This window comes from Salmo salar, chromosome 06 (assembly GCF_965601325.2).
Source record: "Salmo salar chromosome 06, fSalSal1, whole genome shotgun sequence".
NCBI lineage: Eukaryota > Metazoa > Chordata > Actinopteri > Salmoniformes > Salmonidae > Salmo > Salmo salar.
In genome coordinates this window covers 3,836,275-3,908,363 of record NC_138296.1, presented here as the reverse complement: position 1 = coordinate 3,908,363, position 72,089 = coordinate 3,836,275, and the positions used below count along the sequence as shown (strand labels likewise).

The following is a 72,089-nucleotide window of genomic DNA, read 5'->3' as shown; positions in this document are numbered from 1 at the left end:
CATACCTGTTGTATTAACAGCGCACGTGACATACCTGTTGTATTCAGCGCACAGTGACATACCTGTTGTATTCAGCGCACGTGACATACCTGCTGTATTCAGCGCACGTGACATACCTGTTGTATAAAGCGCACGTGACATACCTGCTGTATTCAGCGCACGTGACATACCTGTTGTATTCAGCGCACGTGACATACCTGCTGTATTCAGCGCACGTGACATACCTGCTGTATTCAGCGCACGTGACATACCTGTTGTATAAAGCGCACGTGACATACCTGTTGTATTCAGCGCACGTGACATACCTGTTGTATTCAGCGCACGTGACATACCTGTTGTATTCAGCGCACGTGACATACCTGTTGTATAAGCGCACGTGACATACCTGTTGTATTCAGCGCACGTGACATACCTGTTGTATAAAGCGCACGTGACATACCTGTTGTATTCAGCGCACGTGACATACCTGTTGTATAAAGCGCACGTGACATACCTGTTGTATTCAGCGCACGTGACATACCTGTTGTATTCAGCGCACGTGACATACCTGTTGTATTCAGCGCACGTGACATACCTGTTGTATAAAGCGCACGTGACATACCTGTTGTATTCAGCGCACGTGACATACTGTTGTATCAGCGCAGTGACATACCTGTTGTATTCAGCGCACGTGACATACCTGTTGTATTCAGCGCACGTGACATACCTGTTGTATTCAGCGCACGTGACATACCTGTTGTATTCAGCGCACGTGACATACCTGTTGTATTCAGCGCACGTGACATACCTGTTGTATAAAGCGCACGTGACATACCTGTTGTATTCAGCGCACGTGACATACCTGTTGTATTCAGCGCACGTGACATACCTGTTGTATTCAGCGCACGTGACATACCTGTTGTATAAAGCGCACGTGACATACCTGTTGTATTCAGCGCACGTGACATACCTGTTGTATTCAGAGCACGTGACATACCTGTTGTATTCAGCGCACGTGACATACCTGTTGTATAAAGTGCACGTGACATACCTGTTGTATTCAGCGCACGTGACATACCTGTTGTATAAAGCGCACGTGACATACCTGTTGTATTCAGCGCACGTGACATACCTGTTGTATTCAGCGCACGTGACATACCTGTTGTATTCAGCGCACGTGACATACCTGTTGTATTCAGCGCACGTGACATACCTGTTGTATTCAGCGCACGTGACATACCTGTTGTATAAAAATGTCAGACTTGATTTGATGAAAAATGGATCAACCCCTACAAAAAATGTCCCTTAATTACAATCCACATAGAAATGCACATTTGCTGTTATTTTCCTGCTGTGAGAAACTGGGTTAAAGTAAGATATGGCATCTGTAAGTACATTTATCTTTAGATATCTAGGTGAGGCAACCACATATCACAGTCAAATATACAGGATACTAACATTCCATTCCTGATAATCAATGGATATATAGATATCTGTAACAAGGGTCGTATAAAGGGGACCAAGGTGCAGCGTGTAGAGTGCTCATACTTTACTTTAATGAAAACGCTTAACCTGTTGGGGATAGGGGGCAGTATTTGCACGGCCGGATAAAAAACGTACCCGATTTAATCTGGTTACTACTCCTGCCCAGTAACTAGAATATGCATATAATTGTTTGATTTGGATAGAAAACACCCTAAAGTTTCTAAAACTGTTTGAATGGTGTCTGAGTATAACAGAACTCATTTGGCAGGCCAAAACCTGAGAAGATTCCAAACAGGAAGCGCTCTCTCTGACTATTTCTTGGCCTTCTTGATCATCTCTAACCAAAACAGGGGATCTCTGGCATAACGTGACATTTTCTAACGCTCCCATAGGCTCTCAGAAGGCGCCAGAACGATGAATGGTGGCTTTGCAGGCCATGGCTGAAAAACATTAGTGCATTTGGTAAGTGGTCGATCTGAGGACAATGAGACTGGAGGCGCGTGCACGAGCCGACACCATGTTTACTTTCTCTCTCTTTGAACGAAAACAACGACTCCCGGTCGGAATATTATCGCTTTTTTACGAGAAAAATCGCATAAAAATTGATTTTAAACAGCGTTTGACATGCTTCGAAGTACGGTAATGGAATATTTTGAAATTTTTTGTCACGAAACGCGTTCGGGCGCGTCACGCTTCTTTACCCTTCGGATAGTGTCTTGAACGCACAAACAAAACGCCGCTATTTGGATATAACTATGGATTATTTGGAACCAAACCAACATTTGTTATTGAAGTAGAAGTCCTGGGAGTGCATTCTGATGAAGAACAGCAAAGGTAATCAAACTTTTCTAATAGTAAATCGGAGTTTGGTGAGTACCACACTTGGTGGGTGTCAAAATAGCTAGCCTGTGATGGCCGGGCTATCTACTCAGAATATTGCAAAATGTGCTTTCACCGAAAAGCTATTTTAAAATCGGACATAGCGAGTGCATAAAGGAGTTCTGTATCTATAATTCTTAAAATAATTGTTATTCTTTTTGTGAACGTTTATCGTGAGTAATTTAGTAAATTCACCGGAAGTGTTCGGTGGGAATGCTAGTCACATGCTAGTCACATGCTAATGTAAAAAGCTGGTTTTTGATATAAATATGAACTTGATTGAACAAAACATGCATGTATTGTATAACATAATGTCCTAGGATTGTCATCTGATGAAGATCATCAAAGGTTAGTGCTGCATTTAGCTGTGGTTTGGGTTTATGTGACATTATATGCTAGCTTGAAAAATGGGTGTCTGATTATTTCTGGCTGGGTACTCTGTTGACATAATCTAATGTTTTGCTTTCGTTGTAAAGCCTTTTTGAAATCGGACAGTGTGGTTAGATTAACGAGAGTCTTGTCTTTAAAATGGTGTAAAATAGTCATATGTTTGAGAAATTGAAGTAATAGCATTTCTAAGGTATTTGAATATCGCGCCACGGGATTACACTGGCTGTTGAGTAGGTGGGACTGGCCCAGAGAGGTTAAACAAAAACAACAAAACGACAGCCAACAGTTCCGTCAGGTATACTAACAAAACGGAAAACAACTACCCACACCAACACAGGAAAAACAGGCTGCCTAAGTATGGCTTCCAATCAGAGACAACCATAGACACCTGCCTCTGATTGGAAACCATACCCGGCCAAAACATAGAAAACAAGAACATAGAATGCCCACCAACCTATCACACCCTGGCCTAGCTAAACAGAGAAAACACAGCTCTCCTAGGTCAGAGCGTGACAGTACCCCCCCCCCCCCCAAAGGTGCGGACTCCCAGCCACAAACCTGAAACAATTGGGGAGGGTCCGGGTGGGCATCTATAATTGGCGGCTGCTCTGGTTCTGGGCGTAGCCCACCCCCCCGCCCACTGTTCCCCCCGCTTCTGTGTGTCCGGAGGAACCAGACCGTGGATCATTGCCGGAGGATCTGGAACACCATCGCCGCTGAAGATTCCGAGCTGCAGGCCGCCACTGAAGACTCCGGGCTGCAGGCCGCCGCTGAAGACTCCGGGCTGCAGGCCGCCGCTGAAGACTCTGTGCTGCACGCCGCTGCTGAAGACTCTGTGCTGCAGGCCGCCGCTGAAGACTCCGGGCTGGAGAGCGTCGCTGGAGCTGAGGAGCGTCGCTGGAGGCTCCAGACTGGAGAGCGTCGTTGTAGGTTCCGGACTAGAGACCGTTGTTGCAGGCTCCATGCCTTGGATCATCAATACAGGTTCCGTGCCCTGGATTATCACTGGAGGCTTTGTGCCATGGATCATCTCTACAGGTGCCGGGCCATGGATTATCCCTACAGGCTTCGTGCCATTGATTATCCCTACGGGCTCCGGACCATGGATAATCCCTACAGGCTTCTTGCCATGGATTATCTCTACAGGCTCCGGGCCATGGATCATCACTAGAGGCTTCGTGCCATGGATCATCTCTACAGGCTTCGGACCACAGATTATCACTGGAGGCTTTATTCGTGGAGCTGGAACAGGTCTCACCGGACTGGGGAGACGCACTGAGGACCGAGTGCTCAAAGCAGGCACCGGTCATACTGGGCTATGGAGGCGAACTGGAGGGAGAGTGCGAGGAGCAGGCACAGGACGTACTGGTTATGGAGGCGCATTGGAGGGAGAGCATGAGGAGCAGGCACAGGACGTACTGGGCTATGGAGGCACACTGGAGAGAGAGTGCGAGAGGCAGGCACATGCTCACCACAATAAGCACGGGGAGTTGGCTCAGGTCTCACCCCTGGCCCAGCCAAACTACCCGTGTGCCCCCCCCCAAAAAAATGTTTTGGGGCTGCCTCTCGTTCTTCCCCGGTAGGCTCCGATATCTCTCTATTACCTGGCCCCAAGTCCAGTTTCTCCTTTCCGTCCACTCCTTATGTGACCAGGTGTCCATTTCTGCCTGGGCACGCCGCTTTATCCAATCATGGTGGGTAGTTCTGTAATGAGGGTCGTATAAAGGGGACCAAGGCGCAGCGTGTAGAGTGCTCATACTTGACTTTAATGAAAACGCTTAAACAAAAACAACAGCCAACAGTTCCGTCAGGTATACTAACAAAAAGGAAAACAACCACCCACACCAACCAAGGAAAAACAGGCTGCCTAAGTATGGCTTCCAATCAGAGACAACCATAGACACCTACCTCTGATTGGAAACCATACCCGGCCAAAACATAGAAAACAAAAACATAGAATGCCCACCCACCTATCACACCCTGGCCTAGCTAAACAGAGAAAACACAGCTCTCCTAGGTCAGAGCATGACAATATCTAGGTGAGACAACCACATATCACAGTTAAATATACAGGAATGTCTACACATCTACAATCTAGAACAGTTATATAGAATGTACACATAAGCAATCGATCTTAGTGCCGCTTTTGATACCATCGATCACCACATTCTTTTGGAGAGATTGGAAACCCAAATTGGTCTACATGGACAAGTTCTGGCCTGGTTTAGATCTTATCTGTCGGAAAGATATCAGTTTGTCTCTGTGAATGGTTTGTCCTCTGACAAATCAATTGTAAATTTCGGTGTTCCTCAAGGTTCCGTTTTAGGACCACTATTGTTTTCACTATATATTTTACCTCTTGGGGATGTCATTCGAAAACATAATGTTAAATTTCACTGCTATGCAGACGACACACAGCTGTACATTTCAATGAAACATGGTGAAGCCCCAAAATTGCCCTCGCTAGAAGCCTGTGTTTCAGACATAAAGAAGTGGATGGCTGCAAACTTTCTACTTTTAAACTCGGACAAAACAGAGATGCTTGTTCTAGGTCCCAAGAAACAAAGAGATCTTCTGTTGAATCTGACAATTAATCTGGATGGTTGTACAGTCGTCTCAAATAAAACTGTGAAGGACCTCGGCGTTACTCTGGACCCTGATCTCTCTTTTGAAGAACATATCAAGACTGTTTCAAGGACAGCTTTTTTCCATCTACGTAACATTGCAAAAATCAGAAATTTTCTGTCCAAAAATGACGCAGAAAAATTAATCCATGCTTTTGTTACTTCTAGGCTGGACTACTGCAATGCTCTACTTTCCGGCTACCCGGATAAAGCACTAAATAAACTTCAGTTAGTGCTAAATACGGCTGCTAGAATCCTGACTAGAACCAAAAAATTTGATCATATTACTCCAGTGTTAGCCTCCCTACACTGGCTTCCTGTTAAGGCAAGGGCTGATTTCAAGGTTTTACTGCTAACCTACAAAGCATTACATGGGCTTGCTCCTACCTATCTTTCCGATTTGGTCCTGCCGTACATACCTACACGTACGCTACGGTCACAAGACGCAGGCCTCCTAATTGTCCCTAGAATTTCTAAGCAAACGGCTGGAGGTAGGGCTTTCTCCTATAGAGCTCCATTTTTATGGAATGGTCTGCCTACCAATGTGAGAGACGCAGACTCAGTCTCAACCTTTAAGTCTTTACTGAAGACTTATCTCTTCAGTAGGTCCTATGATTAAGTATAGTCTGGCCCAGGAGTGTGAAGGTGAACGGAAAGGCTGGAGCAACGAACCGCCCTTGCTGTCTCTGCCTTGCCGGTTCCCCTCTTTCCACTGGGATTCTCTGCCTCTAACCCTTTTACAGAGGCTGAGTCACTGGCCTACTGGTGTTCTTCCATGCCGTCCATGGGGGGGGTGCGTCACTTGAGTGGGTTGAGTCACTGACGTGGTCTTCCTGTCTGGGTTGGCGCCCCCCCCCCTTGGGTTGTGCCATGGCGGAGATCGTTGTGGGCTATACTCGGCCTTGTCTTAGGACGGTAAGTTGGTGGTTGGAGACATCCCTCTAGTGGTGTGGGGGCTGTGCTTTGGCAAAGTGGGTGGGGTTATATCCTGCCTGTTTGGCCCTGTCCGGGGGTATCATCGGATGGGGCCACAGTGTCTTCTGATCCCTCCTGTCTCAGCCTCCAGTATTTATGCTGCAGTAGTTTATGTGTCGGGGGGCTAGGGTCAGTCTGTTACATCTGGAGTATTTCTCTTGTCTTATCCGGTGTCCTGTGTGTATTTAAATATGCTCTCTCTAATTCTCTCTTTCTCTCTTTCTGTCTTTCTCTCGGAGGACCTGAGCCCTAGGACCATGCCTCAGGACTACCTGGTATGATGACTCCTTGCTGTCCCCAGTCCACCTGGCCGTGCTGCTGCTCCAGTTTCAACTGTTCTGCCTGCGGCTATGGAACCCTGACCTGTTCACCGGACGTGCTTGTTGCACCCTCGACAACTACTATGATTATTATTATTTGACCATGCTGGTCATTTATGAACATTTTAACATTTTAACATTTTGACCATGTTCTGTTATAATATCCACCCTGCACAGCCAGAAGAGGACTGGCCACCCCTCATAGCCTGGTTCCTCTCTAGGTTTCTTCCTAGGTTTTTGGCCTTTCTAGGGAGTTTTTCCTAGGGAGTTTTTCCTAGCCACCGTGCTTCTTTCACATGCTTTGCTTGCTGTTTGGGGTTTTAGGCTGGGTTTCTGTACAGCACTTTGAGAATATCAGCTGATGTACGAAGGGCTATATAAAAATAAATTTGATTTGATTTCTGATTAAAAAACGTTTTGGAATATGCCTTCTTAAACAATATTGTCAGCTCACCTCTTAGTTTTGGTGTCATGTCCCTCAGAGAGACTCATTTTAGAGGCAGGGCCCCCCTCCTCTCTCTCCCTAGAGAGACAAATTTTCGAGCACTGACCCCTAAACAGAGATCCAGCATGTTGGTTGTCGTTAACACAGTGACAAGAAATTATTGAAAGTCAGTTGTTCTCATTTATTAATGATCTCTTAGAAATGAAAAAACATTTACTAACAGACACATCCAAACCGTCAGGTGATTTAATGTAATGACTTTTTCTAGCCCAATGACTACTCAAAACCCTCCCACAGGGCCTGAAAACTAGCCCCAAAAAATAGTCCCTGGTAGCGCCTGAGGCCTACATGTTATTTCAGATAGCCTACAGTAGCCTGGGCAAGATGTAGGCAAGATGTAAGATGAACGATTTAGCAGCTAGCCTAGTTCAAATTGACAAATATATTTATTCAACATGAATAGCGAGGCGATTTGGTGGTAGGAAGTGCTTCTGTTGCCCAGTAGCCTGCTGGAATAGGCTACTGAGGATGGGGTCGTAATTTCAATCACTGAATAATAACATGGTTATGAACTGAATAGGTCTATGCTTGTCAACAACAGCCAGGTAATCTTTTACTTGTAGTCTAATCTAACTGACTGATATCTTCAATCTAATGCATTCTAACAGCTAATCAGCAATTGCTATATCAAGTGTGACAATGGTCACAGCTCTAACTTCCAACTGAATTAACACGGCCATTAATAATTGCATAATAACAAAAGACTACAACAACAATAAACTACATTGCCATAGAAATGAATAGGCTATTTAATGGCCAACAGACGTGTCATTTTCCCCCAAAAATGTTTAACAGGCCTACAAACCCAAAAGGATTTAATTTCAGAATGTTCATTTGTTTGCCTCAAATATTAAACTGTCTTAAAATATTTGATGATTAGTTGAATCAGGTGTGTAAGTGCTGGTCAGAACAAAAGGATGAGAAACCCTGAGATAAACATAAAACCATATAATGTAAAAGCTCCTCCACCATCTTTACCAGACGTTTTACTGATAACATGTAGACCTACTGATTAGTTTCCACTTTGAAAACTGCTGTCTGTCAGCAACTCAGCTCAAGTAGCAGTTCTTCTAACAGTTCTTCTAATATATCATTCCTGTTATTCATTCACGTTCTCTGTCCTTTAGAATTGATTACTGTTCAGTAATACTTAGAAATACTCACTTTATTTTTCAGGTCTCTCCATATAGTGTTTTCTGCTCTGGATCCTGTACAAAATAAACATGTTACTTCCTGCTTCATTCAGCACACTCCCCACCCTGAAAATAGTGTTTAATTTGTAACTTCCACTAGATGGCAGTAAACACCTGCTGTAACGAGACTCTACAACAGTAAGTGTTTGGTTTCTTTGTCCTGGTGAGTCCTGGGAAGTGTATCAGAAGAAGAGAGCTGACCTAGGATCAGGTCCATGTAATCTGATTCATTATGATCTAGGATCAGGTCCCCCTCTCCATGTAATCTGATTCATTATGATCTAGGATCAGGTCCTCCTCTCCATGTAATCTGATTCATTATGATCTAGGATCAGGTCCTCCTCTCCATGTAATCTGATTCATTATGATCTAGGATCAGGTCCCCCTCTCCATGTAATCTGATTCATTATGATCTAGGATCAGGTCCTCCTCTCCATGTAATCTGATTCATTATGATCTAGGATCAGGTCCTCCTCTCCATGTAATCTGATTCATTATGATCTAGGATCAGGTCCCTCCTCTCCATGTAATCTGATTCATTATGATCTAGGATCAGGTCCCCCTCTCCATGTAATCTGATTCATTATGATCTAGGATCAGGTCCCTCCTCTCCATGTAATCTGATTCATTATGATCTAGGAGAATTACATATTGGAGAATAACAACAATGTCAATCTGAAGCTCTAAAGAAAAAAGAGGAATAGTGTAAATCAGGACCATCATTCTTCTTCCTGTCCACCTATTGTCCCTGTATGAATCAGGAACACCATTCTTCCTCCTGCCCCACCTATTGTCCCTGTATGAATCAGGACCACCATTCTTCCTCCTGTCCACCTATTGTCCCTGTATGAATCAGGACCACCATTCTTCCTCCTGCCCACCTATTGTCCCTGTATGAATCAGGACCACCATTCTTCCTCCTGCCCACCTATTGTCCCTGTATGACTCAGGACCACCATTCTTCCTCCTGTCCACCTATTGTCCCTGTATGAATCAGGACCACCATTCTTCCTCCTGTCCACCTATTGTCCCTGTATGAATCAGGACCACCATTCTTCCTCCTGCCCACCTATTGTCCCTGTATGAATCAGGACCACCATTCTTCCTCCTGTCCACCTATTGTCCCTGTATGAATCAGGAACACCATTCTTCCTCCTGTCCACCTATTGTCCCTGTATGAATCAGGAACACCATTCTTCCTCCTGTCCACCTATTGTCCCTGTATGAATCAGGAACACCATTCTTCCTCCTGTCCACCTATTGTCCCTGTATGAATCAGGAACACCATTCTTCTTCCTGTCTACCTATTGTCCCTGTATGAATCAGGAACACCATTCTTCTTCCTGTCCACCTATTGTCCCTGTATGAATCAGGAACACCATTCTTCCTCCTGTCCACCTATTGTCCCTGTATGAATCAGGAACACCATTCTTCCTCCTGTCCACATATTGTCCCTGTATGAATCAGGAACACCATTCTTCCTCCTGCCCCACCTATTGTCCCTGTATGAATATTAGTTGGCATCTAATTGAAGAACATACTGCTTTATAGATCCCAGCCTGACAAACAATTGTTTGGGCCTTTGAGCACTTGCACTGGGCCTCCGTTGAGTCTCCATGTGTCAAGCAGTACAGAGAAACACCCTCTAGATGACAGCAGAGGATCTACCCTGTCTAACCACCAGTTTAATGACCTTTTTCCATCAATATGTCCATACTACTTCACAACCCATTTCAGGTCTTGACCAGCAATGTCCCATTGGGCTCAACCAAGCCGAGAGTGAGGTTCTATAAAGAGGACTGACTTTCATACCAACTCCTAAACAGGTGGACTGACTTTCATACCAACTCCTAAACAGGTGGACTGACTTTCATACCAACTCCTAAACAGGTGGACTGACTTTCATACCAACTCCTAAACAGGTGGACTGACTTTCATACCAACTCCTAAACAGGGTGACTGATTTTCATACCAACTCCTAAACATGTGGACTGACTTTCATACCAACTCCTAAACAGGTGGACTGACTTTCATACCAACTCCTAAACAGGTGGACTGACTTTCATACCAACTCCTAAACAGATGGACTGACTTTCATACCAACTCCTAAACAGGTGGACTGGCTTTCATACCAACTCCTAAACAGGTGGACTGACTTTCATACCAACTCCTAAACAGGTGGACTGGGAGGAGCTCCGCAGGGATCTACACGTCTATCATAGAAGATTGAAGTTATCAGATCATTTTGAATATGAAACAGATTTTCCTCAGATACTATTTCCAAACCCCTCACATTGGGAACCTCAGTTGGAGTCAGAAACTATACAGACTCTTATACGTAGGGATGTGGCTTCCTTTTCACTATTCAGAACCAGACCTGTTAATCAGCTTAACCTTATAAATGTTCTAGAAATATAGTGATTAAACCAGCAGATAAGGGGGCTCAGATTGTTGTAATGGATAAAGTGAATATCTTCTTGAAGCCAATAGACAATAGGATCATATTAAACACTATGTTCCATTGTCCCACTCAACACAACCGGAAAACACAAAGATAAATTCAGGAGATAAACCTTATGAGGATAAGTACATTAAAGATAAACAGATGGTCTGTCTTTTTGGTCCAGATTCTCCAAGGCCTAGGCAGTTTTACTTACTGCCTAAAATACATATCTCCTGAGACGTTGGCGGTTCCCTGCAGCTGACCAATAGGAAGTGATTGTGTCTTAGAGAAGTTGGCGGTTCCCTGCAGCTGACCAATAGGAAGTGATTGTGTCTCAAAATCTTACTGTATTGCTGAATATATAGACTTTAATATCAACCCTCTATCCCAGAAACACCCAGCTATGTTCAGGATACTGATGAATTAAGGGTTTATTACTATTGTAGTACTGACTTTAATATCAACCCTCTATCCCAGAAACACCCAGCTATGTTCAGGATACTGTTGAATGAAGGGTTTATTACTATTGTAGTACCCTATTTATTAACTTAGCTACTGACTTGTTCTATTGTTGTTGCATTGTCAAGAGGTTAACCTGCAAGGAAGCATTTCATTACATTATACCTGTACTGTACTAGATATTATTAGTTATCAACAGCTCAGTACGTTATTACTGTACTGGATATTATTAGTTATCAACAGCTCAGTACATTATACCTGTACTGTACTAGATATTATTAGTTATCAACAGCTCAGTACATTATCCTGTACTAGATATTATTAGTTATCAACAGCTCAGTACATTATACCTTTACTGTACTAGATATTATTAGTTATTATACCTGTACTGTACTAGATATTATTAGTTATCAACAGCTCAGTATATTATACCTGTACTGTACTTTATATTATTAGTTATCAACAGCTCAGTACATTATACCTGTACTGTACTGGATAGTATTAGTTATCAACAGCTCAGTATATTATACCTGTACTGTACTTTATATTATTAGTTATCAACAGCTCAGTACATTATACCTGTATTGTACTAGATATTATTAGTTATCAACAGCTCAGTACATTATACCTGTACTGTACTGGATATTATTAGTTATCAACAGCTCAGTACATTATACCTGTACTGTACTTTATATTATTAGTTATCAACAGCTCAGTACATTATACCTGTACTGTACTGGATAGTATTAGTTATCAACAGCTCAGTACGTTATACCTGTACTGTACTAGATATTATTAGTTATCAACAGCTCAGTATGTTATACCTGTACTGTACTAGATATTATTAGTTATCAACAGCTCAGTACGTTATACCTGTACTGTACTAGATATTATTAGTTATCAACAGCTCAGTATGTTATACCTGTACTGTACTAGATATTATTAGTTATCAACAGCTCAGTACACTATACCTGTACTGTACTAGATATTATAATAGATTTTTTTAGGGTTGCCATGGATTTCAAGCGGGCAACGCCATCAGGTCCAAACCCAAAACAAGGAAATAGGAGGAGACAGGCGTGTTGGGGGTTTCCTGCCAGCGTGACCACCCGCTTCACTTCCTGAACATGAAAAAAGCTGAAAGGTGGGATGCAGTAATAAGGTTTTTTCAGTTTGTTATCAATATTTATTTTCAGTATTTGATTAATTTAGTTCGTAAATAATGATGTATCTCTTCTGTAGTTTGTCAGATGCAGTGAACCTGCTGAGAGATGAAGGAGGGGATGAGAGGCCAGAACATCAATCTCATCTTCATGGAGGACATTGATGCCATATGCAGTGAACCTGCTGAAAGATGAAGGAGGGGATGAGAGGCCAGAACATCAATCTCATCTTCATGGAGGACATTGACGCCAGATGCATCTACATGTACAGTAATTAACCTTTTGTATTCAAGATCTCATTGACTTTAACATTTGAATAGTCGTTTTCTCAAAAAATATTTTTAACATGAACATTTTGTCCATAACTTTTTAGAGAAACTTTCCTGAATTGAGTCATGGGACCAGATTGGTTGTTCCAGTTTTCCATGCTGATGGACATGACTTGTCATGTCAGGTACTTGAACAGGATCATTAATATTGTCAGTAGGTATTTATTCATATTTTATAAGGTGTAAACAAATAACCCTTTTACCATGGTATGACATGATTTTATACTTCTAGATGAAATTCAACACCCGATATGTGGAAGGTGCTGGACTGGCAGATGGGGAGCAGATGGAGAGGCTGTGGTCGTATCTGAGGCGCTTTGGGAAGGTCACCAAAGAAATGACGCCGTCCCATCTTATTGACCTCCTGACTGATGCACTTCTCCACCATGGGAAAAAGATACGCCAGAGGCAACGTTAGTACACTTGGAATTGTTCTTCATTTACTTGATGCTGGTTGACTAACATTTCCTGTTGTTTTGTTGTAGTGGACTCTCTGCAACAGAGGTTTTCCCCAGCAACAGAAGTTGCAACAGAGGCAGAAAGGGAAATGGCAGAAATTGCAGCCTTCCAGGTAAACCATTGTATCACAAATCTAAGCATAGAATTGCAGTATTGATTAGAAATGTTGTCACATCTGTCACTGTTGTTATGTTTTAGGAACAACACTGGACACCATTAGGGATTGGAGCAGGAATGTCAGTGTTGTTATGTTGTAGGAACAACACTGGACACCATTTAATGTCCCGAATGAGGAAATTCAAGACGCCACTTTTTTAAAAACACAACAACAGATAAGCAGTGTATTAAGCTACAGTCATTAGCCTTCCCTGTGGCTCAGTTGGTAGAGCATGGTGTTTGCAACACCAGGGTTGTGGGTTTGATTCCCACAGGGGGCCAGTACGGAATAATTTTTATTTTTTTAATGAAATGAAATGTATGCATTCACTACTGTAAGTCGCTCTGGATAAGAGCGTCTGCTAAATGACTAAAATGTAAATGTAAATGTAAATTAGGGATTGGGGCAGGAATGTCAGTGTTGTTGTGTTTTAGGAACAACACTGGACACCATTAGGGATTGGGGCAGGAATGTCAGTGTTGTTATGTTGTAGGAACAACACTGGACACCATTAGGGATTGGGGCAGGAATGTCAGTGTTGTTATGTTGTAGGAACAACACTAGACACCATTAGGGATTGGGGCAGGAATGTCAGTGTCACCCTTGAGAGGCAAAAACCTGCTCTGTGCTGGGAGGAGCAATATGTTGCAATGCTCCACCAACATACAATTGCAATGTATGTAATTAATTTCAAATGACTAAACAAAGTTGTTATTTTTCGGCATCATTATTGTATGCCCTCTCTAATCCATGTTTTATTTTCAGGGCACAGCAAGAAAGTGGAGATGGAACAGCTGTTTTTCAGCTTGTGCAAATCGAGAGGTACTTCCTCAGTTTTTAACAGTGTAATTGTTAGATCAATTAATATAATTGATCTCCCTGGTCAAAGTATGTAGAACCTTTCTGATGACAGAAAACTGAAGACGATGGAGAGGAAGAACAGCATCCTCCATCAATGGTCCCCCACCAGCAGTCTCTTCCAGACTGCACTCCACAGACTGCAGAGTAACAGATTGATGGTCCCCCACCAGCAGTCTCTTCCAGACTGCACTCCACAGACTGCAGAGTAACAGATTGATGGTCCCCCACCAGCAGTCTCTTCCAGACTGCACTCCACAGACTGCAGAGTAACAGATTGATGGTCCCCCACCAGCAGTCCCTTCCAGACTGCACTCCACAGACTGCAGAGTAACAGATTGATGGTCCCCCACCAGCAGTCTCTTCCAGACTGTACTCCACAGACTGCAGAGTAACAGATTGATGGTCCCCCACCAGCAGTCTGTTCCAGACTGCACTCCACAGACTGCAGAGTAACAGATTGATGGTCCCCCACCAGCAGTCTCTTCCAGACTGCACTCCACAGACTGCAGAGTTACAGATTGAGGACCAATCTGGAGGGAACCTTCAGTCTGCTGCTAGAACGGAGGTTCCTCTGTGGCCTGATGACTAAATATGCAGGTTATATATATATTCAACAAAAGGAACAAGTCAACCCATATCAGTTATATGATAATTCTGGGTGGACAAACACAATAATAATGTGTATTTGTATCTGTTTCTGAACTTGGCTTCTGTTGCTAATGATCTATTGGTGGATGGTAATCAGAGTAATTGCATAGCAGCATTTGTCATTTCTGAACGTTTTTTTGTTTAGATTGGATTTCCTTATATTTTCTGTCTGTTTTATCTGTTATCAATAGATGGTCAAGGTATTGCCAACCGCCAAGAAGTTCTACTCACTCGAGAAAGATAGAATGAGCCTGAAGGTGATATTGATGGAGGAACAGATTAATGAGGCTGAGGGAGATGACTACAACAACAATGGTGATATTGATGGAGGAACAGATAAATGAGGCTGAGGGTGATGACTACAACAATGATGGTGATATTGATGGAGGAACAGATGAATGAGGCTGAGGGTGATGACTACAACAACGATGGTGATATTGATGGAGGAATAGATGAATGAGGCTGAGGGTGATGACTACAACAATGATGGTGATATTGATGGAGGAATAGATGAATGAGGCTGAGGGTGATGACTACAACAACGATGCTGATATTGATGGAGGATAGATGAATGAGGCTGAGGGTGTGTTTTTTAACATGTCCATCCTGTTTTAATTGATGTCATTGTATTCCTGCCCTTTGTTTATAATGTTGTGTTTTATTGCTCTTTTGGGGTTAAAAGAAGCACATTTCTGTTTATTTATTAGATGTGATACAGGCCATTGTTCCATGTCATTGACTATTTATGTCATGGTGAGGAGAACCTGACTTGAGCCTGATATACCCCAAGAGTCTAATGGAATAGACAGGTTTGCTTCCTCCAAAGTATTGTCTTTTCATTCTGTTAGTTGTGAAGTTTGTAAATATATATATATTTTTTAATTTAACCTTTATTTAACTAGGCAAGTCAATGTAGATTATTGTGTAAATATTGTCATTTGAATATCTAGATCACCATCATCAATGTAGATTATTGTGTAAATATTGTCATGTGAATATCTAGATCATCATTGTCATCTTTAAATAAATAATAACTTCTGCAGCTGATCCTGTCTGGCTCCTGCAACATTTAACCTCCAATAATGGGTTTAGTAACTAAGGATTTTAGCTTTAAGGGTTCAGTATGTAGCCTACAGAGAAACACATTTAGAGATCAAGCATTGTAGACTCGTCATTTCTGATGAATTTATTCTGGAGAGAGGAGGCTGGGGGCCATGGTGAGGTCAAAGTAGCACATTTAATAAATAATTATTCTAAACAAACATCAAAGGGGTTAGAACTACAATTTCGGCGCCATTTCCGGTCGCCGCCGCTCGACGCGATGCAACGTTAAACAGGGAGTTGTAGTTCTTCACAGAAAGAGCAGGTGTATTCAAACCATTGCAGTTCCTAACCACTGGAACATTTTGGAATCACAATCATGAAACACCCCTTAAACATATGACACAATGTTCTCACTACAACTGAGGACTCTTCCAGTGGTGCACTTTATGTTAATAAATAGGTCTGTAGGCTTTTAGCTGGGGTTGAATATACTCCTCAGTAAACTGGGGAAACAGCTTGATTGTTCTACTAGAGACTTGTAATGAGAAGAATAAGAACATTTCTGATTGATCAGAAAGTTTATGTCCACATGCCAAGCCAACAGGCTTTGGGCGAGAGCTTTAAACACATCAGTTTTCACTATCTGAACCCCTGAAACACTACATGGGCTGGGTTGAATATAACGTTACTCATCATATAGACGAGGCTACACATATTCATATACAGCATACATACAGCATACATACAGCATATATACAGCATATATACAGCATATATACAACATACATACAGCATACATGCAGCATATATACAGCATACATACAGCATACATACAGCATATATACAGCATACATACAGCATACATGCAGCATACATACAGCATGCATGCAGCATACATACAGCATGCATACAGCATACATACAGTATACATACAGCATACATACAGCATATATACAGCATACATGCAGCATACATACAGCATACATACAGCATACATACAGCATACATAGGCCTACAAGTTGTTGAAATTTAAAGGAAATGTTTCCGCTTTTGCGGAGACTGCATTCACGGTAAATGCTGCATATGTCGGCTTAGTCTGAAATTACCTATACATTTCTATCGCCTGTGTCTCAGCTGGGATTCTTTCTGAATTTTCTCATTAATCAATTCTTGTGGCTCCATCGTTCTTTCGTTTGAATCACAGCAACGTTTTCATATAAAACGTGGGATTGTTTTAAATAATGTATGTAACAAATAAGATAACAACTGACATTGTTACAGAAACCAGAAATATGGCGCCATCTTGTAGTTGTAGTTTTCTTCCTAACCGTAACCCTAGCTCGGTTGATCTGCTTTATCAATATCTTCACCAATATCATTACAATTGACGTGTAACATGACATGTAAATTCATTAATACATAAAACTGTACTACATCAGAACATGCCATTTCAATGTTTTAACTGGTGCACTTTTCTAAATGTGTTTTTCAGTCATTAAAAATTCAATCTTGAAATGTGGTGCTGACATTATTTAATAAGTATCCCTTAGTGAACCTTTATGTGCAGCTATGTTATGATATGTTAATCTATTCATGATTTACAAATCATTAAAGTGAGGTTAAAATTGACATTTGGGGTGGGGGGGGAGGGCCACTGAGCCCCCCATGTGCACCAGGGTTATGGGGTTGGAATATTATCTAAGAATCATCCCAAAGATGTATTTGTCCAGACCCAAAGTCGCACCTTCAAAAGACAAGAAAGTCCATTGTTCCAGACATGACCAGATATGTCTTGATAAACACATGGGGTTTCAGGGAGTCAACAGCTGAATAATAGTGTTGATAAACACATGGGGTTTCAGGAAGTCAACAGCTGAATAATAGTGTTGATAAACACATGGGGTTTCAGGAAGTCAACAGCTGAATAATAGTGTTGATAAACACATGGGGTTTTAGGGAGTCAACAGCTGAATAATAGTGTTGATAAACACATGGGGTTTCAGGAAGTCAACAGCTGAATAATAGTGTTGATAAACACATGGGGTTTCAGGAAGTCAACAGCTGAATAATAGTGTTGATAAACACATGGGGTTTCAGGAAGTCAACAGCTGAATAATAGTGTTGATAAACACATGGGGTTTCAGGAAGTCAACAGCTGAATAATAGTGTTGATAAACACATGGGGTTTCAGGAAGTCAACAGCTGAATAATAGTGTTGATAAACACATGGGGTTTCAGGAAGTCAACAGCTGAATAATAGTGTTGATAAACACATGGGGTTTCAGGAAGTCAACAGCTGAATAATAGTGTTGATAAACACATGGGGTTTCAGGAAGTCAACAGCTGAATAATAGTGTTGATAAACACATGGGGTTTCAGGAAGTCAACTGCTGAATAATAGGTCAAACAAGTATGTAAAACCACAATTATATCGACATTAGAGCCTCAACAAACATCAAAATAAAACTAATATTTAGTCTATATCATATGTGTGTCCATTAATAAACCCCCTAAAGCCTATACAGGAGCATTATCATAGGTCCTATGTCTATTCAGGATACTGAAGACAATGACACTGAATTCATTATCATGCAGTTGGCAGTGCCATGATTTGTGTTTTAACTTGTGATGATGTTTGCCAAGTAGGGCTCCAGCAGATGGACTCATGTTCTCCATAAATTACCTTTATGCTGCAGCGCAATATGATGCAGGCAGCCTCCCACCATACATGTTATAACAGACCCTTATTAACATGGTTATAGACTATGTTGACATATAGACTCAGATCAGTGTCCAGTAGTAGTCTATAGAGCCCAAGCAGCCTACCACCATACATGTTATAAAAGACCCTTATTAACATGGTTATAATATAGACTATGTTGACATATAGACTCAGGTCAGTGTCCAGTAGTAGTCTAAATATCACTGTTGTTGTTAACACACTTACCTACATTATTCACTGTTGTTGATAAAACACCTTACCAACATTATTTACTGTTATAACACACCTTACCTACATTATTCACTGTTGTTGATAACACACCTTACCAACATTATTCACTGTTGTTGATAACACACCTTACCTACATTATTCACTGTTGTTGATAACACACCTTACCTACATTATTCACTGTTATAACACACCTTACCAACATTATTCACTGTTGTTGATAACACACCTTACCAACATTATTCACTGTTGTTGATAACACACCTTACCAACATTATTCACTGTTGTTGATAACACACCTTACCAACATTATTCACTGTTGTTGATAACACACCTTACCTACATTATTCACTGTTGTTGATAACACACCTTACCTACATTATTCACTGTTATAACACACCTTACCAACATTATTCACTGTTGTTGATAACACACCTTACCTACATTATTCACTGTTATAACACACCTTACCAACATTATTCACTGTTATAACACACCTTACCAACATTATTCACTGTTGTTGATAACACACCTTACCAACATTATTCACTGTTGTTGTTAACACACCTTGCCAACATTATTCACTGTTGTTGATAACACACCTTACCAACATTATTCACTGTTGTTGATAACACACCTTACCTACATTATTCACTGTTGTTGATAACACACCTTACCAACATTATTCACTGTTGTTGATAACACACCTTACCTACATTATTCACTGTTGTTGATAACACACCTTACCAACATTATTTACTGTTGTTGATAACACACCTTACCTACATTATTCACTGTTATAACACACCTTACCTACATTATTAACTGTTGATGATAACACACCTTACTAACATTATTCACTGTTATAACACACCTTACCAACATTATTCACTGTTGTTGATAACACACCTTACTAACATTGTCTTCCTATTTCCACAAAATGTGTCACTTAATTAGCACTTATTATCAGAATGTTAAAATGAGGTGTAGTTTTAGTTATGAATATTATTAACTGGTAGTGAGGTGTAGTTTTAGTGATGAATATTAACTGGTAATGAGGTGTAGTTTTAGTTATGAATATTAACTGGTAATAATCTAGAGGATAATATTCATTGTAAAAGACCCAACATGTTTCTGATCAGATTTCAGTTTGACTTGGATGTATATTTGATGTGGTTGAAATACTATAAGCTTTTATGATGCTGATAAAGAAGCAACTTAACAGACGGCCTCTAACTGAGCAGTGTAGTCTACAGGTTATACACTGAGTGGACTAAATATTACTCTAACTGAGCAGTGTAGCCTACAGGTTATACACTGAGTGGACTAAATATTACTCTATCTGAGCAGTGTAGTCTATAGGTTATACACTGAGTAGACTAGATATTACTCTAACTGAGCAGTGTAGCCTACAGGTTATACACTGAGTAGACTAGATAGTACTCTAACTGAGCAGTGTAGTCTATAGGTTATACACTGAGTGCACTAAATATTACTCTATCTGAGCAGTGTAGTCTATAGGTTATACACTGAGTAGACTAGATATTACTCTAACTGAGCAGTGTAGCCTACAGGTTATACACTGAGTAGACTAGATAGTACTCTAACTGAGCAGTGTAGTCTATAGGTTATACACTGAGTGGACTAAATATTACTCTATCTGAGCAGTGTAGTCTATAGGTTATACACTGAGTGGACTAAATATTAAGGACACCTTCCTAATATTGAGTTACGCCCCCCCCACCCCTCCCCCACGTTTGTCCTCAGAACAGCCTCAATTCATCAGGTCATGGATTCTATAAGGTGTTGAAAGCCTTCAACAGGGATGCTGGCCCATGTTGACTCCAATGCTTCCCACAGTTGTCAAGTTGGCTGGATGACATTTTGGTGGTGGAACATAAGCGTGAAAAACCCAGCAACATTGCAGTTCATGACACAAACCGGTGTGCATGGCACCTACTACCATACCCCATTAAAAGGCACTTAAATATTTTCTCTTGCTCATTCACCCTCTGAATTGCACACATACACAATCCATGTCTCAATTGTCTCCAGACTTAAACATCCTTCTTTAACCTGTCCCGTCCCCTTCATCTACAAGTGACATCAATAAGGGATCATAGCTTTCACCTGGATTCACCTGGTCAGTTTGTCATGGAAAGAGCAGGTGTCCTTAATGTTTTGTACACTTAGTGTAAATTGCACAATGATTATACATTTATGGATTTTATTATGTAGCCTATTGTTTTCTCTTTATTCAAACTGATTCAAAAGGCACTCGCACATCTGAGCAATCTTGTTACAGGTGCATGGCAACAGTTGAAACAGGATGAATGAAAAAAGGAAACCGCACACTGTTCTTGATAGTATCACTGATATTTAATAAGCTTACGTATCGGCCTAACGGCCTTCGTCAGAGCTTTTATTCAACCTGCCATCTACACACCTGGGGACTGAGGGTTATGAGAGAACCCCCACATCACTAGCTTCTCTTTATTCAACCTACCATCTACCCACCAGGGGACTGAGGGTTATGAGAGAACCCCCACATCACTAGCTTCTCTTTATACAACCTGCCATCTACCCACCTGGGGACTGAGGGTTATGAGAGAACCCCCACATCACTAGCTTCTCTTTATTCAACCTGCCATCTACCCACCTGGGGACTGAGGGTTATGAGAGAACCCCCACATCACTAGCTTCTCTTTATTCAACCTGCCATCTACCCACCTGGGGACTGAGGGTTATGAGAGAACCCCCACATCACTAGCTTCTCTTTATACAACCTGCCATCTACCCACCTGGGGACTGAGGGTTATGAGAGAACCCCCACATCACTAGCTTCTCTTTATTCAACCTGCCATCTACCCACCTGGGGACTGAGGGTTATGAGAGAACCCCCACAACACTAGCTTCTCTTTATACAAACTGCCATCTACCCACCTGGGGACTGAGGGTTATGAGAGAACCCCCACAACACTAGCTTCTCTTTATTCAACCTGCCATTTACCCACCTGGGGACTGAGGGTTATGAGAGAACCCCCACATCACTAGCTTCTCTTTATACAACCTGCCATCTACCCACCTGGGGACTGAGGGTTATGAGAGAACCCCCACATCACTAGCTTCTCTTTATTCAACCTGCCATCTACCCACCTGGGGACTGAGGGTTATGAGAGAACCCCCACATCACTAGCTTCTCTTTATACAACCTGCCATCTACCCACCTGGGGACTGAGGGTTATGAGGGAACCCCCACAACACTAGCTTCTCTTTATACAACCTGCCATCTACCCACCTGGGGCCTGAGGGTTATGAGAGAACCCCCACAACACTAGCTTCTCTTTATACATTCTGCCATCTACCCACCTGGGGACTGAGTGTTATGAGAGAACCCCCACATCACTAGCTTCTCTTTATTCAACCTGCCATCTACCCACCTGGGGACTGAGGGTTATGAGAGAACCCCCACAACACTAGCTTGCATGTTCTGCAGCCTTGTAAAGATAAAGAGGGGATGACTGGGAGGCAGGTTGGTGTTTATTGTCATGAATCTTGCCCTGGAGGCAGTTCTGCAAGTGGTCACTAGCTGGAACAGGCACAAAGTGATAAAATCTGATTTTAATCCTAACCTCAAACCTAACCACACTGCTAATCCTTCCCTTAAATTAAGACCATAAAACAACATTTTCCACAGCCAATTTTGACTTTGTAGCTGGCATGTCTGGAGGAAATCGCGCAGTTCTGCCTCCAGGGCAAGATTCATGACAAACATCAACCTGAAACTGGGAGAAGCAATGTATAATCAATAACGAAATGGTTTTCACAATTAACATGCTGTTTCTGTTTTCAAGTATGTTTTATTATGAAAGTACAATATATCCTTGTATACTTGTACAGCTATGGAGCGTATGTCCATATATTATTATACAATTTGTTTTTCAACATAAAAGACATTTGCCATTTGCAGGTATTAAAAGTAATACATACATTGTAATTCCTTGTTGGAGCTCTCTCACATATAGGACAGTACATACCAGTGGAGGCTGCTGAGGGGAGGACGGCTCATAATAATGTCTGGAACAGAGTGAATGAAATGGAACACATGGAAACCACGTGTTTGATACCATTCCACCTATTCCCCTCCAGCCATTACAAGCCTGTCCTCCCATATTAAGGTCCCACCAAACACAAACAGTAAAATATATCATAAAAAAATGCAAAGTGGTAAAAGATCAGAAAAGGAACCAAAAGGTTTAGTCATGTTGTAATAGTCTGATGACAACAGTTTAGGTTGATGATTTAACAGGCAGATAGAACTGGGATAGAAGCTGTTCTAGAACCAGTGGTCCAGAAACGGATTTAACAGGCAGATAGAACTGGGAAAGAAGATGTTCTAGAACCTGTGATCCAGAAACTGATTTAACAGGCAGATAGAACTGAGATAGAAGCTGTTCTAGAACCTGTGGTCCAGAAACGGATTTAACAGGCAGATAGAACTGGGATAGAAGCTGTTCTAGAACCTGTGGTCCAGAAACTGATTTAACAGGTAGATAGAACTGGGATAGAAGCTGTTCTAGAACCTGTGGTCCAGAAACTGATTTAACAGGCAGATAGAACTGGGATAGAAGATGTTCTAGAACCTGTGGTCCAGAAACTGATTTAACAGACAGATAGAACTGGGATAGAAACTGTTCTAGAACCTGTGGTCCAGAAACTGATTTAACAGGCAGATAGAACTGGGATAGAAGCTGTTCTAGAACCTGTGATGCAGAAACTGATTTATCAGGCAGACAGAACTGGGATAGAAGCTGTTCTAGAACCTGTGGTCCAGAAACTGATTTAACAGTCAGATAGAACTGGGATAGAGGCTGTTCTAGAACCTGTGGTCCAGAAACTGATTTAACAGGCAGATAGAAATGGGATAGAAGCTTTTCTAGAACCTGTGGTCCAGAAACTGATTTAACAGACAGATAGAACTGGGATAGAAGCTGTTCTAGTGTGTGTGTCCAGTGTGTGTGTGTCCAGCGTGTGTGTGTCCAGTGTGTGTGTGTGTTTGTCCAGTGTTTGTGTCCTGTAGGTGTGTGTGTATGTGCGTGTGTGCGTGTGTGTGTGTGTGTGTTCAGTGTGAGTGTGTGTGTGTTTTCAGTGTTTGTGTCCTGTGTGTGTTGTAGTGTGTGTGGGTATCAGTGTGTGTGTGTCGGTTTGTGTGTATCAGTGTGTGTGTGTCAGTGTGTGTGTGTCAGCGGATGTGTGTGTCAGTGTGTGTGTGTCAGGTTATTATATCAGTGACACTGAGGAATCAACGTGAACCCTAAACCCTGGATAGAGGGGCTCAGTGAAAGTGGAGGTGAATGTGTACAGGTGGGTCAGTGTGTCAGAGGAGGCTCTATAGAAGGACAGAGTGCCGGCTGACCAGTCCAGATACACTCCTGCTCTGTGAGAGCTGGAGGAGGGGACGTCTATGGTAGTGAGATTATTATTGTGACAGGCAGAGTAACTGTTGTCAGAGCAGAACAGACTCCAGGACTTGTCATTCCATCCAATCCCAGAGTCATTAACCCCTCCTCTCCTGTTGATTCCTTTATATGTCACTCCTATAACAGCCCCTCTCCCACTCCACTCTACCTCCCAGTAAAAGCGCCCAGTCAGACCCTCTCTACACAGCACCTGTCCACAGACCTCAAATCTCTCTGGGTGATCAGGATACGGCTGCTTCTCTCTCCTACATGTCACCTTTCTGTTCTCCTCAGACAGAGAGAGGCGTCTGTTTACTGTGTTTGGGTCCAGTGTGAGATCACAGACATCTGATGGATGAAACCAGACACAATATTAGAAATCATCATCATTCACATTAGGATGTTAACTCACTTTTCACTAATTCATTTAATGTAGATGTTTCTAGGTATCAAAAGGAGAAGTTTAGGTAACTTGAGACTTGCCGAATGATCATATGTAATACTGTATGGTAATATTGTCACATCCTGACCAGTAAAGGGGTCATTTTGTTATTATAGTATGGTCAGGGCGTGGCAGGGGGGTGTTTGTTTTGTGTGTTGTTTTTTTGGGGTGTAGATCTATGTTTTCTATTTCTTTGTTTAATTATCTAGTTTCTCTATTTCTATGTTCAGTTCTGGCAATGACCTCCAATTAGAGGCAGCTGGTTGTTGTTGTCTCTAAATGGAGGCCATATTTAGTTGTGTTTGTTTCGCTTGTGTTTTGTGGGTGGTTGTTTCCCGGTATAGTCTGTGCACCTTTTGGTCCACTCCTTACGACGACCCTTGTGACAGATCCACCCACCAAAAAAGGACCAAGCAGTGGAAGAAGGAGCAGCAGGAAAGCTATTTGGAGTCGTTGACATGGGAGGAGATTCTCGATGGCAAGGTTCGATGGAGGCAGGCTGGGGAGTACCAGTCCCCGAAAGAGGAGCTGGAGAAAGCGAAGAGGGAACGACAGAGGTACGAGGCAGTATATCCTCCAATTCAGGAGGTGAGGAGGCAGCAGAGTCAGGTTGGAGTCCTGAGCCAACTTCCCGTGCTTATTATGGGGAGCGACGGATCAAGCAAGCACCTTGTTATGTGGAGATACGCAATGTGTCACCAGTGCGCACCTACAGCCCGGTGCGCTTGGTGAAAGCTCCTCACAGGTGTCGTGCTAGAGCCAGTATCGAGCCAGGACCGGTGATGCAAGTTGCAAGCATCAGATCGCCGGTGAAGGTCCATGGTCCAGTGTATCCTGTTCCTGCTCCTCGTACTAGCCCTGTGGTGCGTGTTACTAGTCTGGCGCCTCCAAAGCCAGCCCCACGCATCAGGCCTCCAGTGCGCCTGCCCAGTCCAGTACGTCCTGTTCCTGCTCCCCGCACTTGCCCTGAGGTGCGTGTCACCAGTCTGGTACCTCTAGTGCCAGCCCCATGCATCAGGCCTCCAGTGCGCATTCCCCATCCAGAGCTTCCGGCGACAGTCCCACGTCCAGAGCTTCCGGCGACAGTCCCCCGTCCAGAGCTTCCAGTGACAGTTCCCCGTCCAGAGCGTCCGGCGACAGTTTACAGTCCGGAACCGACAGAGACGGCCCACAGTCCGGAACCGACAGAGACGTCCCACAGTCCGGAACCGACAGAGACGTCCCACAGTCTGGAACCGACAGAGACGTCCCACAGTCCGGAACCGACAGAGACGTCCCACAGTCCGGAACCGACAGAGACGGCCCACAGTCCGGAACCGACAGAGAAGGCCCACAGTCCGGAACCGACAGAGACGGCCCACAGTCCGGAACTGACAGAGACGCTCCTCAGCCCGGAGCCTCCAGAGACGCTCCTCAGCCCTGAGCCTCCAGCGGAGGTCTGCGACCCAGAGTCTTCAGCGGTGGTCTGCGACCGAGTCTTCAGAGGTGGTCTGCGACCCAGAGTCTTCAGCGGTTGTCTGCGACCCAGAGTCTTCAGCGGTGGTCTGCGACCCAGAGTCTTCAGCGGTGGTCTGCGACCCAGAGTCTTCAGCGGTGGTCTGCGACCCAGAGCCTTCAGCGGTGGTCTGCGACCCAGAGCCTTCAGCGGTGGTCTGCGACCCAGAGCCTTCAGCGGTGGTCTGCGACTCAGAGCCTTCAGCAGTGGTCTGCGACCCAGAGCCTTCAGCGGTGGTCTGCAACCCAGAGCTTTCAGCGGGGGTGGGCAGGTTAGATTGGGGACTAAGCCCGGACCCAGAGCCACCTCCGTAGGGGGGAAGATTGGGAAGGAGGGGTGGTGTAGCACGAGAACCGTCAGTGACGGTGGCCACCCTCCCTTCCCTCCCTTTAGGTTTGGGGTTGTTTTTTTCTTTCTTTTTTAGGTGCATTCGGTGTCTGCACCTTTGGGGGGGGGTCCTATCACGTCCTGACCAGTAAAGAGGTAATTTTGTTATTATAGTATTGTCAGGGCGTGGCAGGGGGGTGTTTGTTTTGTGTGTTGGGGTTTTTGGGGTGTAGATCTATGTTTTCTATTTCTATGTTTAATTATCTAGTTTCTCTATTTCTATGTTCAGTTCTGGCAATGACCTCCAATTAGAGGCAGCTGGTTGTTGTTGTCTCTAATTGGAGGCCATATTTAGTTGTGTTTGTTTCACTTGTGTTTTGTGGGTGGTTGTTTCCCGGTATAGTCTGTGCAGCTTACGGGACTGTTTTTTCATCGTGTTTATGTTGTTTAAGTTTTTCTTTAAATAAAAAAAGAAGATGAGCACTATTCCCCCTGCGTTTTGGTCCACTCCTTACGATGACCCTTGTGACAAATATAAAACACACTTATTCCCTTTAATTACACACACACACACACACACACACACACACACACACACACACACACACACACACACACACACACACACACACACACACACACACACACACACCTGTATGCATGCATGAACACAAACACACATTTCTTATGTAACACGAACACGACACACAGTCAAAGCAACTCTTTGTAAACTTTGGTGTCCCTGATTTCTGCTTCTGTAGAACTACAGCTGATATGTAATATGACCAAGTCAGTAATGATGGAGGTCTTTGACTTAACTTGAATTAAGACTTATTCTTTGTCATATCCTTCACAGCAGTCAACACTCACATTTTCTAAGCCCAGGTTTCATTCTGTTCTCTCCACCATGTTCCACACTGTAGCAGTAAGCAGAAGAACAGACAGTCATTGAGGGTTACACCTGAACACACCCACCCACCCACCCACCCACCCATTGGACACACACAAGCATACAATGGACACACAACACACGACACACACACCCACAAACACTGGATACACACACACGACACACACACAAAAGACAAACACACACACACACCGGATACACACATACACAAACACATTGGACACACACACACAGTAACATAGAACTTTATCCAAGTGGAGGTCAGAATGTTTGTCTTAACTAGCCTGATAAGTCAAACATGTCTGATATGAACATTGACATAAACCCTCTACATACTTGAGTTTCTCCAGTCTGCAGTGTGGATCCTCCAGTCCAGCAGAGAGCAGTCTGACTCCTGAGTCTCCTGGGTGATTGTAGCTCAGGTCCAGCTCTCTCAGGTGTGAGGGGTTTGACCTCAGAGTTGAGACCAGAGAAGCACAGCCTTCCTCTGTTACTAGACAGCCTGACAGCCTGCAAAGAGTCAAATCATATTAAAATCACACTGCTATTCTTTGGTGGTGAAAAAAGTGGCAGTATATTTTTTCTAAATGTTCAGATACATCAGTGTCCTGAAACTTTATGTATCTAATCCCCCTATTTGAAGAAGTCATAAGTATTCTGACCAATTCACTTATAGTGTATTAAAGTAGTCAAATGTATAGTATTTGGTCCCATATTCTTTGAATGCAATGACTACATAAAGACTGTAACTGCCATTATTGAGAAAGTTCATGAATAAATCATGGATAATAATGAGTGAGAGAGTTACAGAGGCTACAACAAAACATGCTAACCTCTCACCATTACCAATAACAGAGGCTACAACAAAACATGCTAACCTCTCACCATTACCAATAACAGAGGCTACAACAAAACATGCTAACCTCTCACCATTAACCTCAAATAAAGGTGACATTCTGTACAGTCACCTAAAATGAAACATTGTATCTCAAATCCAAAATGCTGGAGCATTGCACCAAATTTTAAACTGTAAGCTTCACTGTCCAAACACATATGATGTGGACTATGTGTGTCTGGTAAACACATGTGGATCTGGTGAACAGTTATCACTTGTTGACCAACTACAGGAATACTGACCTCAGAGTCTTCAGTTTACAGTGGGGATTCCCCAGTCCAGCAGAGAGCAGCTTCACTCCCGAATCCTTCAGGTCATTGTAGCTCAGGTCCAGCTCTCTCAGGTGTGAGGAGTTTGACCTCAGAGCTGAGACCAGAGAAGCACAGCCTTCCTCTGTGACTAGACAGCGTGACAGCCTGCGAAGAGTCAAATCATATTAAAATCACACTGCTATTCTTTGGTGGTGAAAATAGTGACAGTATAGTTTTTGTCAACATTTTCAGATACATCAGTGTCCTGAAACCTGACATATCTATTCATAAATTAATGTATAATAATTAAAATGTACAAATTATCAAAGTATTGCTTGTAGAGAGAAAAATGTATAGTACAAATATTTGAGTAGACTGACCAGACCAGTTTAAAAAGCAGTATCAGTCAAAATACAGACAGTGAGGTATCAGATTTAGATTGTATTGAGTATACAGTCCACATCATATCTATTTTGACAGTGAAGCTAACATTTTAATTGTGGCACTATACTCCAACATTTTTGATTTCAGATCAAATGTTTTATATGAGATGACAGTTTTAAATGTCACATTTATTTGAGGATATTTTAATACATATCTGTTTCATGCTTCTAATGAAAGGACTTTATGTATCTAATCCCCCTATCTGAAGAAGTCATAAGTATTCTGAGCAATTAACTTAGTGTATTAATAAAGTAGTCAAAAGTTTAGCATTTGGTCCAATATTCTTTGAACGCAATAACTACATTTCGACTGTGACTGCCATGAATGAGAAAGATCATAAAAGAATCATGAATAATGATGAGTGAGAGAGTTACAGAGGCTACAACAAAACATACAAACCTCTCACCTTTAACCTCAACTGTCGCCTGTTCTGTCGTCTAATATGAAACATTATAATTCAAATACAAAATGCTGGAGCATAGCACCCAATGTAAAACTGTAAGCTTCACTGTCCAAACACATATGGTGTGGACTCTGTGTGTCTGGTAAACACATGTGGATCTGGTGAACAGTTATCACTTGTTGACCAACTACAGGAATACTGACCTCAGAGTCTCCAGTTTACATTGGGGATTCCCCAGTCCAGCAGAGAGCAGCTTCACTCCTGAATCCTTCAGGTCATTGTTACTCAGGTCCAGCTCTCTCAGGTGTGAGGGGTTTGACCTCAGAGCTGAGACCAGAGAATCACAGCCTTCCTCTGTGACTCCACAGCCTGACAGCCTGACAAAGAGATTGTCATGACTTCACAATCACACTGTTAATTTAACAAGTAGTGTAGCATCTTAGGGATAGGGGGCACTATTTTCACGTCCAGATGAAAAGCGTGCTCAAACTTAATAGTCTGTTCCTCAGCCCCAGAAACTAGGATATGCATGTAATTGGTAGATTTGGGTAGAAAACATTCTAAAGTTTCCGAAACTGTTAACATAATGTCTGTGAGTATAACAGAACTCATATGGCAGGCAAAAACCTGAGGAAAATCCAACCAGGAAGTGGGAGATTTTGAGGGTTGTAGTTTTCAAATCTCTTCCTATCCAAACTACAGTGACTTAGGGATCATGTTGCACTTCCTAAGGCTTCCACTAGATGTCAACAGTCTTTAGAATGTTGTCTGATGCTTCTATGGGGAATTTTGATTGAATAACACCCGGAACAAGAAGTTGCCTGGCTGGGGTTATTAATTTACCTCATGCGTGCGCACGAAGAGCTAGCCTTTCTTATTGTTCTTCTGTAATGAATACGCTATTGTCCAGTTCGAATATTATCGACGTTTTATGTTAAAAACACCCTAAGGATTGATTGTAAACATGATTTGACATGTTTCTACAAACGCTAAGGGAACTTTATAACTTTTCGTCTATGATGGATGGATGCACATCATGCCTTTTGGAATAGTGATCTGGACGCATGAACAAAACTGATTTATTTGGACATAAATGATGGACTTTATCGCACAAATGAACATTTCTTGTGGAAGTGGGAGTCCTTCCGAGTACATTCCGCCGAAGATCAGCAAAGGTAAGAACATATTTATAACAGTATTTTAGAGTTTTGACGCCGCCGTAGCTTGACGGCTAACTGTATAGCTTAGCATTGATGGCTAAGCTCTGTACTCAGAATATTGAACAATGTGCTTTCTCCGTATTTTGAAATCTGACACAGCGGTTGCATTAAGGAGTAGTTTATCTATAATTCTTTGAATAACTGTTGTTTATTTTGTCAACGTTTATAATGAGTATTTCTGTAAATTGATGTGCTCATTCACCGGAAGTTTTGGGGTGTAAACATTTTCTGAACATCACAAGCCAATGTAAAATGGGGTTTTTGGATATAAATATGAACTTGATCGAACAAAACATACATGTATTGTGTAACATGATGTCCTATGAGTGTCATCTGATGAAGATTGTCAAAGGTTAGTGCTTAATGTTAGCTGTATATCTGGTTTTGTGACGGCTAACCTTGCTTGGAAAATGCCTTTTTTTTGCTGGGGTGCTATCCTAACATAATCTAATGTTTTGCTTTCACCGTAAAGCCTTTTTGAAATCGGACAATGTGGTTGGATTAACGAGAAGATTATCTTTAAAATGCTGTATAATACTTGCATGTTTAAGGAATTTTAATTCTGAGATTTTTGTGTTTTGAATTTCGCCCCATGCTATTTCACTGGTTGTTGTCAAATCAATCCCGTTAACGGGATTCTATCTTGAAGAGGTCCTCAAGAAGGTAGAAGGACATTGGCAGATGCATTTGGTTTATGCTCTCAAACAACATATAGATTCATCTTCCTTCATCCGTCTCCTAGAATTGTATGGTCATAATGTTATACTAATGTGATAATCAAAACATTTATTCAATATGTTTTTCAATATAATATTATATACATATTATAATACACATTTTTCTCTGAACTTAATATTTCTTCCTGATGATTATTTCTTATATGTCATTTGATGTACTCACAGAACAGCTCTGGAGGCTTTGACCACTGGCAGCAGCCTCAGAAGACCTTCCTCTGATCTGGAGTATTTCTTCAGGTCAAACACATCCAGCTCCTTTTCTGAAGTCAGCAACACAAAGACCAGAGCTGACCACTGTGCAGGTGACAGTTCTTCACTGGAGACATTTCTTGAGCTCAGGTATCTTTGAATTTCCTCCACTAGAGAATGGTCATTCAGTTCATTTAGACAGTGGAACAGATTGATGCACCTCTCTGGAGAGGGATTCTCCCTGATCTTCTCCTTGATGTACTTGACTGTATCTTCATGGCTCTGTGAGCTGCTTCTTGTCTTTGTCAGTAGACCTCGTAAGTGCTTCTGATTGGACTCCAGTGAGAGGCCCAGAAGGAAGCAGAGGAACAGGTCCAGGTTTCCCGTATCACTTTGTAAGGCTATATCCACAGCACTCTTGTAGAAAGTAACTTCAGTATGGTCTCTGAAAAGCAAAAGAAAGTAGCTGAACATTGATTGAGGTTCTGGCTCGTCTGTGGTTTGCAGTTTGTCCATTAGATTCTCATTGTTGTTGATGAATGAGAGGAACACATGAACAGCAGCCAGAAACTCCTGAATGCTGAGATGCACGAAGCAGTACACCTTGTCCTGGTACAGCACACATTCCTCTTTAAAGAGCTGTGTGCACAATCCTGAGTACACTGAGGCTTCATTGACATCAATGCCAGCCTCTTTCAGGTCATCTTCATAGAAAATCAGGTTGCCCTTCACAAGTTGTTGAAAAGCCAGTTTTCCCAGTGACAGAATGCTCTCTTTATTCCAGTGTGGACCTGTCTCTTCTTTCCCAAGATACTTTTCATTCTTCTGTTTTGTAAGAAACACCACAAGGTGTGTGTACATCTCAGTCAGAGTCTTGGGCATCTCTTCTCTCTTATGTTTCAGCATGTGTTCAAGGACTGTTGCAGAAATCCAACAGAAGACTGGAATGTGGCACATGATGTGGAGGCTCCTTGATGTCTTTATGTGTGAGATGATTCTGCTGGCCAGGTCCTCATCACTGAATCTCTTCCTGAAGTACTCCTCCTTCTGTGGGTCATTGAACCCTCGCACCTCTGTCACCTGGTCAACACACCCTGAAGGAATCTTATTGGCTGCTGCAGGTCGGGTAGTTATCCAGATGAGAGCAGAGGGAAGCAAATTTCCTTTGATGAGATTTGTCAGCAGAACATCCACTGAGGTTGACTTTGTGACATCCCAACAGATCTTGTTCTTCTGGAAGTCTAGGGGCATTCGGCACTCATCCAGACCATCAAAGACAAACAGTACTTTGTACTTGTCATAGTTGGAGATTCTTGATTGTTTGGTTTCCATTGAGAAGTGATTGAGAAGTTCAATGAAAGTGTGTTTGTCCTCTTTCATCAAATTCAGCTCCCGAAAAGGGAATGAAAATACAAATTGGATATCCTGATTTGCTTTTCCTTCAGCCCAGTCCAGAATGAACTTCTGCACAGAGACTGTTTTTCCAATGCCAGCAACTCCCTTTGTCAGCACAGTTCTGATAAGTTTGTCTTGTCCAGTTAAGGGTTTGAAGATGTTGTTACATTTGATTGCAGTCTCTGGTCTTGCTTGTTTCCTGGTTGTTGTCTCAATCTGTCTCAGCTCATGTTCATTATTGACCTCTCCTGTTCCACCCTCTGTGATGTAGAGCTCTGTGTAGATCTTATTGAGAAGTGTTGGGTTTCCTTGTTTAGCGATCCCCTCAAATACACATTGAAACTTCTTCTTTAGATTAGATTTGAGTTCACGTTCGCAAATCACAGCAAGCTCATCTGAATCTAGAAATAACACAGAGGATATTAAATTAATAATTACATGTAATACCTACAGTATTGTATGACTGTTATAACGTTTTCAATTATATTAATTTCTTATCTTTTTTGACTTCATAAATGTGTGTGTTTTTTATATAATGCATTACAGACTGGTGTGACTGTTATATTATTATTGGTATTATTGATGGTATTATTAATGTTGTCTCTCTCTCTCTCTCTCTAAATTAATCAACACAACACATCCCTGCTGCTACTTGATGAGGTCAGTAGGTTTTGTGTTAAGGCTGCTACAATATCATTGAGTTACACAGCTACTTTAGCTGTAATTCAGCTACAGCTTTTAAATGTTATAAAAAAGCATTCAACATGAGGCAGACAGCTCTTACTTTTCTCCAGTGTGTCAGCAAGCTCCTTCTGGTTCATTTTCCTCAGGACGTGCAGTGTGATCTTCAGAGCCCCCTCTCTTGCACTGCTCTCTTGGTTCTCATCTTCAGCATCCACCACTTCCTTATCCTGCTTCTGACTCTCAAAGCCTTCTGTGAGTTCTGGGCTAAGAATCCTCTTGAACATCTTCAGCTCGTTCTTCACAAATGTCATAATATTCTCTTCAAGCAACTGAAATAAATAAAGTAAATAAGTTTAGCAAGAGAATAAATGCTTTTCATTAACACATTAATGAATGATTGACAGACCAACTTTACTTGAGGTAAACAAAAGTGCAATAAAGGACCACTTACATTGAATATGGAGGCCAGGTCTGTTTGATGACTCTGGGAAGACTGACCACTGAGAATCTCTGACTTTGATTTCTCCTGTTGATTTCTGTGGACAAAACATGAGATTACATCTCCTCATCCAGGGAGTACACACACACACGCACACACACACACACACACACACACACACACACACACACACACACACACACACACACACACACACACACACACACACACACACACACACACACACACACACACACACACACACACACACACACACACACACACAGGGAGGGTGGGAATGTTGTGTTTGTTTAATATTGTTTTAGGACTATGAAAATGGACAAAAGGAAATAGCCTATGGATTAAGAAAACAACAAAAATAAATGGTAAAATGGGAGAGGAGAAATGACTAGAGACAGTGTTGTTTAACTCACTGACCATGACCCATGAGTTCTTCTTACCTTTGTTCAGTAGAAAAGTCTCCCTCTCTAAACATTATAGGATGACCCATAGACTGGTCACTCTTCATGGACACACAGCTGGGTACAGGGGAGGCTGGTCTCTCCTGCTTGATTGGGCTTCAACACAACAGAGACAAACATTACATCTCTCATCTACTTTGAGCTCAGATGGGGAAACATAAGAAGAGTTTCATTACAAAACGCTATATATCACTTTCAGAAATTTTCATAAGTTAACTTTTATTGTTTAAAGAAATTATAAATGAGATAGGTGTTTTTTAACTATCTAATCATGGCATGCGATTGTCCAATGACAGACATGTATTTGTTTATAATGTATCATTTGATGTTTTCATTTCAGAGTCAAATGTTTTTTTTCAAAATGCTATATATCTGCCTCAATCTCAGAGAAATCAGTGGTACTGTTAGGTTTTACACAGTAATAATATATATCTGCCTCACTCTCAGAGAAATCAGTAGTACTGCTAGGTTTTACACAGTAATAATATATATCTGTCTCACTCTCAGAGAAATCAGTAGTACAGCTAGGTTTTATAGAGTAATAATATATATCTGCCTCACTCTCAGAGAAATCAATAGTACTGCTAGGTTTTACATGGTAATAATATATATCTGCCTCACTCTCAGAGAAATCAGTAGTACTGCTAGGTTTTACACAGTAATAATATATATCTGTCTCACTCTCAGAGAAATCAGTAGTACTGCTAGGTTTTACACAGTAATAATATATATCTGTCTCACTCTCAGAGAAATCAGTAGTACTGCTAGGTTTTACACAGTAATAATATATATCTGTCTCACTCTCAGAGAAATCAGTAGTACTGCTAGGTTTTACACTGTAATAATATATATCTGCCTCACTCTCAGAGAAATCAGTAGTACTGCTAGGTTTTACACAGTATTAATATATATCTGTCTCATTCTCAGAGAAATCAGTAGTACTGCTAGGTTTTACACAGTAATAACATATATCTGCCCCACTCTCAGAGAAATCAGTAGTACTGCTAGGTTTTACACAGTAATAGTATATTTCGGTCTCACTCTCAGAGATCAGGCCGTACGGAGTACCAGTACTGAGTCAATGTGCAGGGGTACCAGGTAGTTGACGTAATAATGAGACTATAAGGAGTACCAGTACTGAGTCAATGTGCAAGGTACCAGGTAGTTGAGGTAATAATGAGACTATAAGGAGTACCAGTACTGAGTCAATGTGCAGGGGTACCAGATAGTTGAGGTAATAATGAGGCTATAAGGAGTACCAGTACTGAGTCAATGTGCAGGGGTACCAGGTAGTTGAGGTAATAATGAGACTATACGGAGTACCAGTACTGAGTAAATGTGCAGGGGTACCAGGTAGTTGAGGTAATAATGAGACTATAAGGAGTACCAGTACTGAGTCAATGTGCAGGGTACCAGGTAGTTGAGGTAATAATGAGACTATAAGGAGTACCAGTACTGAGTCAATGTGCAGGGGTACCAGGTAGTTTAGGTAATTGAGGTAATATGTACATGTAGGTAGGGGTAAAAGTGACTAGGCAATCAGGATAGAGATTATATCTCTTCATCCAGGGAGTGCACACACACACACACACACACACACACACACACACACACACACACACACACACACACGGGAATGTTGTGTTTGTTTAATATTGTTTTAGGACTATGAAAATGGACAAAAGGAATAGCCTATGGATTTTGAAAACAACAAAAATAAATGTGAAAATGGGAGAGGAGAAATGACTAGAGTCAGTGTTGTTTAACTCACTGACCAATGAGATCTTCTTACCTTTGTTCAGTAGAAAAGTCTCCCTCTCTAAACATTATAGGACGATCCATAGACTGGTCACTCTTCATGGACACACAGCTGGGTACAGGGGAGGCTGGTCTCTCCTGCTTGATTGGGCTTCAACACAACAGAGACAAACATTACATCTCTCATCTACTTTGAGCTCAGATGGGGAAACATAAGAAGAGTTTCATTACAAAACGCTATATATCACTTTCAGAAACGTTCATAAGTTAACTTTTATTGTTTAAAGAAATTATAAATGAGATAGGTGTTTTTTAACTATCTAATCATGGCATGCGATTGTCCAATGACAGACATGTATTTGTTTATAATGTATCATTTGATGTTTTCATTTCAGACTCAAATGTTTTTTTTTCAAAATGCTATATATCTGCCTCAATCTCAGAGAAATCAGTGGTACTGTTAGGTTTTCAACAGTAATAATATATATCTGCCTCACTCTCAGAGAAATCAGTAGTACTGCTAGGTTTTACACAGTAATAATATATATCTGTCTCACTCTCAGAGAAATCAGTAGTACTGCTAGGTTTAATACAGTAATAATATATAACTGCCTTGCTCTCAGAGAAATCAGTAGTACTGCTAGGTTTTACACAGTAATAATATATATCTGCCTCACTCTCAGAGAAATCAGTAGTACTGCTAGGTTTTACACGGTAATAATATATATCTGCCTCACTCTCAGAGAAATCAGTAGTACTGCTAGGTTTTACACAGTAATAATATATATCTGCCTCACTCTCAGAGAAATCAGTAGTACTGCTAGGTTTTACACAGTAATAATATATATCTGCCTCACTCTCAGAGAAATCAGTAGTACTGCTAGGTTTTACACAGTAATAATATATATCTGCCTCACTCTCAGAGATATCAGTAGTACTGCTAGGTTTTACACAGTAATAATATATATCTGCCTCACTCTCAGAGAAATCAGTAATTGTTGCGTCAAAATGACAGGTATTCATATTCAAGGCGTTCAGATTTTCAACTGATTTCAAAGATAAAACACCAGCAGGGGGTGAAAGAGTGTATGCATTGTGGAACCCATCATTAGCTTGTGTTTCCCTGGGGAACTTAAATACTGGTGCACCTTTGTGATAGCAGGTGGTGAAATGTTTGGTGGAAAAGCATTTCACTGGAAGTCCTTCACGGAAGAGGAGACTCTCATCCATACACATTCAGCTCATTTAGGATTCTGGAGACTCAACCGGTAGGCACATGGACATTGTTGTGTAAAATTGTTGCCAGTTAGGGGTTTATTTGTGTTGAGAATTGAGACCAATTGTCTAATTTAGTATATAGTATAATTTAGATAATATGACTACATTAAGATTATATATTTAATTTGAAATGACCTTACTTGAAGTAATGTATATTTCTTTTTGTGTTTTGCCTTTAACCTCTATGGGCTAGGCGGGACGAATTCGTCCCACCTACGTAACAGCCAGTCTAATCCAGTGGCGCGATTTTTGAATCGTTTGAAATACTATTACTTCAATTTCTCAAACATATGACTATTTTACAGCTATTTAAAGACAAGACTCTCGTTTATCTAACCACACTGTCCGATTTCAAAAAGGCTTTACAACGAAAGCAAAACATTAGATGATGTCAGGAGAGTGCCCAGCCAGAAATAATCAGACACCCATTTTTCAAGCTAGCATATAATGTCACCAAAACCCAAACCACAGCTAAATGCAGCACTAACCTTTGATGATCTTCATCAGATAACACACCTAGGACATTATGTTATACAATACATGCTTGTCTGTTCAATCAAGTTCATATTTATATAAAAAAACAGCTTTTTACATTAGCATGTGACGTTCAGAAAAAGCATACCCCCCGCAAACTTCCGGGGAATTTACTAACAGTTTGCTAAATTACTCACGATAAACGTTCACAAAAAGCATAACAATTATTTTAAGAATTATAGATACATTACTCCTCTATGCACTCGATATGTCCGATTTTAAAATAGCTTTTCGGATGAAGCACATTTTGCAATATTCTAAGTACATAGCCCAGCCATCACGGCTAGCTATTTAGACACCCGGCAAGATTAGCCTTCACCATAATAACATTTCCTATAAGAAAAATGTTCTTACCTTTCCTGTTCTTCGTCAGAATGCACGCCCAGGACTTCTACTTCAATAACAAATGTAGGTTTGGTCCCAAATAATCCATAGTTATATCCAAATAGCGTCGTTTTGTTCGTGCGTTCTAGACACTATACGAATGGTAATCCACGGTCGTGCGCATGGCGCATGGCGTGACAAAAAATGTCTAAATATTCCATTACCGTACTTCGAAGCATGTCAACCGCTGTTTAAAACCAATTTTTATGCCATTTATCTCGTAGAAAAGCGATAATATTCGGGAATCTGCAATAAATTAAACAGCCGAATTAAAATACTCCACGGGGGCTAATCGCGCACGCGCCTCATTCCATTGTCACCTAATGGGACACTTGGATAAGGTGATAATCTGTTTCAGCCTGAGGCTGCCTCGTCAACCTTCATGATTTTCCCGGGTCCTGAGAGCCTATTGGAGCCCTGGGAATTGTCACGTTACAGCTAAGATCCTTACTCTTCAATAAACAGATGCAAGACGCACGACTCCTTGTCAAACAGGCCACTTCCTGCATGAAACCTTGTCAGGTTTTTGCCTGCCATAGGAGTTCTGTTATACTCACAGACACCATTCAAACAGTTTTAGAAACTTTAGGGTGTTTTCTATCCAAACCTGAACAATAATATGCATATTCTAGCTTCTGAGTTGGTGTAGGAGGCAGTTAAAAATGGGCACATATTTTTTCCAAAATTCTCAATACTGCCCCCTAGCCCAAACAGGTTAAAGGTTATCAACCTAACTGACTAACTGACTAACTGACTAACTGACTAAAGAAATAAAAGAAATCAGAAGAAAATTGAGTTGTCCCTTGCGTCCTTAAGTCCTTAAAGGCCTTTTTCAAGTTTGGGCAAAGAGCTGCAGTGTGAACCATACACAACTTGACAGTTGATAACCGCGTGGCAGTGAAGACAAAAGGATTAACGGCCTGAAGTCAGGAAAGCTGTCGTCGCAGAGAGGAATATTGACTGACATCTCAACATGGTGGAGGAAGCTCTTGGAATAACAGTGAAGGAGCTGAAGCAAAAAATAACTTTAGCTAAAAGCACTTTTACCAAGCAGGCAAACTTCCTCAGCAGAGTCGCAAAGCACATGACTAAAAGAGAACTACAAGAGGAGTTCAAAAAGCTCAAGTCGGAGGCGAGGACGGTCAGTGAGACAAATGACGAGTACAGGGCTGGCCTTCTGGCAGACATTGAAGCTGGAACCGATGAGGGTGAAGAAGCTAAACTGAGCAAGGAGAAGCAGACTGAAGTTGAGAAGACGTTTCAAGAATGCGAAGCATGATTGGATGAGGTCAGGGAGATAGTCCAATCTATGGCCTAGATATGGCGAAAATGAGGTGAAGTCTGCAATCCATGAAGCCGAGACAGCCTGTGATGGAGTTGCTCAGATACCTGTTACCGCTGTAAACAGAGATGGCTTTGAGCTACGGTGGGATAGTGTGAAAACACAAGTCCAAAATGCAATTGCAAGCCTAGCAGAGTGGGAGATGTGGATTCCGGTGGCAGAAAAGGAAAGGCTCGGAGGGAGAGTGAAGGATCTGAAGGCATTCGGCAACAACCTTGAAGCAAGGAGGGCAGGATTTCTCACAGCACAAAGAATTGCAGAAGACGAGAGAGACAGAGGGAGAGTGCCGCAGGTGCCCATGCCAGCTCCACAACCGACACTGAGGATAAAGCCAATCTGTCTTCCCAAGTTCAGTGGGTACAAAAGGAACTTCCATCGATGGAGAAGAGACTGGGAGAGTCTGCAAAAGCAGGGGGAACCAACAGGCTCAATCGAAGTAAAGAGGATCCAACTCATTGTCAGTATAGATGAGAGGATATGCAGAGGCCTCCGTTTGTCTTCCTACAACACTGCTGAGGACATGTTCAGGGTGCTGGAAAACAGATATGGAAACAAGTCTACAAGTGCCTTGGAGATAATGGAGGATCTGGAGAAAATTCCTGCTTTAAGGGCAAATCAGCCTAGGAAAGTTATCGACATGATCCAAACTATAGAGAAGGCCCTGGATGACCTCACGGAGCTTGGAAACACAGGAGCCATCAACAACCCTCTAGTGATCAGATCCATAGAAAGCAAGTTACCTGACGACATCAAGAGAGAGTGGCTTGTCTCATGGTTAATCCGAGGAATAATGTCACACCAGATAATCACTTTGAGAACCTTCTTAAATTCCTGAAAACACAAGAGGAAATTCTTGAAAAACTGGAGCAGCTGGGAGTGAGTGAAAGGCCAGAAAAGAGAAATTCTTGCATGGAGAGGAAATATGCGTCCACACGGTCCACAACGAAAGGAGGCTGTGTTGTGTGTGGTGATGAAAAGCACAGAGAAAATATATTATTTTGCAAGCGTTTCAAGGAACTGAAGCCGGTGGAAAAGTTGGCTGCTGTAGAAAAGCTGGGGGCCTGCAAGAGGTGCTTGGTCTGTCATGGAGAAGATGATGAATGCAAAGAGACATACTTGTGCAGGAACAGAAACTGTAAAAAAGACCACCATTTCTTTCTATGCCTGAAGGGAGACTTCAGGAGGAGTGACTCAGAAAGAAGACAATTCAATGTGAGAAGGCATACGCGGACTGAGGAGCAGGAAGAATTTGTATCTAAACTCTCCCCAGAGATGGCGGACAAATTCAAGAGAGCGTTCACCAACATCACCGCAAAGACAAACTGTGGTGAAAAGATCCAGCTTGGAGAGATTGTGTCAGGTGCAGTAGAAGAATTGCCAGTTGTTCTAATGCTGCTCGAGGTAACTGCCAATGCAGGACAAAAAATTGGAACCCTGATCAACTTGGCATCAGACACAAATTATATCACCCACAGAGCTGCCAGGAGATTAAATCTTCGAAGTGAAAACATCACTTTAGTCGTCCATGGAGTTGGGGGGATGGCCATGAAGGTTAAAACCAGAAGATGTCTCCTCAGAGTGAGGGTCAAAATGCCTAGAGGCACAGAAAGAGCCCATGAGCTTGTCTGCTATGGTTTGAATGAAATTGCCAACATCCACAGAGTCATCAAACCTGAGCAACTCAAGAAGTTCTTCCCAGAAGTCAGTCTAGGAGATCTGAGGAGACCGGAGAGCATTGAGCTACTGATAAGCCACCGCGAAGGAAGACTTGCTCCGCAAAGAGTGAAGGTGATTGGAGACCTTGTCTTATGGGAGAGCCCGCTAGGAAAGATTGTTGGTGGAGCACATCCAGATCTGTTTGAAGAAGTCGATATGGCCGCACACAGGTCTGGAACGCACTTTGCTCGATCCATGAGAGCAACCGCTGTCAAGTATCAAGAGATAATTAAAACACGAGTTCACAGCTGAAACCAAAAGCACAGTTGCTCGCAGAGAGTTCTTGGATTGGTGGAAATGGGATAGCATTGGAGCAGCTTGCGAACCGAAGTGTGGAGGATGCCGGTGCGGCAATTGTCAACCAGGAGGCAAGGAAATGACTCTGAGTGAGGAAAGGGAGCTGGAGATCATAAGGAAAGGCCTCACGTACATCAAAGCAGATGCTCACAGCGATGAACCGCACTGGGACACAAAATACCCCTGGATTCAAGATCCAAGTTCCCTTCCCTACAACAGGAGTGGGGTTGAAGCCACCTTCTTAAGAACAGAAAAACAACTCAAAGAGCCAGAGTGGAAAATAGCATACACAGCTCAAGTGCATGAAATGGTGGAGAGAAGAGCAGCAAAGAAACTCACCAAAGAGATGATCGCCAGCTGGAAAGGACCAGTATGGTATGTCAACCACTTGGTGGCGCCAAACCCACACTCTGTCACAACACCTGTGCGACTGGTATGGAACAGCAGCCAGAAGTTTAAAGGGGTCAGCATGAATGACCTGCTGCTGAAAGGGCCTGATGTTCTCAATCCCATCCGAGCAGTACTACTCAGGTTCAGAAGAGGTGTCCATGCTGCTCTTGGCGACATCAGAAAGATGTACAATTCGGTGTGGTTAGAAAACCTGGAGATGCATCTCCACAGATTTCTCTGGAGAAACACTGAGGAGGAAGAGATTGAAGAGTATGCCATCACCCGAGTCAACATTGGCGATCGACCAGCAGGGTGCATTGCACAACTGGCCATGAGAGAGACAGCAAAACTGCCCATGTTCGCTCACCTGGAGGAGGAACGTAGGATCCTTGAAGAGGATGCCTATGTCGATGACATCCTGACTTCCCATAATGACTTACAAAAGCTGGACAAGGACACCAAAGGAGTTGAAGAGATCCTGAGGACAGGCGGATTCTTCCTCAAACCCTGGGTCCTGTCAGGCCAAAGTGGGAGGCAGGAGATCGTACCAGGAGAACAAGGAGCGGTGTCAGGCACAGTACTTATTCTCCCAAACCAGATGAGGAAAGGAGGCAATAAAGCTCTTGGAGTTGGATACCTTGTTGACGAGGACAAACTGTACCTTATGACTTCAATCAATTTCTCAAAGAGGAAAAAGAAGATGAGAGTCGGACAAAATCTCCTTGAAGAAGAGGTGAGAGGGAAAACTCCAAACCCACTGACGAGAAGAGAACTGCTAAGCCAAGTAGCTAGCCTGTATGACCCAATAAGCCTCGTCACACCTGCCAAACAAAAGGGCGCCATTCTTGTCAGAAAGGCATTTCAAGAAGCTGGAGGCAAAACTCTGACCCGAAACACGTGGGACAAACCTCTGTCTGAACAATTGAGAGAAGAAGCCATCAAACTGTTTGAGGAGTACACACGTCTTAGCCAAATCACCTTCCACAGAAGCCTCACACCAGTCAACTGGCTTGATAAACCTTGGGGAATAACATTCTCTGACGGAAGTGAGAAGAGCAATGGAGCCGTAGTGTACTTCAGATGGGAAACCGAGCAAGGCATCCAAGTCAGGTTGGTTGAGTCCAAAGCAAAACTCACACCTTTGGACCAAAAGGGGGAGGCAGTGAAAGCTGAAATCTGCGGTGCTGTCTGCACAGCACGACTTCGAAAGTACATTTGAAAAACACAGTCATATAGAAATTGAACGATGGCTCCATCTGCTGGACAGTCAAACTGTGGTGGGAGCTATCCAGAGAGACAGTTATGGGTATCAATCTTTCTTCGCGAACAGAGTTGGAGAGATCCAGAAATCCACATCCGTCGAAGACTGGTGGTGGATCCCGGGAGGCCTGAACAGTGCTGACATCATAACAAGAGGGGCAGCCCCAAAAGACCTCCAAGAAGATTCCATGTGGCAAAATGGACCAGCGTTCCTGCAGCAACCCATGGAAGAGTGGCCACAGAAGTCAGCCAAAGAAATTGCAGCTTATGCCAAGGAAGGCATAAACAAACTTCAAAGGAAATATTTCTCTGCAGCACTGACCAGAGCGCAGGCCAAGAGAAACAAGAATGATATACTTCCTGAAGTGGGAGTTCAGAAAGAAAATCAGAGTGATGCAGAGCAAAGCAGGCAAAATAACCCAGATGAACCTAAGACTAAGATCCGAAGACCACCAGCTGGCTCTGCGGTAACAAAACTGATTGACATCAGGAAATTCAGCAGCCTGACCAGGCTGATCCGAGTCACTGCCTGGGTTTGGAGAGCTGCAACGAAATGGAAAGAAGTGTTGACCAGGAATTCAGCCTCAGATAAACCAAAGTGGGAGGAAATTCTTTCAACAAACTGGAAGTCCAGAGGCAAACAAGCTGTACTCACTGTTGGGGAGTGTGAAGATCCACTAAGAGACCTGTTCCTTGCAGCTCAAGAAGGTATAACCTTTCAAGGCACCACTCTCAACAGACTCGCTGTTTACAGAGATGAAGAGACTGGGCTCTTGGTTTGTGGAGGGAGGTTCAAGATCTTTGATGAGGACGAGACTGCTGTACCAATTCTACCATATGAGGCATGGATATCCACTCTCCTAGCCCAAGAGGCCCATGATGCAAACCATGAAGAAATAGCAGGTACACTCCTCCGGATGAGGAAGAAGGCCTGGGTGATAAAAGGCCGGAAGCTGGCTAAAAAGAGAGTTGACAGCTGTGTGGTGTGCAGAAAGGCTAGGGCCAGAAAGTGCCAACAGATCATGAGTGACCTTCCACCCGAGCGTATAACACCAGCCAGACCATTTGAGTACACAACAGTGGACTTATTTGGACCATATGAACTCAAGGACGAGGTGAGAAAGAAAGTCAAGCTCAAGGTGTGGGGAATTGTCTTCTGCTGTATGGCATCCAGAGCTATACACACAGATGTTGTCAGTGACCAGTCAACTGAAGGCTTCTTACTGGCCTACCAAAGATTCACGGCACTGAGAGGTCATCCAAAGAAACTGTGGTCAGATCCTGGAAAGAACTTTGTGGGTGCCAGACCTGCCCTCTACCACTTCCTGGATCAACAAATTACATCTGAGCTTGAAAATGAAGCTTCAAAGCATTGAACAGAGTGGAGCTGGAAGATCCACCCAGCAGACTCCCCTCACAGGAATGGTGCTGCAGAAGCAGCTGTTCACACTGTGAAGCGGGCCTTGCACAATATGAGAGGCGAAGGACTCTTCACATGGAGTGAGTTTCAAACATTTATGTTCATGGCTGCTAACCTTGCCAATGAAAGGCCCATAGATGCCAGGACTCAGAGCCGGGAGGACTGCATAGAATACATCAGCCCTAATTCTCTTCTGCTTGGAAGGACTGGACCTAGGGGAGACTTGGGAAGCTTTGAGTTTGAAGACTACTCCTACAAACGGTTAAGAGTCATTCAAGCAGAAGTTAACTGGTTCTGGAGGAAGTGGAGTCAGTTGGCTGGACCTAACCTGTTTGTGAGGAGTAAGTGGCACACAAAGCAGCGAAATGTGGCCGTTGGAGACGTCGTCTGGCTTGCAGACCAGAACGCTTTGAGGAGTCAGTATAAGCTTGGTAGGGTCGTCAATGTCAATGCTGACAAGGAGGGCATTGTGAGAGATGCAAATATACGAACCTTCCCAAGTTATCCCATCTCAACTTTGAAGCATGTTTTACATGGTAATAGGTTGCTAGGTTTTACATGGTAATAATATACACTGCTCAAAAAAATAAAGGGAACACTTAAACAACACAATGTAACTCCAAGTCAATCACACTTCTGTGAAATCAAACTGTCCACTTAGGAAGCAACACTCATTGACAATAAATTTCACATGCTGTTGTGCAAATGGAATAGACAACAGTTGGAAATTATAGGCAATTAGCAAGACATCCCCAATAAAGGAGTGGTTCTGCAGGTGGGGACCACAGACCACTTCTCAGTTCCTATGCTTCCTGGCTGATGTTTTGGTCACTTTTGAATGCTGGCAGTGCTTTCACTCTAGTGGTAGCATGAGACGGAGTCTACAACCCACACAAGTGGCTCAGGTAGTGCAGCTCATCCAGGATGGCACATCAATGCGAGCTGTGGCAAGAAGGTTTGCTGTGTCTGTCAGCGTAGTGTCCAGAGCATGGAGGCGCTACCAGGAGACAGGCCAGTACATCAGGAGACGTGGAGGAGGCCGTAGGAGGGCAACAACCCAGCAGCAGGACCGCTACCTCCGCCTTTGTGCAAGGAGGAGCAGGAGAAGCACTGCCAGAGCCCTGCAAAATGACCTCCAGCAGGCCACAAATGTGCATGTGTCTGCTCAAACGGTCAGAAACAGACTCCATGAGGGTGGTATGAGGGCCCGACGTCCACAGGTGGGGGTTGTGCTTACAGCCCAACACCGTGCAGGACGTTTGGCATTTGCCAGAGAACACCAAGATTGGCAAATTCGCCACTGGCGCCCTGTGCTCTTCACAGATGAAAGCAGGTTCACACTGAGCACATGTGACAGACGTGACAGAGTCTGGAGACGCCGTGGAGAACGTTATGCTGCCTGCAACATCCTCCAGCATGACCGGTTTGGCGGTGGGTCAGTCATGGTATGGGGTGGCATTTCTTTGGGGGGCCGCACAGCCGTCCATGTGCTCGCCAGAGGTAGCCTGACTGCCAATAGGTACCGAGATGAGATCCTCAGACCCCTTGTGAGACCATATGCTGGTGCGGTTGCCCCTGGGTTCCTCCTAATGCAAGACAATGCTAGACCTCATGTGGCTGGAGTGTGTCACCAGTTCCTGCAAGAGGAAGGCATTGATGCTATGGACTGGCCCACCCGTTCCCCAGACCTGAATCCAATTGAGCACATCTGGGACATCATGTCTCGCTCCATCCACCAACGCCACGTTGCACCACAGACTGTCCAGGAGTTGGCGGATGCTTTAGTCCAGGTCTGGGAGGAGATCCCCCAGGAGACCATCCGCCATCTCATCAGGAGCATGCCCAGGCATTGTAGGGAGGTCATACAGGCACGTGGAGGCCACACACACTACTGAGCCTCATTTTGACTTGTTTTAAGGACATTACATCAAAGTTGGATCAGCCTGTAGTGTGGTTTTCCACTTTAATTTTGAGTGTGACTCCAAATCCAGACCTCCATGGGTTGATAAATTGGATTTCCATTGATTATTTTTATGTGATTTTGTTGTCAGCACATTCAACTATGTAAAGAAAAAAGTATTTAATAAGATTATTTCTTTCATTCAGATCTAGGATGTGTTGTTTAAGTGTTCCCTTTATTTTTTTGAGCAGTATATATCTGCCTCACTCTCAGTGAAATCAGTAGTACTGCTAGGTTTTACACAGTATTAATACATGTCTGTCTCATTCTCAGAGAAATCAGTAGTACTGCTAGTTTTTACACAGTAATAATATATATCTGCCTCACTCTCAGAAAAATCAGTAGTACTGCTAGGTTTTATACAGTATTAATATATATCTGTCTCATTCTCAGAGAAATCAGTAGTACTGCTAGGTTTTAAACAGTAATAGTATATTTCGGTCTCACTCTCAGAGATCAGGCTATACGGAGTACCAGTACTGAGTCAATGTGCAGGGGTACCAGGTAGTTGAGGTAATAATGAGGCTATAAGGAGTACCAGTACTGAGTCAATGTGCAGGGGTACCAGGTAGTTGAGGTAATAATGAGACTATAAGGATTACCAGTACTGAGTCAATGTGCAGGGGTACCAGGTAGTTTAGGTAATTGAGGTAATATGTACATGTAGGTAGGGGTAAATGTGACTAGGCAATCAGGATAGAGATTTATATCTCTTCATCCAGGGAGTGCGCAAACACACACACACACACACACACACGGAGGGAATGTTGTGTTTGTTTAATATTGTTTTAGGACTATGAAAATGGACAAAAGGATTAGCCTATGGATTATGAAAACAACAAAAATAAATGGGAAAATGGGAGAGGAGAAATGACAAGAGACAGTGTTTTTAACTCACTGACCATGACCCATGAGTTCTTCTTACCTTTGTTCAGTAGAAAAGTCTCCCTCTCTAAACATTATAGGACGATCCATAGACTGGTCACTCTTCATGGACACACAGCTGGGTACAGGGGAGGCTGGTCTCTCCTGCTTGATTGGGCTTCAACACAACAGAGACAAACATTACATCTCTCATCTACTCTGATCTCAGATGGGGAAAGATAAGAAGAGTTTCATTACAAAACACTATATATCACTTTCAGAAACGTTCATGAATTAGCTTTTAGGGTAGGGGGCAGAATTTTGAAGGTTCGATGACAAACGTGCCCAAAGTAAACTGCCTGTTACTCAGGCCCAGAAGCTAGGATATGCATATGCATATATATGCGTATTGGATAGAAAACACTCTGACATTTCTAAAACTGTTTAAATAATGTCTGTGTCTATAACAGAACTGATATGGCAGGTGAAAACCCGAGGAAAATCCATCCAGGACATGGGATTTCTTTGATGTGAGTTGTTTTCCATTGAATGCCTATTGATGGGTTAGGGCCCACATTGCAGTTCCTATGGCTTCCACTAGATGTCAACAGTCTTTAGACATTGTTTCAGGCTTGTTTTCTGAAAAATGAAGAAGAATGAAACCTTTCTTTCAGTGGACAGGGAAAGAATGCAGAGCTGGTTTGAGCGTGTGACCGAGTGCGCACCCTTCATTGTTTTGCCTTTGTATTGAAGACGCTATTGTCCGGTTTAAATATTATCAATTATTTATACCATAGACAACCTGAGGACTATTTATAGACATCGTTTGACATGTTTCAACGAACTTTACCGGTACTATTAGGATGTATTCGTCTGCATGTTTTGACCACCTTGGAGCTAGTGGATTACTGAACAAAATGCGCCAACAAAAGTTTTTGGGATTAAAAAAGGGACTTTATCTAACAAAACAAACATTTATTGTGTAGCTGGGACTCTTGTGACTGCAACCATATGAAGATCTTTAAAGGTAAGTGATTCATTTTATCGCTATTTCTGACTTTTGTAATTCCTTTACTTAGGGGTAAAATGTTTGCATGCTTTTGTAAGCGGGGCGCTGTCCTCAGATAATCGCATGGTATGCTTTCGCCGTAAAGCCTTTTTGAAATCTGACAAAGCGACTGGATTAAAAATAAGTTAATCTTTAAAACGATGAATAACACTTGTATTTTTATGAATGTTTATTATTACTATTTTAGTATTTTAATATGGCGCTCTGCAACTTCACCAGATATTGGCGTGCCACCTACCCCAAACCTCTTACAGCTACTAAAGGCCAGGGGGCAGTATTGAGAATTTTGAAGAAAATATGTGCCCATATTAAACTGCCTCCTATGCAAACTCAGAAGCTAGGATATGCATATTATTAGATTTGGATAGAAAACACTCTTACGTTTCTAAAACTGTTTGAATGGTGTCTGTAAGTATAACAGAACTCATATGGCAGTCAAAACCCTGAGACAAATCCTAACAGGAAGTGGAAATCTGATGTGTGGAATCACTTTCAAGCCTTTGCCTATTAAACACACAGGGACTGGTTACTCATTTAGCACTTCCTAAGGCTTCCACTAGATGTCAACAGTCTTTACAAAGTGGTTTGAGTCTTCTCTGGTAAAAACAGACCGAACTAGAAGCCTGGCAACTTGGTCACTAGTGGATGGCCATTACTACTATGACGCGCGTGCATGTGGGGACTGTTTCGTTCCGAAACGTTTTATAAGACAATGCAATCGTCCGCCTTAAATATTATTGAAGTTCTGATTGAAAAAGGCCCTAAAGATTTATGCTACACAACGTTTGACATGTTTGAACGAACGTAAATGGTTTTTTTTGTACTTTCGTGGCTGTCACAGTTGTCGTCGGGAATGGAGGACCAAAACGGAGCGGGTTGTATACTCATCTTCTTTTAACCTGTTAGGGCTAGGGGGCAGTATTGACACGGCCGGATAAAAAACGTACCCGATTTAATCTGGTTACTACTCCTGCCCAGTAACTAGAATATGCATATAATCATTGGCTTTGGATAGAAAACACCCTAAAGTTTCTAAAACTGTTTGAATGGTGTCTGTGAGTATAACAGAACTCATATGGCAGGCCAAAACCTGAGAAGATTCCATGCAGGAAGTGGCCTGTCTGACAAGTTGTGTTTCATTTTGGCTCTTTTTATTGAAGACTGGGGATCTTTGCTATAACGTGACACTTCCTACGGCTCCCATAGGCTCTCAGAGCCTGGGAAAAAGCTGAACGATATCGAGGCAGCCTCTGGCTGAAACACATTATCGCGTTTGGCAAGTGGCCTATCAGAGTACTATGGGCTTAGGCGCGTACCCGAGTCGACCCGATGCTTTATTTTCTTTCGTCTGTTTACCTAAACGCAGATTCCCGGTCGGAATATTATCGCTTTTTTTATGAGAAAAATTGCATAAAAATTGATTTTAAACAGCGGTTGACATGCTTCGAAGTACGGTAATGGAATATTTCGAATTTTTTTGTCACGAATTGCGCCATGCTCGTCACCCTTATTTACCCTTTCGGATAGTGTCTTGAACGCACGAACAAAACGCCGCTATTTGGATATAACAATGGATTATTTGGGACCAAACCAACATTTGTTATTGAAGTAGAAGTCCTGGGAGTGCATTCTGACGAAGACAGCAAAGGTAATAACATTTTTCTTATAGTAAATCTGACTTTGGTGAGTGCTAAACTTGCTGGGTGTCTAAATAGCTAGCCCTGTGATGCCGGGCTATCTACTGAGAATATTGCAAAATGTGCTTTCACCGAAAAGCTATTTTAAAATCGGACATATCGAGTGCATAGAGGAGTTCTGTATCTATAATTCTTAAAATAATTGTTATGCTTTTTGTGAACGTTTATCGTGAGTAATTTAGTAAATTCACTGGCAGTGTTCGGTGGGAATGCTAGTCACATGCTAATGTAAAAAGCTGGTTTTTGATATAAATATGAACTTGATTGAACAAAACATGCATGTATTGTATAACATAATGTCCTAGGGTTGTCATCTGATGAAGATTATCAAAGGTTAGTGCTACATTTAGCTGTGGTTTGGGTTTATGTGACATTATATGCTAGCTTGAAAAATGGGTGTCTGATTATTTCTGGCTGGGTACTCTGCTGACATAATCTAATGTTTTGCTTTCGTTGTAAAGCCTTTTTGAAATCGGACAGTGTGGTTAGAATAACGAGAGTCTTTAAAATGGTGTAAAATAGTAATATGTTTGAAAAATTGAAGTTTTTGCATTTTTGAGGTATTTGAATAACGCGCCACGGGATTACACTGGCTGTTGAGTAGGTGGGACGCAAGCGTCCCACCTAGCCCATAGAGGTTAATGGGTGAAAGAAGGAAAACCAAAACAAACATGTATTCAAAATAAACAACAATTAAGAACGATGAAAATGACAGTCTTGTCAGGCAATGACAGCTAAATAAGAGACAATCTCCCACAACACCAAACCAAACAATTACCCCTATATTGGACTCTCAATCAGAGGCAACGAGAAAGCACCTGCCTCCAATTGAGAGTCCCACCCCCCATCAACCTAAACATAGACATACAAAAGACCAGAGACCACATAGAATTACAAACATAGAACATTACCCAAAAACCCGGAAATAATAAATCAAACGCCCTACTAACTAAAACACCACCCTGAACCACATAAAACAAATACCCTTCTACTGGTCAGGACGTGACAGTGGCGACATGTTCCGCGCGCTTCGTACATTTGGAGTAGCCTACAGACCGCGGAAATGACAAGGAGCTATTTCGACATAAATTATGAACTTTTTCGAACAAAACAACATTTGTTGTGGACCTGGGATTTCTGGAAGTGCCTTCTGATGAAGATAATGAAAGGTAAGTGAATATTTACAATACTGTATTTGATTTTAGATGACTCCAAGAAGGCGCTAGTCTGTATCGCCTAGCATATTTTTCTGAGCACAGTACCTCGTTTATTGCAAAGTCTGATTTCCCAGTAAAGTTATTTTTAAATCTGGAAATGCGGTTGCATTCACGAGATGTTAATCTATAATTCTTTGAATGACAATATTATATTTTACCAACGTTTTCGAATAGTATTTTACTAAATTGTAGCGCTGATTCACCGGCGGTGTTGGAGGGAAAATATTTTCTGAACATCACGCGCCAATGTAAAATGCTGTTTTTATATATAAATATTTAGTTGATAGAACAAAAGAATGCATGTATTGTGTAACATGATGTCCTAGGAGTGTCATCTGATGAAGATTGTCAAAGGTTAGTGCTGCATTTAGCTGTGTTTTGTTTATTTGTGATGCATGTGGTTGGTCGGAAAATGGCGGTGTGGTTATTTGTGTCGATGTACTCTCCTAACATAATGTAATGTTTTGCTTTCGCTGTAAAGCCTTTTTGAAATCGGACAACGTGATTCGATTCAGGAGAAGTGTATCTATAAAACGGTGTAAGATAGTCCTATGTTTGAGAAATAGAAATTATTAGATTTGTGCTTTTGAATACGGCGCTCTGATTTTTAACAAAAATCGATCCCGCTAACGGGATTGTAGCGGCAAGAAGTTTAGAAATTATGAAAGAGAATGGTATGTTTTCTCACTATCTAATCATGGCATGGGATTGTTCAATGACAGAAATGTATTTATTTCAAATCTACCACTTGACGATTTCATTTCAGAGAGACATATAATCGTTTTTTTGCAAAATGCTATATATTTGCCTCACTCTCAAATGTGACCGACCGGCTCAATTCTGTCTTATGCAGCAACATTTGAAATTGTGTTTTTTAAATTGGGTAAAATTAGAGACTCATGGCAAGAAAATTGTGTATCATACACTACAGTTGGAACAATGGGAAAGTAATTCTGCTTTGAACGATGATAAACTTGTAACCTCACTTTTGAGAAAATGGCCTTTGAACGTTTTGGTACCTACTTGAGAGCTCTTTGTCTACAGGACTGTTGCTTTGGCAGATAACGTCACCCAACTAAATAAATATATTTTTATATATAATTAACTAAATGTATGGTGTTTTGGTGTATGTTAGTTTAATTGTTTCTTATGCTATAAATGTTTATTTTATGGTTGTAAGTGATAAACTGAACAAGAACATTTTATATTTTGCAATTCTGAGTAATTACTACTTTAAGGAATTACACATTATTCAGTACTACTGTAGTTGCTACATAACTCCAATAGATGGTAGCATAAGACCACAAATGATATTTCAGAATATTAGTTTAGTTTTCTCCCTGGATACACCACCACTCCCCGCGCTTCTTTCTGTCCTTTTCCACACTGCTAACGCAAGAGGAAGGACTGAAAAAGCATTTAACAGATTACTGTGAAGTAATATAACGATGATTCATGTTTATTATTACCTGTTTTTATGCTCTTGTTTTGAAATTATACTTCATTACTATAATGATTATCAATAAGCCTGAACATTAATTCAGTCACCTCTGGTCGAGAAAAATGTATTTTCCTAGTACAATCATTGTCAAATGTATCGTTAACCAGCATCAACCCACGGCCTTCTTGTTCAAGAAGTCAACTCAGCCCCAATAAAAAGCTTGTGCCATCACTCTCAATCGCACGCTAGTAGTCAACTCAGCCCCGCTAAAATGCTTGTGCCATCACTCTACCTTTTCGCACAAGTAGTCAACTCCCGCCAAAAAGATTGTGACGTCTCACGCTAGCAGTCAACTCAGCCCCGCTAAAAGGCTTGTGTTGTCAGCGGCAGGGAGCACTCTGCCTTCTCGAGCAAACGAGGGGCATGTTGAGGTAATTTTCTAACCACGAGGGTTGCACGATGTAATTTATTGGCGGGCTGGAAGATGCACTCTTGTCTTTTCTATTCCGAGGTTGTTTACTCACAATATCACATATTAAGATGATTTTTTATAATGCATGTATACTGAGGTTGAGGTTCTGAGTAGTGATCATTTACCCGGGGTTCAATACCTGCTATAGTCACTATTTTGTTGCTCTCCCAAAAGCAACACAGGCCTAATACCAGATATATAGCTAACTAAAGTAATGAGTGACCATTTTAGAAAATCATGGGACATATAGTCTGTGGTTGCATGCTATTTTATGCTATTTTATGTCAATCATATTGCTGCTTGTAGCCTATAACTAATGCTTTGTGGTCTTATGCTGCCATCTATGGGAAATAATTAGTATTTAAAAGTTATTAATTCACATACAGACGTAGGTGAGGCAGCTGAGAAATAAAGTGTATTTTTCTTGTTAATTCCTTAGATCAGTCTCAAACCTGCCTCACCTATCCCACACCAATTGCTTACCTTGCGCACCAGGAGGCTAATTCCTTTTGGCCATTTATGCAAATATATGGCGAAGCGCGTTACGCATATCTGTGAGTTATGAAAGTTATGAAAACGAAGTGTTTTGCAAATTTTGAACTTACAATATGGCTACTAATACTGGAAAAGCTAAATCAATGTCCAAGAACAGAGATTTCTGACGATATTCTTGCATACATTTTTTTGAGACAACAGCTAAAGGAGAGGACGCTAACGTTACCTGCTATCATTACATTAGACTGGTAAGTGAAATACGAGTCTTCATATTTATATTATTTTATATTGTAAATCCGAAAGCCACAACATGTCAAAGTCAACATACATTATACATTGGCACCTGACTGGCACAGTCGTCTAACACACTGCCAGTACCTGGTTCGAATCCGTCCGTGATTGGGAGTCCCATAGGGAGGCACACAATTGGCCCAGCGTCGTCCGGGTTTGGCCGGGGTAGGCGTCATTGTAAATAAGAATTTGTACTGACTTGCCTAGTTAATACGTGTCACATATTAGTTTGCAAACAATGTAAAACAAATAATAATAAAGCTGCATACAAACAATGTATTTTTTGTTGTCTTGAGTTAAATGCAGGTGTTTCAGCCTAGCTCAGTGCTTTCTGTGGTGGAGGGGCAGCCAGAGGGAAATACTGAGCATAGGGTTTGGTAATGTTCTGTAGTTGCGCCTTGATTGGCTCAGTGTTCTGTCACTCATGGAGATACTACGTCACCGCAAAATCTACAGGGAGATCTAAAAAATTCAAGCCCATTGGGTGCTGCCATAGAGTTACATTAGAAGTGCCCATCCAAAAGGCTCAAGGTCATTGGCGACAGAAAATTGTCAAATCACGTTATATCTACCATGGCTTTGATTGGACTGGTCCAATTCTGCGTTTAATCTGTCAAGGTATAGGGGGCAGTATTTTCGATTTCGGATGAAAAATGTGCCCAAATTAAACTGCCTGCTACTCGGGCTCAGAAGGTAGGATATGCATATTATTAGTATATTTGGATAGAAAACACTCTGAAGTTTATAAAACTGTTTGAATGATGTCTGTGAGTATAACAGAACTCATATGGCAGGCAAAAACCTGAGAAAAATACAACCAGGAAGTGGGAAATCTGATGCATGTAGTCTTTTCAAGTCATTGCCTATCTAACACACAGTGACTTGGGGTTCATTTTGCACTTCCTAAGGCTTTCACTAGATGTCAACCATCTTTAGAACCTAGTTTCAGGCTTTTGCGGTGAACACAGAGCGAAGAAGAGGAAACGGAATTAGGTGACTCAGAAAATGACATGGGTTTTGTGACGCGCATTCAGGTGATGGGTAGCTGTGTTCCATAACGTTTTTCAAGACATTGGAATCGTCCGGTTGGAATATTATTGAAGTTCTAAGTTAACCTGTTGGAGGTAGGGGGCAGTATTTACACGGCCGGATAAAAAAAGTACCCGATTTAATCTGGTTATTACTACTGCCCAGAAACTAGAATATGCATATAATTATTGGCTTTGGATAGAAAACACCCTAAAGTTTCTAAAACTGTTTGAATGGTGTCTGTGAGTATAACAGAACTCATATGGCAGGCAAAAACCTGAGAAGATTCTGTACAGGAAGTGGCCTGTCTGACCATTCCTTGTTCTTCTTGGCTCTGTTTATTAAAGACTGAGGATCTTTGCTGTAACGTGACACTTCCCACGGCTCCCATAGGCTCTCAGGCGGGAAAAAGCTGAATGATGTAATTCCAGCCACTGGCTGAAAAACATTAGCGCTTTTGGCAAGTGCTCTATCAGAGGACAATGGGCTGAGGCGCGTGCACGAGTCGACCCCATGTTTTATTTTCTTTCGTCTTTGAACCTAAACACGCTTTCCCGGTCGGAATATTATCGCTTTTTTACGAGAAAAATGGCATAAAAATGGATTTTAAACAGCGGTTGACATGCTTCGAAGTACGGTAATAGAATATTTAGATTTTTTTTGTCACGAAATGCGTCGTGCGCGTCACCCTTCTTTACCATTCGGATAGTGTCTTGAACGCACGAACAAAACAGAGGATATTTGGACATAACTATGGATTATTTTGAACCAAACCAACATTTGTTATTGAAGTAGAAGTCCTGGGAGTGCATTCTGATGAAGACAGCAAAGGTAATAACATTTTTCTTATAGTAAATCTGATTTTGGTGAGTGCTAAACTTGGTGGGTGTCTAAATAGCTAGCCCTGTGATGCCGGGCTATCTACTGAGAATATTGCAAAATGTGCTTTCACCGAAAAGCTATTTTAAAATCGGACATATCGAGTGCATAGAGGAGTTCTGTATCTATAATTCTTAAAATAATTGTTATGCTTTTGTGAACGTTTATCGTGAGTAATTTAGTAAATTCACCGGAAGTTTGCGGGGGGTATGCTTGTTCTGAACGTCACATGCTAATGTACAAAGCTGGTTTTTGATATAAATATGAACTTGATTGAACAAAACATGCATGTATTGTATAACATAATGTCCTAGGCGTGTCATCTGATGAAGATCATCAAAGGTTAGTGCTGCATTTAGCTGTGGTTTGGGTTTATGTGACATTATATGCTAGCTTTAAAAATGGGTGTCTGATTTTTTCTGGCTGGGTACTCTGCTGACATAATCTAATGTTTTGCTTTCGTTGTAAAGCCTTTTTGAAATCGGACAGTGTGGTTAGATTAACGAGAGTCTTGTCTATAAAATGGTGTAAAATAGTCATATGTTTGAGAAATTGAAGTAATAGCATTTCTAAGGTATTTGAATAACGCGCCACGGGATTCAACTGGCTGTTGAGTAGGTGGGACGATTTCGTCCCGCCGACCCTAGAGAGGTTAAAAAGGCCCTAAAGATTGATGCTATACAACATTTGACATGTTTGAACGAACATAAATATAACTTTTTTTTACTTTCGTCGTAACATTTTGGCCGCGCTTCCTACATTTGGAGTAGCTTACTGAACGCGCAAACAACATGGAGGTATTTTGACATAAATTATGGACTTTATCGAATAAAATAACATTTATTGTGGACCTGGGATTCCTGGAAGTGCCTTCTGATGAAGATCATCAAAGGTAAGTGAATATTTCTAATGTGATTTTAGATGACTCCAAAATGGCGGGTATCTGTATTGCTTGATGTCTTTTTCCGAGGGCAGTAATCACATTATTGCAAAGTGTGCTTTCCCCGTGAAGCTTTTATGAAATCTGTCACAGCGGTTGCATAAAGGAGATGTTCATCTATAATTCTTTGAATAACAGTTTAATATTTTATCAACGTTTATGATGAGTATTTTTCTAAATTGTTGTGCTGATTCACCGGCAGTATTGGAGGCAAAATATTTTCTGAACATCACGCGCCAATGTAAAATGCTGTTTTTGGATATAAATATGAACTTTATCGAACAAAACATACATGTATTGTCTAACATTGAGTCCCAGGAGTGTCATCTGATGAAGATCGTCAAAGGTTAGTGCATAATTTTAGCTGAATTTATGGTTTTTGTGACCCCTCTCCTGCTTGGAAAATGGCTGTGTGGTTTTTCTTGTGTTTTCACTGTCCTAACATAATCTAACTTTATGCCGTAAAGCCTTTTTGAAATCGGACAACGTGGTTACATTAAGGAGAAGTGTATCTTTAAAATGGTGTAAAATTGTCATATGTTTGAGAACTTTGAATTATGACATTTTGTTGTTTTGAATTTGGCGCCCTGATATTTCACTGACTGTTGAATAGTGTGAACCGTGGGTGGGACGGTAGCGTCCCAGGCAGCCCTGAGAAGTTAAGGGTCTCTTTTCCAAACTTAAAAGGATAAACATTCACATGCAACACCAAGGGACAGAAAAGGTTGAATACATTGGCCATGCTGTGAATCCAGCATGACTTCTGCTGTGTTCAAAACAACTGGAACCTGGGAAATATCAGACTTCAGTGAGTTCAGGACAACTCTGAAAAAAAACTAGCTCCAACTGAGAAAATACAGTTTGAACCGTCATCCAACTCATAATTCCAAGTCGGGAACTCTGGCATCTTTCTAGAGCTCCGACCTGAAGATCACTGACGTCATAATTCGAATTTCCCAGTTCACAGTTGTCTTGAAAGCACCATAAATCCAGAGAATGACAGACTTTGATGACAAAATTTGCCCACAAGGACCGCCGCACCACCCCACCCTATACGAAACACATCCCTTATTTTAAGTGTTACTACAATTCCCTATGTGAAAACTGTAAGGTGGAAAAACTACTGAATTTTGACAGCAATGCTAAGAAGTTACAGATAAATTCAAAATGAGAGGCTAAAAGGACAGAACTCTTGATGCAGCAATGATGAAAATATCTCAAAAACCAAGAGAGGAATTACCAACAACTCAACCAAAGAAGAAAAACAACCGTCTTTTGCACCAAGTACACCAAGTATTCTGAGAAAATGAAAGCAATCCTGAAAAAGCACTGGAATATTCTGCAGTCAGACAAAACAATCACACAACTCTTCAAGGAACCCCAACTGGTGGTCTATAAGGAACCCCCACTGGTGGTCTATAAGGAACCCCCACTGGTGGTCTATAAGCGTGGTCACAATATCAGAGATAGCTTGGTGAGATCTGACCTGCCCTCTGAGCCCACTCAGACACTCTTGACACCTATCCCAAATGGGAACTACAAACGTGGCTCATGCGCACGGAGCAATAGCACTATAAAAAACATCCATCTTCAGACACCAACATACAGGTAGAAAAATCCCTGTTAGGGGTATCATCTCATGCAATACCAAGGGAGTAATCTATCTCATCACCTGTTCATGTGGGAGCCTACATAGGACAAACGAAAAAGACAATTAAACAATGCATGGCTGAACACCGCAGCTCAATCAGGTGTCAGAACATTGACTATCCAGAAGCAGCTCACTTTGTTCAAGCTAACCATCCAATCTCCTCCCTCAAATACACAGGCATTGAGCATGTTGCTCCACCAAGGAAAGGAGGTAACATGGAGATCCTACTACTACAAAGGGAGGCTTACTGGATATCCTGTCTAAAAACATTGACCCCTAGTGGTCTGAATATTGACTTTGATCTCAGGCCCTTCTTATGAACAATTATCTCTTATAAATGGATATATTCTTTCTACAGCTTATCAGAGTACACCCAATATGTTCCCCTGTTGATGATGCTTATTATGCATTATGGTTGAACTGAAAGATTACATGTAACAAATGTTTTTATTGAAATAGGAAACAATTAAATATGTGAAATTGAATTAAACAATAATGTATGCTAATGTTATGTACAATATTCAATGATGGTTTCATATGATAACAATAGCCTAATATATTCAATATGCCATAAACTTTTGTTTTTAACAGTTTCATTAATTCATTTTAATTAATTTAATCATTATGACACACCCCTCACTATTGTCATTGGTTGCACTAATTCCACTGTTTGTCTACATAACCTGGTTCAAGTATTCATGACATCACTCTGAAGAAGGCACAGTGATGCTGAAACGTTCGTAAATACCCAATAAATTACTGGGAGTTTATATATGGAGTGTGGGACTCAATTTTTTATAGCTCTATAGTTTAGCCATTAGTCAGAACCTTAGTCAGAACCTCCACATAAATAAAAATTATCTGGATGTGTGAAAGCTCATGTTTTTTATTGGAAACACTATTGGAACCATTTCCATGTTTGACCACTAGGTGTTATGGGTATTATGACACCTCCACTGTGGGGCTCTATAAAACTATTGGAACCATTTCCCTGTTTGACCACTAGGTGTTATGGGTATTATGACACCTCCACTGTGGGGCTCTATAAAACTATTGGAACCATTTCCCTGTTTGACCACTAGGTGTTATGGGTATTATGACACCTCCACTGTGGGGCTCTATAAAACTATTGGAACCATTTCCCTGTTTGACAGCTAGGTGTTATGGGTATTATTACACCTCCACTGCGGGGCTCCATAAAACTACTGGAACCATTTCCCTGTTTGACCACTAGGTGTTATGGGTATTATAACACCTCCACTGTGGGGCTCTATAAAACTATTGGAACCATTTCCCTGTTTGACCGCTAGGTGTTATGGGTATTATAACACCTCCACTGTGGGTCTCTATAAAACTATTGAAACCATTTCCCTGTTTGAGCGCTAGGTGTTATGGGTATTATAACACCTCCACTGTGGGGCTCTATAAAACTTTTGGAACCATTTCCCGTTTGACCGCTAGGTGTTATGGGTACTATGACACCTCCACTGTGGGGCTCTATAAAACTATTGGAACCATTTCCCTGTTTGACCGCTAGGTGTTATGGGTATTACGACACCTCCACTGTGGGGCTCTATAAAACTATTGGAACCATTTCCCTGTTTGACCTCTAGGTGTTATGGGTATTATTACACCTCCACTGTGGGGCTCTATAAAACTACTGGAACCATTTCCCTGTTTGACCACTAGGTGTTATGGGTATTATAACACCTCCACTGTGGGGCTCTATAAAACTATTGGAACCATTTCCCTGTTTGACCACTAGGTGTTATGGGTATTATAACACCTCCGCTGTGGGACTCTATAAAACTATTGGAACCATTTCCCTGGTTGACCGCTAGGTGTTATGGGTATTATAACACCTCCACTGTGGGGCTCTATACAACTATTGGAACCATTTCCCTGTTTGACTGCTAGGTGTTATGGGTATTATAACACCTCCACTGTGGGGCTCTATAAAACTATTGGAACCATTTCCCTGTTTGACCGCTAGTGTCATGTCCTGACCAGTATAAGGTTAATTGGTATTGTAGTTTGGTCAGGACGTGGCAGAGGGTATTCGTTTTATGTGGTTTGGGGTGGTGTGTTTTGTTGAAGGGGCATTTGGTTTAAGTATTCCGGGGTTTTTGGGCACTGTTTGGTTTTCAGGTATTCTATGATTTGTCTAGTATGTCTGTTTCTATGTTTGGTTAATTGGGGTTGGGACTCTCAGTTGAAGGCAGGTGTTGTCTATCTGCCTTTGATTGAGAGTCCCATATATGAGGGTGTGTTTGTGTTTGTTATTTGTGGGTGATTGTTCTGTGTTAGCTTTGTGCCTTGCAGACTGTCAGTCGATCGTTATTTCTGTTTGTTATTTTGGTGTTCATTTTGTATTCATTAAAACGTCGAGATGAACATTCACATACCTGCTGCGTTTTGGTCCTCTTTAACTGACGACAAGCGTGACAGAATCACCCACCAACTATGGACCAAGCAGCAGAAGAAGGAGCAGAGGGACTTCGAGTTGGACTGGCGGGAGAAGTGGACCTGGGAGGAGGTTCTGGACGGGGCCGGACCTTGGCACCAGGCTGGGGATTATCGCCGCCCGCAGTGGGAAATTGAGGCAGCCAAGGCAGAGAGGCGGAGGTACCAGGCCAAGTACGCGCTGAGGGTGAAGCACGAGAGGCACCCCCAAGATTTTTTTTTTTGGGGGGCACACGGGTAGTTTGGCTAGGCATAGGAAGAGCCGGAAGCCAGCTACCCGTGGTTATATGGAGGAGCGTATGGGGTGGAGATCGCCATGTTTCGCTGAGGAGCCTACTCTCTCACCCATACGCACGCACAGTCCGGTGCGCGTTGTTCCAGCCCCTCGCAGGTGCCGTGCTAGAGCGGGCATCCAGCCTGGTAGGAGGATGCCTGCGCAGCGCATCTGGTCGCCGGTACGCCTCCGAGGACCAGGCTACCCAACTCCCGCTCTACGCACGGCTACCATCAGGCCCCTGCACAGCCCAGTCTGCCCTGTACCAGCACCCCGCTCGTACAGGGCTACTAGTTCCATCCAGCCAAGATGGGTTGTGCAGGAGGTAAGATCAAGACCGACTGTGCGCCTCCATAGCCCTGGGTTTCCAGCTCCTGTCTCTCGTGCGGACCCGGAAGTGCGTCAACCCAGTCTGACTCGTCCTGTTCCCACTCCCCGCACTAGCCTTCAAGTGCGTAAACCCAGCCACGCCAGTCAACAGTCACCGGAGCTGCCTGCCAGTCAACAGTCGTCATCAGAGCTGCCCGCCAGTCAACAGTCGTCATCAGAGCTGCCCGCCAGTCAACAGTCGTCATCAGAGCTGCCCGCCAGTCAACAGTCGTCATCAGAGCTGCCCGCCAGTCAACAGTCGTCATCAGAGCTGCCCGCCAGTCAACAGTCGTCATCAGAGCTGCCCGCCAGTCAACAGTCGTCGGAGCTGCCCGCCAGTCAACAGTCGTCGGAGCTGCCCGCCAGTCAACAGTCGCCAGAGAGGTCAGACTGCGCTGAACTGCCGGAGTGGCCAGACTGCGCTGAACTGCCGGAGTGGCCAGACTGCGCTGAACTGCCGGAGTGGCCAGACTGCGCTGAACTGCCGGAGTGGCCAGACTGCGCTGAACTGCCGGAGTGGCCAGACTGCCCTGAACTGCCGGAGTGGCCAGACTGCCCTGAACTGCCGGAGTGGCCAGACTGCCCTGAACTGCCGGAGTGGCCAGACTGCCCTGAACTGCCGCAGTGGCCAGACTGCCCTGAACTGCCGCAGTGGCCAGACTGCCCTGAACTGCCGCAGTTGCCAGACTGCCCAGACTGTCCCGAGTTGCCAGACTGTCCCGAGTTGCCAGACTGCCCAGACTGTCCCGAGTTGCCAGACTGCCCAGACTGTCCCGAGTTGCCAGACTGCCCAGACTGTCCCGAGTTGCCAGACTGCCCAGACTGTCCCGAGTTGCCAGACTGCCCAGACTGTCCCGAGTTGCCAGACTGCCCAGACTGTCCCGAGTTGCCAGACAGTCCCGAGTTGCCAGACTGCCCAGACTGTCCCGAGTTGCCAGACTGCCCAGACTGTCCCGAGTTGCCAGACTGCCCAGACTGTCCCGAGTTGCCAGACTGCCCCAGACTGTCCCGAGTTGCCAGACTGCCCCAGACTGTCCCGAGTTGCCAGACTGCCCCAGACTGTCCCGAGTTGCCAGACTGCCCCAGACTGTCCCGAGTTGCCAGACTGCCCCAGACTGTCCCGAGTTGCCAGACTGCCCCAGACTGTCCCGAGTTGCCAGACTGCCCCAGACTGTCCCGAGTTGCCAGACTGCCCCAGACTGTCCCGAGTTGCCAGACTGCCCCAGACTGTCCCGAGTTGCCAGACTGCCCCAGACTGTCCCGAGTTGCCAGACTGCCCCAGACTGTCCCGAGTTGCCAGACTGCCCCAGACTGTCCCGAGTTGCCAGACTGCCCCAGACTGTCCCGAGTTGCCAGACTGCCCCAGACTGTCCCGAGTTGCCAGACTGCCTCAGACTGTCCCGAGTTGCCAGACTGCCCCAGACTGTCCCGAGTTGCCAGACTGCCCCAGACTGTCCCGAGTTGCCAGACTGCCCCAGACTGTCCCGAGTTGCCAGACTGCCCCAGACTGTCCCGAGTTGCCAGACTGCCCCAGACTGTCCCGAGTTGCCAGACTGCCCCAGACTGTCCCGAGTTGCCAGACTGCCCCAGACTGTCCCGAGTTGCCAGACTGCCCCAGACTGTCCCGAGTTGCCAGACTGCCCCAGACTGTCCCGAGTTGCCAGACTGCCCCAGACTGTCCCGAGTTGCCAGACTGCCCCAGACTGTCCCGAGTTGCCAGACTGCCCAGACTGTCCCGAGTTGCCAGACTGCCCCGACAGCCTGGAACGGCCTGAGCCGGAGCCACCTCCAGAGATAGGTGGGTTGGGGAGGGGGGGTGTAGCACAGTGCCGTCGTTGACGGCAGCCACCCTCCCTTCCCTCCCTTTAGTAAGGGGGAATTTTTATTTTTGGTGTTGCTTGGGGTTATTTTTGTTAAGGTGTTTCCGGGGTTAGCACCTTTAAGGGGGGGGGGGGGGTACTGTCACGTCCTGACCAGTATAAGGTTAATTGGTATTGTAGTTTGGTCAGGACGTGGCAGAGGGTATTCGTTTTATGTGGTTCGGGGTGGTGTGTTTTGTTGAAGGGGCATTTGGTTTAAGTATTCCGGGGTTTTTGGGCACTGTTTGGTTTTCAGGTATTCTATGATTTGTCTAGTATGTCTGTTTCTATGTTTGGTTAATTGGGGTTGGGACTCTCAGTTGAAGGCAGGTGTTGTCTATTTGCCTTTGATTGAGAGTCCCATATATGAGGGTATGTTTGTGTTTGTTATTTGTGGGTGATTGTTCTGTGTTAGCCTTGTGCCTTGCAGACTGTCAGTCGATCGTTATTTCTGTTTGTTATTTTGGTGTTCATTTTGTATTCATTAAAACGTCGAGATGAGCATTTACATACCTGCTGCGTTTTGGTCCTCTTTAACTGACGACAAGCGTGACAGCTAAGTGTTATGGGTACTATAACACCTCCACTATGGGGCTCTATAAAACTATTGGAACCATTTCCCTGTTTGACCGCTAGGTGTTATGGGTATTATGACACCTCCACTGTGGGGCTCTATAAAACTATTGGAACCATTTCCCTGTTTGACCGCTAGGTGTTATGGGGGCTCTATAAAACTATTGGAACCATTTCCCTGTTTGACCTCTAGGTGTTATGGGTATTATAACACCTCCACTGTGGGTCTCTATAAAACTATTGGAACCATTTCCCTGTTGACCGCTAGGTGTTATGGGTATTATGACACCTCCGCTGTGGGTCTCTATAAAGCTATTGGAACAATTCCCCTATTTGACCGCTAGGTGTTATGGGTATTATAACACCTCCGCTGTGGGGCTCTATAAAACTATTGGAGCCATTTCCCTGTTTGACCGCTAGGTGTTATGGGTATTATAACACCTCCGCTGTGGAGCTCTATAAAACTATTGGAACCATTTCCCTGTTTGACCGCTAGGTGTTATGGGTACTATAACACCTCCACTGTGGGGCTCTATAAAACTATTGGAACCATTTCCCTGTTTGACCGCTAGGTGTTATGGGGATTATGACACCTCCACTGTGGGGCTCTATAAAACTATTGGAACCATTTCCCTGTTTTGACCGCTAGGTGTTATGGGTATTATGACATCTCCACTGTGGGGCTCTATAAAACTATTGGAACCATTTCCCTGTTTGACCACTAGGTGTTATGGGTATTACGACACCTCTACTGTGGGGCTCTATAAAACTATTGGAACCATTTCCCTGTTTGACCTCTAGTTGTTATGGGTATTATGACACCTCCACTGTGGGGCTCTATAAAACTATTGGAACCATTTCCCTGTTTGACCACTAGGTGTTTATGGGTATTATGACACCTCCACTGTGGGGCTCTATAAAACTATTGGAACCATTTCCCTGTTTGACCACTAGGTGTTATGGGTATTATGACACCTCCACTGTGGGGCTCTATAAAACTATTGGAACCATTTCCCTGTTTGACCTGCTAGTTGTTATGGGTATTATTACACCTCCACTGTGGGGCTCTATAAAACTATTGGAACCATTTCCCTGTTTGACCGCTAGGTGTTATGGGTATTATGACACCTCCACTGTGGGGCTCTATAAAACTATTGGAACCATTTCCCTGTTTGACCGCTAGGTGTTATGGGGGCTCTATAAAACTATTGGAACCATTTCCCTGTTTGACCACTAGGTGTTATGGGTATTATAACACCTCCACTGTGGGGCTCTATAAAACTATTGGAACCATTTCCCTGTTTGACCGCTAGGTGTTATGGGTATTATGACACCTCCACTGTGGGTCTCTATAAATCTATTGGAACCATTTTCCTGTTCGACCACTAGGTGTTATGGGTATTATGACACCTCCACTGTGGGGCTCTATAAAACTAGTGGAACCATTTCCCTGTTTGACCACTAGGTGTTATGGGTATTATGACACATCCACTGTGGGGCTCTATAAAACTATTGGAACCATTTCCCTGTTTGACCGCTAGGTGTTATGGGTATTATAACACCTCCACTGTGGGTCTCTATAAAACTATTGAAACCATTTCACTGTTTGACCGCTAGGTGTTATGGGTATTATGACACCTCCACTGTGGGGCTCTATAAAACTATTGGAACCATTTCCCTGTTTGACCACTAGGTGTTATGGGTATTACGACACCTCCACTGTGGGGCTCTATAAAACTATTGGAACCATTTCCCTGTTTGACCTCTAGGTGTTATGGGTATTATGACACCTTCACTGTGGGGCTCTATAAAACTAGTGGAACCATTTCCCTGTTTGACCACTAGGTGTTATGGGTATTATGACACATCCACTGTGGGGCTCTATAAAACTATTGGAACCATTTCCCTCTTTGACCGCTAGGTGTTATGGGTATTATGACACCTCCACTGTGGGGCTCTATAAAACTATTGGAACCACTTCCCTGTTTGACCGCTAGGTGTTATGGGGGCTCTATAAAACTATTGGAACCATTTCCCTGTTTGACCGCTAGGTGTTATGGGGGCTCTATAAAACTATTGGAACCATTTCCCTGTTTGACCTCTAGGTGTTATGGGTATTATGACACCTCCACTGTGTGTCTCTATAAATCTATTGGAACCATTTTCCTGTTCGACCACTAGGTGTTATGGGTATTATGACACCTCCACTGTGGGCTCTATAAAACTAGTGGAACCATTTCCCTGTTTGACCACTAGGTGTTATGGGTATTATGACACATCCACTGTGGGGCTCTATAAAACTATTGGAACCATTTCCCTGTTTGACCGCTAGGTGTTATGGGTATTATAACACCTCCACTGTGGGTCTCTATAAAACTATTGCAACCATTTCCCTGTTTGACCACTAGGTGTTTTGGTATTATAACACCTCCACTGTGGGGCTCTATAAAACTATTGAAACCATTTCCCTGTTTGACCGCTCGGTTTTATGGGGGCTCTATAAAACTATTGGAACCATTTCCCTGTTTGACCACTAGGTGTTATGGGTATTATAACACCTCCACTGTGGGGCTCTATAAAACTATTGGAACCATTTCCCTGTTTGACCGCTAGGTGTTATGGGTATTATAACACCTCCACTGTGGGGCTCTATAAAACTACTGGAACCATTTCCCTGTTTGACCGCTCGGTTTTATGGGTATTATGACACCTACACTGTGGGCCTCTATAAAACTATTGGAACCATTTCCCTGTTTGACCGCTAGGTGGTATGGGTATTAACTGTGGGGCTCTATAAAACTATTGGAACCTTTTCCTTGTTTGACCACTAGGTGTTATGGGTATTATAACACCTCCACTGTGGGTCTCTATAAAACTATTTGAACCATTTCCCTGTTTGACCGCTAGGTGTTATGGGTATTATGACACCTCCACTGTGGGGCTCTATAAAACTATTGGAACCATTTCCCTGTTTGACCACTAGGTGTTATGGGTATTATGACACCTCCACTGTGGGGCTCTATAAAACTATTGGAACCATTTCCCTGTTTGACCACTAGGTGTTATGGGTATTACGACACCTCCACTGTGGGGCTCTATAAAACTATTGGAACCATTTCCCTGTTTGACCACTAGGTGTTATGGGTATTATAACACCTCCACTGTGGGGCTCTACAATGCAAATGAAACGGGAGAATCTAGAGAATATAACAATATTTGTTTCATCTTGCTGTGACGTTCTCAGTAAAATGTCATACGCTAAAATCTATGAATTTAAAATCTTAGAACAATAATATTTTACACACCCATAAGCCTTAAAAAAAACACTAATGTGTTTTGGATATAAACAAAAAAATTGTCATCTCACCTCTTAGATTTGGTGCCATGTTCCCCAGAGAGACTCATTTTAGAGGCAGGGACCCCCTCCTTTCTCTCCCCAGAGAGACTCATTTTAGAGGCAGGGACCTCCTCCTCATTTTAGAGCACTGACGTCCTAAACAGTGATCCAGCATGTTGGTTGCGGTTAACACAGTGACAACTAAACAGAGATCCAGCATGTTGGTTGTGGTTAACACAGTGACAACTAAACAGAGATCCAACATGTTGGTTGTGGTTAACACAGTGACAACTAAACAGAGATCCAGCATGTTGGTTGTGGTTAACACAGTAACAACTAAACAGAGATCCAGCATGTTGGTTGTGGTTAACACAGTGACAACTAATTATTGAAGTTCAATTGTTCTCATTTATTCATTATCTCTTAGAAATAAAACATGTACTAACATACATATCCAAACAGTCAGGTGATTTAATTAATAGATAATAACTACTACTAATAGTAATAAATGTCTCACTTTCTCTTGTAATAATGTCTCTCATTCTAGTGTGTTGCTTTGTTCAACAGGTATGATATTATTATGCTGTTAGTGAATTCAGTTCATAATAACAATGTTAATAAAAGTATGTTCAGTGGTTTCATACCAAATTACACAGGAAGCAGGAGCTCATTGTAGTTTAGAAAACAACAAATGTTCTGATATTCTAAAAGATGATTTAGAACTATGATACATTAACATTTTTACAAATGGTAAAATAACCACCATATACGAATCGTATAATACGATACGTTATTGAATTTGACTTGCCTACGCCCAGTTAGCACCATTTTGTATGATTGAACTGTCACGTAGCTGTCCCAGGTGAAATGGACTGTTAGATCTGAGTGTTTTACTGTCATTCACTATACTAAAATAACACAATACATTTAATTTCTCTACACACTTTACAATAATCCCTGGGTAGATTCTTACCTTGTAGCCTGAATTCACAACCAGAACATGTCAAGTCATTGAGATATTTTCCGTTGTGCTGAGATAGCACCTTCCTGATAACAAGTGGCTCTGTATCTATGTTCTAGGTATAGTTGATCTTTGGATGCAATAATATCTGGTCAAAGTCTAGTGACACAACACCATAGTATATCATAAACATAACAGCAGTTGGCCAGTAAAGGCCATGGCATTCTATAAAACAGGGTTCGTCAACTAGATTTGGCTTCGGGTGTCACGGTTGTCATAGAGAGGAGCGGACCAAAGCGCAGCGTGATTATCGTTCCACATATTTTATTGAACTGTGAAACTATGCAATACATACACATAAACTAAAGAACAAAAAAACAACAAACCGTGACGCAGAGGTGAAACATACACTCCTCAAAAACAATCTCCCACAAACCCAGGTGGGAAAAACACCTACTTAAGAATGATCTCCAATTAGAGACAACGATGACCAGCTGCCTCTAATTGGAGATCATCCCAAACAAAATCCAACATAGAAATACAAAACTAGAAAACCCCCCTGTCACGCCCTGACCTACTCTACCATAGAAAATAACAGCTTTCTATGGTCAGGACGTGACAGTACCCCCCCAAAGGTGCGGACTCCGGATGCACCTAAAAAAAAAAAAAAAAAAAGGGAGGGTTAGGGAGGGTGACAAATGTCTATGGCGGCTCTGATGCAGTACGCAGAACCTTCTCATCCCGCGGATCCTCCAGCAGAGGAGGCGGATCCGGTTCGGGGCGTAACCCCCTCTCCGCCCGCTGATCCCTCTGCTTTTGTGTCACCGGACCGTGGATCATCACTGGAGGTTCTGGACTGCGGACCGTCGCTGAAGACTCTGGACAGCCGGCCGTCTCAGGAGGTTACGGACTGCGGGCCATCTCAGGAGGTTCCGGACTGCGGGCCGTCTCAGGAGGTTCCGGACTGCGGGCCGTCTCAGGAGGTTCCAGTTTTCTGATGGACTTCTGCTATGGTGGACAGACACAGGGGCCTGGTCAGAAGGTTGAAGGAGATCGCCCTACAAATGAATGGCTTGCATTGTCTCATCCATCAGAGTGTGTTGTGTAACAGACTAAACATGGTTTACATTGTCTCATCCATCAGAGTGTGCTGTGTACCAGACTAAACATGGTTTACATTGTCTCATCCATCAGAGTGTGTTGTGTATCAGACTAAACATGGTTTACATTCTCTCATCCATCAGAGGGTGTTGTGTACCAGACTAAACATGGTTTACATTGTCTCATCCATCAGAGTGTACCAGACTAAACATGGTTTACATTGTCTCATCCATCAGAGTGTACTTGACTAAACATGGTTTACATTGTCTCATCCATCAGAGTGTGCTGTTTACCAGACCAAATTCTGAGCTAAAAGATCTATTGGATAAAGTAGTGCCCATAAACAACTTTGTCAGGGAGACATCAAGCAACACAACACCGTCTTTTCAGCAAGCTGGTGACAGGACCAGAGGAGGCCATCCAGGATGATCTCCTGCTTCACAACAACGTGCGCTGGCTGAGTAAAGGAAAAGCAAGCTGGTGACAGAATCAGAGGAGTCCATCCAGGATGATCTCCTGCTTCACAACAACATGCGCTGACTGAGTAAAGGAAAAGCAAGCTGGTGTCAGAATCAGAGGAGTCCATCCAGGATGATCTCCTGCTTCACAACAACGTGCGCTGGCTGAGTAAAGGAAAAGCAAGCTGGTGACAGAACCAGAGGACTCCATCCAGGATGATCTCCTGCTTCACAACAACGTGCGCTGGCTGAGTAAAGGAAAAGCAAGCTGGTGACAGAACCAGAGGACTCCATCTAGGATGATCTCCTGCTTCACTACAACCTGCTGAGTAAAGGAAAAGCTCTAGAGCCATTCTGTGAGCTGCATGACCAGGTTGTGGGTTTTGTCAGAAAAAGCTAAATGAGGGCAGCAGCTGACCACCTTCGTATTCTGGAAATTGAGTAATTCCTCTCAGATGTTGCTTTTTTGGCAACATTCTGTAATTTAAACAGGTTAAATCTGCAGTTACAAGGAAGAGGGGAAAACAGTTGTGGACTTGAGGCCTTTACTAGGAAGCTTGATATGGACTTGTCCTCTGGAAGGTTACTGCTCTTCAGCACACTGAAGAAACGACAGGCAGAGGTACCAGACAACTTCTCCTCCAGATTTGAAGACTACAGCATGCCCAACGATATCATTTAGTTTTAATGTGATATTCTCACAGTCAGCCCTGGTGGATAATTCTCCTCCCTTGCTAAGAAAACGGTACCCTCGCTGGATAAGGCTGTAATTCAAAATGAACTGATTGAATTCCATTGAGCCATCTGTTTGTTCTGTCGTTAAAGGACAGACATCACCTTTCAATTATGGTTTTATGTAGGATGCTACATTCAAATCAGTTAAGAACCAAATCTTATTTTCAATGACAGCCTAGGAACAGTGGGTTAACTGCCTTGTTCAGGGGCAGAACAACAGATTTTGTACATTGTCAGCTCGGGGATTTGATCTTGCAACCATTTCAGTTACTAGTCCAACTGCTCTAACCACTAGGCTACACTGCCACCCCAAATTGCTGGCCAATTGTAAATAGGCTAAATCAATAAAAATCCCACTTCTATTAGGCCATTTTGTTTTCTTGTAAAAGATGCTGTTAAGCCACATAGCCTAGCTCAGACAGTTCAGTAATTTTATATGGGCCTTCGCCCCCACATAGCCTAGCTCAGCCAGAAAAGTAATTTTATATGGGCCTTCGCCCCCACATAGCCTAGCTCAGCCAGATAAGTTATTTTATATGGGCCTTCGCCCCCGCATAGCCTAGCTCAGCCAGATAAGTTATTTTATATGGGCCTTCGCCCCCACATAGCCTAGCTCAGCCAGTTATGTTATTTTATATAGGCCTTCGCCCCCACATAGCCTAGCTCAGACAGTTATGTTATTTTATATAGGCCTTCGCCCCCACATAGCCTAGCTCAGACAGTTAAGTTATTTCATATGGGCCTTTGCTCTGAATAAATAGACTCCAATTAAGCTCTCATGTTATTTGAAAAGTCACATTGAAATGAATATTATTGTTGAAATGAATTACTTGACTGGTGTAGTTTTTCTCCATCTGTTGCTGTGCAACACTTGCATAACAAGTTATCTATATTTTCAGCACCAGGCGTTTTTCACCTCCTATTGAGTGCGCTGCAGTTC

The 72,089-nt window shown here is 42.7% G+C and overlaps 3 protein-coding genes across 9 annotated transcripts in view; all 3 read right to left on the bottom strand.

The window, feature by feature from the left end:
* The window catches only part of LOC145879742 (uncharacterized), a 5,131-nt gene extending 3,687 nt beyond the window's left edge, over window positions 1-1,444 (bottom strand). Inside the window, exons 1-4 of the mRNA XM_082976097.1 lie at window positions 1,438-1,444; window positions 653-1,268; window positions 413-601; window positions 53-359 (exon numbers count right to left, since the gene is read on the bottom strand). Of these exons, the coding sequence (XP_082832223.1) occupies window positions 53-359; window positions 413-601; window positions 653-1,268; window positions 1,438-1,444 (1,119 nt within the window). The remainder of the gene's footprint in view (window positions 1-52; window positions 360-412; window positions 602-652; window positions 1,269-1,437) is intronic.
* Window positions 1-8,405, bottom strand: part of LOC106613157 (stonustoxin subunit beta-like) — a 15,469-nt gene extending 7,064 nt beyond the window's left edge. For 4 of the 5 annotated variants that reach the window (XR_014392544.1, XR_014392545.1, XR_014392546.1 and 1 more), the window contains exons 1-2: window positions 8,322-8,405; window positions 7,107-7,205 (exon numbers count right to left, since the gene is read on the bottom strand). Coding sequence is in view for 1 of the 5 variants with exons in the window: in XM_082976246.1 (XP_082832372.1) it covers window positions 7,107-7,144 (38 nt within the window). In the remaining 4 variants the exon portion in view is untranslated. The remainder of the gene's footprint in view (window positions 1-7,106; window positions 7,206-8,321) is intronic. The other variant, XR_014392547.1, reaches the window with a different exon arrangement.
* A 14,298-nt stretch (window positions 8,406-22,703) lies between these two features.
* On the bottom strand, window positions 22,704-69,142 carry LOC123743363 (NACHT, LRR and PYD domains-containing protein 3). 3 transcript variants are annotated; one of them, XM_082976243.1, is made up of 13 exons: window positions 68,868-69,142; window positions 67,925-68,050; window positions 47,900-48,016; window positions 36,428-36,544; window positions 34,615-34,731; window positions 34,166-34,250; window positions 33,815-34,043; window positions 31,610-33,431; window positions 29,693-29,866; window positions 28,634-28,807; window positions 27,833-28,006; window positions 27,457-27,503; window positions 22,704-24,670 (listed from the first exon to the last, which is right to left on the bottom strand). In XM_082976243.1, exons 2-13 carry the CDS (start codon window positions 68,005-68,007, stop codon window positions 24,144-24,146), a joined length of 3,666 nt encoding a protein of 1,221 aa, XP_082832369.1. In that variant the 5' UTR covers window positions 68,008-68,050; window positions 68,868-69,142; the 3' UTR covers window positions 22,704-24,143. The 3 variants fall into 3 exon arrangements, with proteins under 3 accessions (XP_082832369.1, XP_082832370.1, XP_082832371.1); XM_082976244.1 differs by having other exon boundaries at window positions 67,925-68,095; window positions 68,868-68,978; XM_082976245.1 differs by lacking the exon at window positions 36,428-36,544.
* Between the last annotated feature and the right edge of the window lie 2,947 nt (window positions 69,143-72,089).

What these genes read in the sequence shown, in the direction of transcription:
- LOC123743363 (XM_082976243.1), bottom strand. Translation starts at nt 68,007, where the DNA reads ATGAGTCTCTCTGGGGAGAGAAAGGAGGGGGTCCCTGCCTCTAAAATG. An exon ending in ACCTGGCCTCCATATTCAAT is followed by an intron (nt 34,044 to 34,165) that starts GTAAGTGGTCCT and finishes TATTTATTTCAG; the next exon opens with TTGCTTGAAGAGAATATTAT. An exon ending in AAAGCCTCCAGAGCTGTTCT is followed by an intron (nt 29,867 to 31,609) that starts GTGAGTACATCA and finishes TCTCTTTGTCAG; the next exon opens with GCTGTCAGGCTGTGGAGTCA.